This window comes from Cupressus sempervirens, chromosome 11, assembly GCF_028749045.1.
Source record: "Cupressus sempervirens isolate cs-2001-9-10 chromosome 11, ASM2874904v1, whole genome shotgun sequence".
Taxonomy (NCBI): domain Eukaryota; kingdom Viridiplantae; phylum Streptophyta; class Pinopsida; order Cupressales; family Cupressaceae; genus Cupressus; species Cupressus sempervirens.
In genome coordinates, this window is record NC_143128.1 from 296,214,672 (window position 1) to 296,277,090 (window position 62,419).

The window sequence follows — 62,419 nt, forward strand, 5'->3', positions numbered from 1 at the left end:
AAAGGGGGAGATTATTGACATTAAGATCAAGTTTGTTTACTAGTGACTCACACTTAGTCAATTGGTTAAGCTACTACCGAGCCAAGTAGTCTATATATAGTTTTTACCAAGTAATGTAATTGTTAATGAGTGCTACAATTGCTACCAAGTTTAAGAATCTACATTCAGTTCAGGCCAAGCAGTTTCTATCGAGTTGATCAGTGATAGTGCTAACCGAGCTTCACAATATTAACTGAGTTGCATAGTGTCAATCATGATCTCAGTGTCTACCAAGCTTGTAGTGTTAGTGATGTGAATCTAGTGTTGACTAAGCCAAGAAGTGTTAACCAAGTGATTTAGTTTATACTGAGCTCCCAGTGTTAGTGTTAACTGAGCCATGAAGTGTCAACCAAGTGATTCAATTTATATATTGAATTTTGTAGTGTTCACTGTGTCACACAAGTGTTGACTGAGTTCAAGCTACTCATAAGTGATTAGAATGAACTGAGCTTCTACATCTACCAAGTGTTGACAATGGTTGTCGAGTATCAGAACATCACTGAGTTTGTCTTCAGAACCTGAGTGCCAATAGTTGGGCCGATTTTGTGATCTTGATGGAAATCTATGTTGTAGCGAACTTTGATGAATTGTGATTTGGATTGGTATATATGTATTGAATTGTATCATATCCAAAGATGCAAGAAAGGAAGTATGAAGCAAATATAAAGAGTAGAATTGTGAATTTAGAAGGCTAAAAGTAGTATAAGGGACAACAAAGATTTATCTATCATAGCAAGGTGATCTTCACATTTCAAAGGAATCTCAACCAGCAAATCAAAGTTGTAGATCAGGGATCAACCACTAGTTCATCCTAACAGGGGTATCAGCTAAATCCTTTAACAAGGTAGACTTAACAATCTTTGTCAAATCTCTTTACCGAGTGCATACTTCATTGTATGTTTTATAAATCCTTTCACAAGGTGGACCTAGCAATCCTTATTGCTCCTGACAGGGTAGGTCATCAAAAGTGATCAATTATAAGCCTTATCTAGCCAACTTTAAACTATAGTACTAAAGCGTGTGGGTATCATCCCCACCCTAGTTTTACTTTCTACTTGCAAGGTTTCTAGGTCACCATATCTTGTGTCAAAGTGTTATGAATGTTTTACTACTTTCATTCTTTCATGCATGCAGTTAGATTAGAATATTAGATGAAGGATTAATTGATGAAATAATTTGAAGTTTTATTGGTTCTTGATTCACCCCCACCCCCCCCCCCCCCCTCAACAACCTTTCCTACCTCATATTTCCAAAAAAGAAATGGCTATAGGTCAAAAATTTTGGAAGGTACTTATTCAATTCCCCTCTTAGCACCTCACCTTATCCTAAGGTTCAACAAATAATTCATTTACAAGAAATGTATTCACTTTATTAAAGAAGTTGGAGATTGTTCATTAAAACTTATGTGGTCCTATTAAGGCAAGGGAATTCTATGGTGAAAGTTGCATCATTATTTGTATTGACAACTTTAAAAGAATGGTGTGAGTTACATTTTAAAGGGAGAAATCAAAAGCTTTTGACAAGCCTAAGATATTTAAGGATAAAGTCGAAAATGAACTTAGTGTAAGAATAAAATATTTATGGTTTGATAGAGTAGGAAAATTTACATCAAATCATCTTTATAGATTTTTTGAAGATAATGGAATTAGAAGACAACTTTCATCTCCTAAAACTCCATAATAGAATAGAATAATAGAAAGAAGGAACATGTCAGTAAATGAAAAAAATAGAGTGATGATGTGAGAAATGTAACACATACCTACTAGAGAGAATTAGTTTCTACAACGGTATACACTATGAAGAGAGTTTAGCTCATGCAATGAACTAGTAAGAATCCTCATGAATTATAGCTTTTGACATACAACTATGTGAAATATTTTAGAATTTTTGGAAGTAAATGTTAGATCAAAAGAGAAGATGATGTAGAAAATTTTGATCCTAGAAATGATAAAGGAATGCTAAGGATACATTTGAGTACTTTAGAGGTATACTTGGGGTAATACCCAGGTACTTGATATAGAGTAAAAGATGAAAAACTACATCAATCCAATGTAATCAAAGCACTATTCATACACCTAGACTCAATACTTTATATTGATCCTTTGGGGGAGTTTTCTTAGTGGGAAGAGTTAAATGAAGAACTTTTTTGAACATATCCTTGGTATAAAAATATTTTTTGGTACTTGGTATTTTGGTTGTCTTGATCTAATGTAGGACCTCTAGTGAGCATGTTTGTCATAGGGGAAGCACTTTAGATTGTTGTTTTGGCATATTGGAATATTTTCTACTAATGTCAAAGGGGGAGGGTAACACATGGAAAACCTTACTAAAGAAGGAGAGAACAAAGAGAATATGATATCAGAGATTTTATAGGCTTCATATGTTGAGTAAACTCACAAAACCATATTCAAAAGGTTGACTATTGGGGAGATTGCTCAGGAAATTATATATGTTGAGGATATTTAGAATATTGCTTGCCATTTGTGGATTTTTATCATATGTTTCCATAAATTCTAAAGGGGGAGGTTTTTCAAATTATAATTATATTTGGTACTTGGATATGCCACTTATGCATTGTATTGGTTACAGGTTATCATTAATGACAACATATATGTTTTATTTCATGAAAGACAATGATTCTCTACATCACACTAAAGTTTTTGGGAAGAAATGTTGGAATAGAAAAGATAAAGCTATGTGTGATTAGGAATATGTTTAGTGATGTGTTCAGATACTAAATTTGTATTCGTGTATATTTTGGATAAGTTTTGTATGAGTTATAAAAATGATTTGGTGAAGACAGATAGTAGGCTAGTGTACAAAAAGCAATTGCATGTATCTTGGTGTTATCTTATCAATGAGATGAAATCAATGTTAGTGATATTAGATCATGGTTACAGACACATTTGTGATTCTATTTTCTTGTTAACAAGCTTTGGGGATTATTCTGGAAAGGTATATGAAGTAAATCATGTGATATGATTACTAGTATCTAATTGTGTTTTGGAATTTATTTTGGAAGTTTCAAATTATATTATAATGTGTGGAAATGTTAATGTAATATATTAAGGAGGTCCTATGAAACTAATACTACATTGGGGAAGATCAAAAGTACAACATAATTAATCATATGGATAGGAGATATAGGAAGGTGATTTGATTGAGAAACAACAACAATCATTATATATGCAATCAGTTGATGCAAACTTAAAGGATGAATCACCATGGTTGAGAATACAAAATATAGAGTTATTTGATGGTGTTGAACTTCAAAGGAACTTCATTGTAAATTAAGTTATAATATTGGCCAATTTACTATTGGATTTGTGATCCAAATTATCTTTTCTTTAGATTTACTATATCAGTTTAGACTGTGGGTTGAGTTGTCTTCATACAAGTGTTTAACAGGGTTTAAAATTTAACAAGAGTTTAAGGTCTCCTAACAAGTATATGTCCTCTAACAAGGACTATTGTACTCATTGTACAATAATTGGCTCCTAAAAGGGTCACATCCTTTGACAAGGAATGTGTAAAATTAGTACACTATCTTGCGGGTACCATCCCCAATGAGGTTTTCCCTCTAATCATGGGTTTCCCTAGCTAACAAATTATTGTGTCAATGTGCATGGTTTATCTCTTGACTTGGTTCATTATTTTTATCATTAAATTTTTTTACAATTTGGATATAAGTTTGAATTATTCATAACTGATTCACACCCCCCCCCCCCATATCCTCATAGTTGTGTGGGTGAACCTTACTTTTTAAAAAAAAGAAGTTAAGGAAATCCTATTATTTAAATGTATAAGTAGTTATATATTGTATGTATAGAAGTTTATAAGTATTAATTTCATTCAAGTTAATTTGGAATATTTGTAGATTCTCAATGATTACAATTACTTGTAACTATTGTTCTAGCTTTTGGTTGGTAATGAGGCATGTTGTTGGTATGATATGTCAATGTTTTAAAGTATAGTCTCAAACTTAATACAGATGAACCAATAACCATATAGTATAATGACCTGAATAAATTCCTATATGTTGTTTTCTATGAATAGCACTAAGTTTTACAACCCTGATTAAAGTTCAAGAATTTAAATTACGCAAGGTACAAGTGAGACACTATATCTACATATGAAATTTAATATTTAACTTTTAATTGTCACTTTTTAGGGCTCTTTAAAGTTAACAATTAGGTGTTGAGTGAACAAAGAGTAAAAGATAGACATAGCATAAATGTAAGTGGTATTGGTCCCTATGGAAAAATAATTAAAACACATGTGTATACTAGATGAAAAGATCTACATGTTTCATTAAAGTGGTTGGTTGCTTAGTAATGAAAGATGAATGATTTGTATTTTACAAGACATGTAATATAAATATTTTTAAAATTTTATATCAAATACTATTTAAAAAATAATTTTACTAACAATACTTTAAGTTTTCAAGCTCCTTTATTTCCTAAAATGATCAATATCATAATTTTAATAATTTTAAATAATTTTGTAGTATATAGATTTCAAGCTCTTAAAATTTAAGAACCAATTTTAAATTTCAATAATATTGTTTTGAAAATGTGTATAAATGTAAGTTCATATAAAATAGATTTGGGGAAATTCATTTGATCATAAAGTTATTTTTTATTTTACTTAAAATTAAGCACTCAAGGGCCATTTTAAGTTGCTCATAAAATCTTCGACGTAAAGGACCAAGAATGGTCAACATGCTTAGCACTGCTTGATAATGAAATGAGATTAAAAAAAAAATTATGTTTAGATATAAAAATTAACTTTTATCTAATTGTTTTATAAGAAGTTACAAATTTTATTTTTTTAAATCAAAAGTGGGTGAACCACCAAAAAAAAAATATATATATATATATATATATATATATATATATATATATCCTAATTCAAAGGCTCAATTGGGAAAGAAACGAGAAGAAAACCCAATATCCTTGCCAGAATACAATAAGAAGGGAAAGAGAAGAAAGATGAAGAAGTTGAACACCCATCAGCAATTTAGGGAAGAGTTGGAAGAAGAGGTTAGCACTAACAGTCTGAATAAACAAGTTCAAAAGATAATAAATTTTCCAATTTGAGGAACAAGTTTAAGATTTGGTCTACTGAAAAAGATTCGATAAAATTGCCATCACAACCAAGATTAGATAAATAGTCAACCACCTTATTACCTTCTCTAAGTGTGTGAGTGATGCATATATCCTACAAAGAATGAAGTAATTTCCAAATCTAATTCATAATATATTGAAGCTACCAGTTGTGAATTTTCTAGGTTTTCCATGCATTAATTACCACAAGAGAATCCCCTTCAATCTGGATTTTAGAAAAACCAACCTTCTTTTCCAAAACCAAAATGTGAAGAAGTGCATGTGCCTCTACCATGTTGTTCATGCCAGGATTTATGGGAGCAGCCTTAACTACCAATGGCTTGCCTAACCAATCTCTTATACAAATGCCAATCGCAGAGATATCGGGATTACCTCTTGACACTCCATCAAAATTGATTTTGATGAAAAATCTCAGAAAGAGGGATGTCATTTAATAATGGACCTATCTTTTCCATTAATAGATTTCCAATTTGGAGCTGAACCAACTGGTAGACGTATGTATTTTCATAGTTTTAAAGTCATTTTGTCCCAACGAGAAAAATAATGATTGCATTTGACATTGGATAAATTAGAGTTAGCTATCTCTGATATAGAGACTTCCAACTTATCACAAACTTGATCAATAGAAGAGACATCTTTCCTGAAAATTATTTTATGTTGTTCCCACCATATCACCCAAACAACTGAAGAAGGTATACATTTCCAAAGGCAAGAGAAAGCGGAGGAGGAGAACAACACGGGCCAAGATTCTAACAAATCCCAAATCTTGTTTGGTAGGGGCATTGACACATTAAGTATCTTGATAATAAACAGCCAGCAAGAGAAAGCAAATTTGCAGTTGATAAATAAATGGTCCATTGATTCTAACTTTTCCCCGAATAAAACACAATAAAAGGGATTTTCAATGCCAAATTTAGAAAGTCTATCACTTGGTAGAATCTTCTTCCTGAGAGCTAGCCAAGAGAAGCAGCCCACTTTAGGGAGGACAGTGGGGTTCCAACAAAAAGAATATGCTCTGCTCTTACTATTATTATTTTCAATATGTTGAAGAGCCCTATAACCTTCCTTAATTGAGTACTTTCCATCCTTATATGGAACCCAAATCAGCTTGTCCTCTAATTCGATAAGAATATAGACCATTGTTGAAAAATATTTCTGAGAGAAGAGGACTAGATATCATTGAGAGGCAGTGAAGAAGGGTCCCTCCAAATTACTTTCTCAGAGAATATTTCCATAGCTAGGACATAGTCTAGCAAGTCAGAGCCCCAGTAGCTAGTTGAGATGGTAATGATTTCTTCATATTGATCTAGCTGAGAGAGTGGAGGGAGGCCATTCCAAGAGTCAGACTAGAATTTGACACTCTGACCATTGTTCACTTCCAAAGATATGTACTTGGTAACAAGGTCTCTAGAATTAATCATGAAGTTCCATATTGTTGATCCCTTAGGAGGGTCAAGAATGGAGAAGATTCATGAATGACACCTATCATCCAAATATTTTTCCTACAAGATTTGGCACCATGCAGAGCCAGGCTTAGTGTACATTTTCCAAACAAGCTTTCCTCCAAAAGCTTTATTTCTATGGGAAAGGTTATGCAAACCAGCTCCCCCATGCAATTTCTCTTAGGCCATGTTTTGGAGGGAGATGAGAGAAATCTTCTTATTTTTAGTCATATTGCTAACCCAAAGAAAATCATGAATAAGTTTCTCAATTTGGTGGATGATTTCTACAGGAGCTTTGAGGAATGACATATAGTAGTTGGGAATTGTAGATAGAATAGATTTAATAAGCAATTTTTTCCTAGTAACCTTCCAATCTGAGGTCCTAATTTTAATTCTGTCTACCACAGAAAACCAATAAGCAGCTTTTTTAGCCCCCATAAAGAAGGTAATCCCCAGGTAAGTGGATGGAAGTTTGTCAACTAAGAAACCCAAGATCTTAACAATCTTATTTGATATGAATGATTTGGTGTTGAAGAAAAAGTTAGTTGATTTATTTGCATTGATCTTTTGGCCAGAAGCTGAAGTATACAACTCCAAGGACAGCTTGATTTTCTTAGCTTCTATGACATATGATTTACCAAATAGAAGAGTATCAACTGCAAAAAAGGAGTGGGTTACTAACAATGAAGTACTTGAGATGTGAGCCCCATGCCAGAGACCATTTTAAAACTCTCTTCAAATGCTCCAATTAAATGCATTTGCCATAATAATAAAGAGGAATGGAGATAATGGGTCACCCTGTCTAACCCCTTAAGTAGAAGAGAAGAATCTTGCTAGAAGACTATTGATAAGCACCGAAAACCAAGCCCCTAAGACACAAGCTTTGATCCATTTGCACCATTTTTTTGCAAATCTAAATTTGGAGAGAACTTTGAACAAAAAATCCTAGCACACCCTATCATAGGCCTTCATCATATCTAATTTAATGACAAAGTTAGATTGTTGGTTTGACTGAATGGAATGAAGAACCTTGTGGGCAACTAAGGCCCCTTCCATTGTATGTTTTCCTGGAACGAAACCTCCTTTTTCATGAGAAATAATTAAGGGAATAAGATGTTGAAGCCTTAAGTAAATAGCTTTGGTGATAATCTTGTAAACCATGTTGCACAAGGCAATGGGTCTAAAGTCTATAAATGTAATTGGAGCTGCAACTTTTGGGATGAGAGAAATGTTTGTAGTATTAAAACATTTTAGCATAGAACCATTTCTTCTACATTCCTCCATGGAAGATAGGAGGTCAACACACATGACATCCCAACATCTTTGAAAAAATAAGGCTATAAAACCATCAGGCCCCAGAGCTTTGTCTGAAGGAAAAGAGAAGACCACTTTACACATTTCTTTAAGAGTAAACGGAGCTAGCAATAGTTTGTTGTCACCATCTGAAACTAAACTTGGAATGCATGCAAGGAGATGATTAGCTGCAATATCCAAGTTAGAGTCTAAATTTGGGGGAGCCAGCAAATTTTTGAAGAATTTAACTCCTTCCTTTTGCATGCCATGAGCATCTTCAATAAGGTAGCCAAAATTAGAACATCTTATGGAAGAAATAACAGAAGCAACCTTTTTATGTTTTACTAAAGCATAAAAGAATTTAGTGTCTTTATCACCTTCCTTGAGCCACAACTCTCTCCAGTATACTTCTTCCTAATTGCAAAGCTCATTCCACTCAACTTGTAGAGATCTTTGCTTATCAAACATGGTTGAATCCAAACCATGTTGGATGATGTGTTGGTTAATGTCGTCAAGTAGCTTACAAATCATCAATTTTTGCTCAAAGATATTTTTGAAAACCTTGTCATTTCAATCCTTAATTGGAGCTTAATGAATTTAAGCTTCTGTGAAGGAACATTTTAGTTCCTCTACAAAATGGAACAAAAGTCCACCATTTTTTCAGTAAGGCCTCAAAGCATGGGTGTCTAAACCACATACTCTTAAACTTAACGGAGGAACAAAATGCACGGTATTGAGGAGAGACTTTCCACTAAACATTTAGGAGAAAAGGAGAGTGATCAGATTTAGATACTGGTAAAATTTCAGAATTAAAAAAGACGTGAAGAAGTTTCCAACTTTGAGGTATGAAGAACCTGTCAAGCCTCTCAATGATTTGCAAAAATCTAGCTTGCTTGTTTGTCCATGTGAAAGATCCATTGTGTGGGATAACATCTAAAAGTTGATTGTTTGTTGTAAAGTTTAGAAGTCTTGAATAGTTCTTGGATGAGGAGAAATACCTCCCTTCTTATCATCATTAGATAGAATTGCATTAAAGTCCCCACCTACTATGAATCATTGATCTTCATCATGATGAATAATTTGGGATAACTTTGTCCACAGGTTCCTCTTATCCAAGATGGAAGATGGGCCATAAACATTTATTAACAAGAATGTGAGATTGAAATACACCATCTTCACTAATTTCCAGTTATGATCTTGTCCAATCAAAATGCCACGAACTGTATTAGGATTCCAGAGAGTAAGGAGACCACCCGAAGCACCCATACCTTGTATATATAGAGACTTATTAGCTTAAGAAATATGAATATGATTGAGAAAAACAAATTTAAAAGATAAATAGTAGAAATTCTTGCATTTTGATATTTTATTTGTGTAGGTAGAAAAAGTATAATTTTCATCACGAATTCATTATCTAATATAATGAAATTTTATAGCTTATGATAAATTTATTTACTATGAAAACTTTAGGCAGATAATTACAAATATATGTATACCATGGTAAAGTCATCAAAAGTGTGAGAATCAAATCATTTCAATAATTTTAATGCAATCAATATTTAATTAATTAATTGAAGAGGTTTATCCTTAGGCTTGAGAAACACTAGACCATCTTTGAGAAAACTATGAATAGGGGTTGGAAGAATATCATCAACAAGAAAGGCTTGTATGTGTATCATTTAAGAAAGAACTAGAACTAAGCTATAGTTGTTTAGATAATTTTTCAAGATAGATAAGAGAGTAGAGGGAAAATATTGTTGCATCCACCTCTTGTATTACTTCCATAATAATTTGATTGGGTAGTAGGAAAATTTTCATTACCAAAGGTTGGTTTAACCTCACAAGGTTTCCACTTGTTACGACCTTTGAGTTTAATAGGTTCTTTATTTCTATTTTGTAAGAATGTTTATCTATTTTTAAGTTTGTACCTAAGCTTCCCAACCTTGAGGATATTTACAAATGGTGACAATCATGAGTAGCTCAATGTTCTATACAAAATCATTGCAAAAATCATGTCTCTTAAAATTTATTAGTGTCTTCTATAAATCATCCCTCTTGTAAAAAATTAGCTTTATTGAAATCAAAGTCACCTTTGATAACATGTTTTATATTTGGTAGAAATGGATTAGGCCCATCATTATTGGAATAATGCCATGTTCATCTAAATTAACTTTACTAAATCCTATGATTGTATAAAATGGTATTGCATCCTATCTATGCTAGGTGTTCTTGGATTTGGGTTTTCTTCATCTAGTCTATGAAGATGTTGTTTGGGGATGCCTCTACATTCATTGGCATTGATGGTCCTTAGTATCAAGAATTTTGAATCTGCCATTACATTCATTAGGGTTAACCTCTACCTCCCATTCTATATTTTCTAATAGTTGAATGCTTTGGATATCTTTTGGATAATTCTACTAGATAGGTTAGAGGAATGTCCTTGTCTAATTATTATTTTTAGTTTGGTCATTGATCATTTTACTCATGATTCTTTCCTTAATCTAGTCAAAGAGGATAAGGCAATCAAAGAGGCCCTTCATTGTCTTTTTTTTTTTTTTTTTGACTTTTAGCTCTACTATTTAGTGATATAAAACTTAGTTTGCTCAACAATCGTTCTCGTTGGATATACTATTTATTCTCTAATATGGATGGAAGTTGATTGGGAATAGGAAAGTCTAGAAATTTCTAGGAATTTATTTTTATTCACAAGCAACTCTTGCAGAGCTTTGAAATCTAATATGGATGGAAGTGGACTGGGAATGGGGAAGTCTAGCAATTTCTTTTTATTTGCAAGAAACTCTTCTAGACCTTTGAAATCTAATATGGATGGAAGTGGATTGGGAATGGGGAAGTCTAGCAATTTATAGGAATTTATTTTTATTTGCAAGCAACTCTTTTGGACCTTTGAAATTTAATATGGATGGAAGTGGATCGGGAATGGGGAAGTCTAGCAATTTCTAGCAATTTCTTTTTATTAGCAAGCAACTCTTGTGAGCCTTTGAAATATAATCCTTCAAAGAATTGAGAATAAGCCTCTTATTTGACTACCAAATTAGAATCTAGATTGCCAGCCTAAATCTCACCTATTCTCTAAAACTATGATAGCCAACCATGTTCATTTTACTTCTTTTTAGAATCCCTTTAAGTTATATTTATTTTTTATTGGTTGCTTCACAAGGCCATATGGTTTTTGATAGGGTTGTCTCATAGTTTTTTTGTCTCTCATGGGACTCTAGTAGTATTGGACTCCCTTCAATCTAACAATATAGATTAGGTCTTATAATTAAATGGGTTATTTGTTCAATTTCTATAGATGAAGCCTAGAAATTTCTCCTTAGGCTTGCATTTCCTCCATATATATGGTAACCAACCTACACGGATAGGGATAATTCTTTAAATCCTTCTAGTTAAGACATATAGTATTCACATTGAAGACACTTTTGTGGCCACAAGTATTTTTGGTCCCTAGGAAGCCATTTAACCTTTTTTTGGGTGGACTTTATCTGGCCATCAACATAGCCTTTCTCTTAATTAACATAATGTTTTTTTTTTTCTCTTCTTGTTAAGATTTATGATTTCCTCTTTCTTGTCTTACTTGGGTTTGTTTCTTGCATTTTCATAAATATAGCATTCACACACTAAAAGACTTATTTTCTAGTGTCATTTTGAATATACACTCTTGGGAAGATATGAAAGGCTAGTTCCATCTCTCTTGACTAGAACGAGGGACAATTCACATTGTAGTCCCAAATTATCCTCTAAATATGCAACACACTTTCGGCATTAACGTGCAGTGAACCCATGGTGGAAAGACTAACATTGGTCTTCTAGTCTACCACTAGCTCTCTGTGCACCCTCCCATAATGCCTGATGTGAACCTTCAGTGGCATGTTGAGTTGGTATAGTAATACTTGTACCCTAGGACTTAAGCTTACTTAGGTCCTGATAAATTTAAATTTCTTGAGTCATCAAACATAGACACATGTCATGATCTATGCTATCCTCACCCAAGGTTTTTCTAGGGTTGCTCTTTATTTAACAATAGGTTTCTTTCATATTGTAACTCTATTATTAATTCAATTATTTAATTATTGCATAATCAATATTGGTTCTACATCCATCATCTTTTAACCTCCCTAAGTCTTTGTCGTTCTCTTATTTATTTATAAGTTTCTTTTATTGCAAATAATATTCAGCCACGTAGATAGAAGGTTCAACTCTGATTGAATACCAAAGCTCCAAATCTACAAATAGATCTGGTACTCGGTGGTCTTTTTGATGCATCTTTGTCTCAAATTGACCTCACTGGTTTGTTGAAAAGTACCACAAACCTTTAAATGATTGTAAGTGCCAAAATAACGAAGTTGAAAACTTTGCCAAAAATGGGTTTTGGTTGCATACCACTAGCAACCTCACAATATTTTTGTTGCAGGCTCCTTTAAGTGGCATTTTCTCATAGATCTATCTATTGTTAAGGCTCCCACGTGATAGACAGCTAGTTTGCTCGGGCGAATTTATAGAGTTTTACTGAAATTCTTTGTGAGTAGAGGAGGTCGATAGTATTCATTGGTGTGGAGGGTTTGATTGAAGCCAATCTACTCGTGCACTTATAATTCTTTTACATTCTTAATTGGTATGTGCATGAAAAATTGAGTTCCATGACGTTTGTTTCACGTTAGGTTGCACTTTTTTTTTCCTATAGAGAGCATCTTTTTTCTATCAGTGGCATCTTGTTTGCATATGGCAGTCAATTCTTTCCATTAGTGACCACTGACAATTATTGTTTGGCAGCCTCGGGGTTTTTTTGGAGATATTCCGGTCACCAGAGATTTTGACGACTCTATTTTGTAGTGGTGTTCATTTTACACGAGATGGGAATTTTTGGCTTTGGACGTTTTGCCAGATCGAGGACAAAATGCAGAGTTTGCAATTGGGTTTTTTTCTGTTTTGTCTACCACTGCTTTTATCGATGGGTGCCTTCATTTTGGCAGGAATGGCTTGCGTTTTTGTTTTGCTTGCATGGGCTTTCTATGTTTGGACTGTGGCTCTCCAAGCTTTTATTTTGCATGTTGTGCCCTTTCTGGTAGCCTTGGCTTCAAACTCTAGGCTAAGAGTTGAAGATTGAGGACTACGTATTCCACCAAATTCATTCACATCATGATATTTTTTATATTAGAGTCTTACATTCAACATGACTTGCTCTTCTATAGGTTCATTAAGAATCTTTCAATTTTATCAATAGACTAAAGTCTATGGACATTTTGAATTCACATATAGCACTATTTTTAACTTGGTGGTTGAAGTTCTTTTAAGTACATAATTCTCATTTACATATTGATGACCTTTTCTCCATATCAATGGTGGTCTTGTATGTCGATACACTTTATGAGTGGTTTCTATCATGCATAAAAGCATCTATTTTGTGAGAATAATCAGTAATCTTTTGTGTTGGACACAGGTGGAAATTTCTACATCAACAACTCCTTTTAAATAAAGAGTAACTAAAAAAGAATAAAAAATAGAATAATAGATTCAAAGAACAATAGATAAAACATCGTGGCTTTATTGGTTCATGATTAATAGAGCTACATCTGCACTTCAAGAAAGACAATTTATTAGCTCTTTATAAAAAATCATAACAATAATATCTAGAATATGAAGAGCTAAAATTATCATAGGTATACAAAGTAACTATTGAGTTTCATATTCAACAATCTCCCACTTAAAACCCAACTAGAACACTATAAATAATAATATCCCTTTAATTTCCATTCTTAATTTGTATTTGTATCCACCTAGATCAATCATTCTCTCATCCTATATAGTTGTGCTACCTCCACCACTTTCTTCTTTCATGCTGACTTTAAATTTCTCCTCAAGGGCCATTACTATCTCCACCTTATCAAGAAGAAAACTTTTAAGAAACTTATTATGACGATCCAAAGAGTTAACTTTTTTGTGGCCTTTGCAAATCCAAGTCCTCTGTACCCTCCCCACAACTGTTCTTATATAATTCTTGAGTAGATTCATTATGTTCCCCAGAGTTTCATTTAGATAATCTTCTCAATATAAATGATATATCTGTACCTTCTGAATAACTATTTCAAATCAAAGCACTAGAAGGCTAAATAATATACATTAATGGTTGATTCCTAAAATAAAAATGTTAAATAGTTAGAATCAAATAACTCTTTCCATGCTTAAATTTCTAATTCGTGTTTTCTTTTTGTGGACTACATCGAAGCACCTTCAACATAACTATTTTAGTCTTGTTGTTCCTTGTGGACCTAGCTTCAACATTGTAACTTCCTTCTAAAAAGCCTCCTTTTAGCATCTCAATCTCATGTATCTTCCTAGAGATGTGCTTCATATTTCTATATGCATAACTACTACATCAATGTCAAAAATACCTAAAGCATTTTTGAATTGAGTTATTATGTCTATACTATTTCCTCTAAGCTCCTCATTACTAGGAAAAATGACAAGAAGATAAAGGTCTCAAAGCTCTACATTAAAATTGTTTTCTTCTTTTCTACTGCAATGTACGCCCTTGATCACATGTTGAAAGTAGAATTATTGTAAGAATAAGTGATTGAAATGATAAAATATAATAAAATGAAATAGCATGAAATAATAGATTTAAACCAAGAGAGCAAGAAGAGTTTTATCATACAAATGATACAAGGTCAATGGAGCAATACCAAAGAGGAAGCAACACAAGAGACAAAGATTTGATAAGGGAAAAGCAAAGAAAACCCCTTGTGAGTATTATGAATGAGGCAAAAGCCAGAGAGAGAGAGAGAGAGAGAGAGAGAGAGAGAGAGAGAGAGAGAGAGAGAGAGAGAGAGAGAGAGAGAAGAAATGGAGCAAAATAGCTCATTTACAATAGCATCAAAAATTTGATGTGAATAATGGAGACTAGATGAAAATGAAAGAGAGAAGCACCTCTTTTAAAGAGATGAGAAAGGAGTTGCATGTCTTTGCATGTGTAACTCCCATTTCTATGAATGCCACATTCATAAAAGGTGTGTGCAAAGTGTCAAGTTCCTCTTAAGGAGGAATATCTATTTTTCTTATTAAAGGAAATACAAAAATGAGTTGTCCTCACAAGTGGACAATATGACAAGAATGACATGTCCTTTACATGTGGACTAGAGGACAAATAAATAATACATAAGGGATACCTTGGTTTATCTCAATAAATAAATAAATACAACCAAAGAAAGATTATTAATTCTAACATCCCCCTTTAATCTTTACTTGGGGAGATTACATCAAAGGGTATCAAACCCAAGTTCTTATGATGAAATTCAAATTTCTCTCTAGAAAGAGGTTTTGTCAAAATATCAGCAACTTGATCTTCACCCTTGCAATAGATGAGGGACACTTTCTTTTCTTCAATGTGTTCTCCAATGAAGTGGTGGTGGAGAGAAATATGCTTTGACTTTGCATGGTGGATAGGATTCTTTGCCAAGGCTATTGCACTTTGATTGTCACAATACAAAGGTGTAGGTTCTTGTTGAGGTAGACCCAAATCTTCAAGAATTCTTCTAAGCCATAGAGCTTCTTTAAATGCATAAGTACAACTTTTATATTCAGCTTCGGTAGAACATAGAGAAACAGAGGTGTCTTTCTTACTTTTCCAAGATATAGCACCTGAACCAACAAAGAAACAATAACCACAAGTAGATTTCTCATCGTTGGGATCTCCACCTAAATCAAAATCAATAAATCATTGTAAAGTAAAAGTAGAACTGGCATCATAAAATAAAGCTAGATTAAGAGTTCCTTTGATATATCTTAATATTCTTTTAGCTACTTTAAAGTGTGTTTGTTGAGGTTTGGACATAAATCTTGAAACTAAACCAACACTATATGCAATATCGGGTCTAGTAAGGGTGAGATAATTTAAACTTCCTACAAGTTGTTTATAAGAGGTAGCATCAACAAAATGAGTGTTTGTATCAACCATTAACTTAGTTCCTAATTCACATGGAATAGAAACATGGTTAGAATCATTCATTTGAAACCTATCCAAAAGATCTTGAGCATACTTTCTTTGAGAAAGAAAAATGCCCTTAGGTGTTTGCCATATTTGCATTCCTAAAAACTAATGTAAAATTTTTAAATCGATCATTTGAAATTTTTGATTGAGTTAAAAATTAATATCAGAAATCAAGGTGTTAGAACTTGAAGTAAGAATCAAATCATCAACATATAGAATAATAATGATAATATCATCTTGAATATGTTTAATGTATAAGTTAGGATCATTTTTACTTTTATCAAAACCTTGAGAAATAAAAAAGGCATTAATTTTGGAATACCACTCTCTTGGAGATTGCTTTAAACCATAAATAGATTTTTTTAGTTTACATACTAAATGCTCATTACCTTCTTTGATAAAACCTAGTGGTTGAGCCATATAAAATTTTTCATGTAAATCACCATTTAAAAAGGCACTTTTAACATCCATTTGATGAATACGCCAATTCATTTTTGAAGCTAAAGAAAGCACAATTTTTATAGTAGGCATTTTAGCAACTGGTGCAAAAGTTTCATTGTAATCTAAACCTTCAATTTGGAAAAATTTCATTATTTGCATTGAGTTTGGTTTTATATAAACACTTGCATAAAACTAAATTCTTACCATGAGGCAAAGAGACTAAATCCCAAGTTTCATTAGAGATTAAAGTATCATATTCCTCTTGCATAGCTTTTTGCCAATGAGGTTGAATCTTAGCTTGTTCAAAGGTTTGAGGATCATTAGAGTTCATGAGAGAAGTCATCAAACTATAATTACAATAATTAATTCTCCTAGGTTTAAGTCCACCAAATCTAGTAAGATAATCATCTCTTTCATTAAGTAAACTTTGAACCCATTTAGGTCTTCTCTTATTAGTAATAGATTCATCACTAGAAGAAGAGTCATGATCTATAAATGCATCATTAGTATCAACATCATTACTAGAATTAGAAGAAATATGAGGAATAAAAGAAGATACTTGAGGAGTAGGGTTTAGAGAAGGAGGTTGGTCCTCCACTACTACAATATTACTTCCACTAAATTCATCATCTTGAACCTTGGAACAATCATGTACTTCATTTTATGCAATACAAATATCTCTTGCAATTTGAACTTTTTTAGTAAGAGGATTATAGACTCTATAACCTTTAGTATTTTCATCTTACCCAACAAATATAAATGGAAAAGATTTAGCATCTAATTTATGCCTTTTTTGTTTGGGTGTATGAACATAAGAAACATATCCAAATATCTTTAAGTGTTGTAAATTGGGCTTTCTACCTGACCAAGCTTCTTCAGGAGTTATATCCCTTAAAGCCTTAGTAGGAGTTCTATTAAGAATATAAGTGGCACAAGACATAGCTTCAGCCCAGAACTTATAATTCATATTTTTTGCATGTAACATGCATCTAGCCATTTCCACAATAGTTCTATTCTTCCTTTCTGCTACACCATTTTGTTGCGGTGTATAAGGAATGGTAAGCTGATGTTTAATACCAAATGATCTTAAGTAAGAATGAAAGGCATTATTAACATATTCAGTACCATTATCAGTTCGAAGAATCTTTATCTTAGAATTAGATTGCCTTTCTACTAACATATGAAATTCGGAAAATGTATCAAGTACTTGATCTTTATTATGTAAGAAATATATCCAAATTCTTCTAGTAAAATCATCAATGAGAGTAAGAGCATACCTTGATCCTTGAATGGAGATATTTTCCATAGGTCCTAAAAGATTGCTATGAATCAATTGTAACTTATGAGATGCCCTCCATGATGAACCATGGGGAAAGGGCTCCCGATGCATTTTGCCACTCATGCACCCAGTGCATGTAATCTTAGATGGAACAATATGAGTTAATCCTTCAACCATATGAGATTTTAGCATCAATGATATATAATCAGAATTCAAATGACCAAGCCTTTCATGCCACACATTAAAATCAATATTTGCTTGCAAAGAGTACCTTGAAGAGGTAAACTCATAAAATTTGAATAAGTTATCATGACCCAACTTAGCATTAGCAACAACAGCATTAGTGCTAGGATCAATAATGGAACACATGTCCTTATGAAATTCAATTTTATAATATTGACATAATTTAGCAACTGAAAGGAGATTGGTTTTCAAGTCAGGAACATAAAGAACATCATGTAACTTTTTATTTGGAACATTAACATCACCAAATTCTTCAACTTTGCAACTATGATTATTAGCTAATTGAATTGGAGTATTCGAAGGATCAGGTTGCAAAGAATCAAAAACTTTTTTATGAGATGTAACATGTTGAGAAGCACCACCATCAACCATCCATTCTAATCGTTTAAAGGCATTGTAACTAATAGTAAAAGCATGACGAGATTGATTACTATGAGATTTTTTATTATTGTTATTGATAGGTTGCTTATCATTTTGGTTTTTAAAACAATTGTTAGACAAATGACCATCTTTCCCACAATAAGTACAATGAGGTTTCTTATTATGACTATTATATTGATTAGGATGGTTATTATTATGATTTGTATTTTGATTATTATTGTTGTTAAAAGAAGGTCTAGAATTAAATAGGTTGTTATTATTGTGACGATTATTAAAGTTATGATTGTTATGATTATTATTAAAATTGTGAGTATTAAAATTTTGATTTTGATTATTATTTGGAGCATGATAAGATGATCTAAGATTTTTATTTTTATTTTTAGACACAAATGCATGTTCATTAGATCTAAGAGTACCAAATTGTAATAACTTAGCTTCCTCTTGACACAACAAATTTTGAAAAATACTATAAGTTAATTGAGTAGACAAAGTAGGAATAGCAAGTTGAGAATGAACATTAGTAATAAATTGTTGAAATTGTCTAGGAAGACATTTCTTTAAAATAATGGTAATTAATCTAATATCAGTGAGAGTAACACCTAATCCAATTAGTTGACTTTTAATATAATCAAATTTAACTAAAAATTCATCCATGGATTTGAAATCAATATACCTTAAGTCTTCCAAATTATCTTGCAATTGAATCTTGCATGATTCAGATGGCTTGTCATATATTTGCTTTAAAATATCCCAAGCTTCATGGGCATTAGTGGAATGAGAAATTAGAACATATAAATCTAGGTTAAGAGATATACCAATGAGGCCAAGGGCTTCCTCATTTTTAGTATTTCATGCATTTTTTTCATCTTGTGTAGCCGAGGTACCAGGAACTATAGAAGAGTCAGTAGCAACATCTAAAATATGCTTAAAAAATAATATAAACGAAAGATGAGTTTTCCAAGCATGATAGTTTGAGTTATTTAACTTGATTTCTGGAATTAAAGCTAACATGATTTTAAAATTACGTTTAAAATTTAAATAATATATTTGAAATAAAAAAGTGAGACTTATTATCCACAAGAATGTTAAATAATTATTAAGATATTTAGAGAGTCAAAATTAAAAAACTAAAATGTTCCCTGCAAAGCCACTAGTCAAATTGAAAAAACAGAAAAAATAAAAAATTTAAAAATCTCAAAAAAAGTGTTACACACAGAGAATGATAAATTTTTTTATTTAACTCTATTTTCAATAAAATTTAAAGATTTTTTTCATTTTTATGACTTCTAAATGCTGTTCAAATTTCAGCCAAACCCAAATCATAGATTATGAGATATAAGAAAAATACGAACTGTTGTACTTTCCTTTCTAAAACAAAAAACAGAAAAAAAAAAAAAAAAAAAAAACTTGAATTCAAAAAACTTTAAAAACCTACAACAGAAATAGGGTTAGATAGAATAAAAATAATAATAATAAAGAATCCTTTGGCAGCAAGCCTTCCAAAGGAGGTTAGAAAAAATAAAAATTGAAGAACTCTTTGGCAATAAGCCTTCCAAAGAGGGTTAGAATGAATAAGAAAGAAGAAAATCTGTAAAAGAATAAGATAAGACTTTCAATATTTTAAACTTCAAGATCTTCACAATATCAAGCTCTTCTAATGAACCCTTCACACAAGCTCAAAACAAGGATTAGTAGCTTTGATACCATGTAAGAAAAAGTGATTGAAATGATAAAATATAATAAAATGAAATAGCATGAAATAATAGATTTAATCCAAGAGAGCAAAAAGAGTTTTACCATACAAATGATACAAGATCAATGGAACAATACCAAAGAGGAAGCAACACAAGAGACAAGGATTTGATAAGGGAAAAGCAAAGAAAACTCCTTGTGAGTATTATGAATGACGCAAAAGCCTGAGAGAGAGAGAGAGAGAGAATGGAGCAAAATAGCTCATTTACAATAGCATCAAAAACTTGATATGAATAATAGAGACTAGATAAAAATGAGAGAGAGAAGCACATCTTTTAAAGAGATGAGAAAGGAGTTGCATGTCTTTGCATGTGTAACTCTCATTTCTATGAATGCCACATTCATAAAAGGTGTGTGCAAAGTGTCAAGTTTCTCTTAAGGAGGAATATCTATTTTGCTTATTAAAGAAAATAGAAAAATGAGTTGTCATCACAAGTGGACAATAGGACAAGAATGACATGTCCTTTACATGTGGACTAGAGGACAAATAAATAATACATAAGGGATACCTTGGTTTATCCCAATAAATAAATAATACAACCAAGGAAAGATTATTAATTCTAACAATTATTCTTAGAATAGATCACAATAAACCTTCTTTTACTTGAAGATGTCGAACATCAAATTATATGTAAAAAATTGTTAAGAGGAATTATTAAAAGTTGTATTATATTTTGATATAATTTTCAAGTAATAAATTGTGCACCATTATCCTTTTCAAATATGATTTAGTAGAGAATAAATATGATCCATTCTTCGATAGTTGTTGAGGATGTGCGCTGCGACGGGTGTCTGTGCGAGGTCGACGAGCTAGGGCAGCCATGCCCTAGCTCCATTCTGAGCTTTCTGTGTGTGCGCCAGTGGGGGGAGGTGATTCAGTCGGCATGATGGTTGGCGTCTAGTCTGTAACGCCATTTGTGCAGGATGTTCTCTGCTCTTGGGTCGATCTACGGGCTGTGGGGACAGTGGGTTGTACGGTGCCTGGTTCATGGTCCCCTACGATGATTACTCTACGCCGGTGGAAGAATGACGAGGGGTGAGCCATCAGGGGTCTCACCTGACATTATTTTGCATGATGCGGAGGACATGCATCCGCCAAATCAAGGGGTGAGGGTGTTTGATAATGCCCTTTTTTCTCAAAGTTCAAGAGTTACAGCATCAAATCCATCTAGCAGTTCCTGGATCACAAAGATAAACGGGTGCCTGAAGTGATGCAAAGAAAGACCTAAATTGGTAATCCCTTACGAGATGATTGCTGAGGATGTGGAATACTATTCAAAGCATTCGCTGTACTGTAAATTTTTGGGTTTAAGAGTATCCCTTCAATTTCTAGAAAATTGGGCTCAAAGAATCTGGGAGCCAGAGGGTGAAATGGATGTCACATTGCTTGCAAACAACTTTTTCATGGTTACATTCACCTGCATGGTAGATCGTAATAGGGTATTTGAGGGTGGGCCCTATTTTTACAACCAAGTTGGGCTATTTGTTAAGCCATGGCATGCAGGATTTAACCCCTCTGAGGAGCTTCCGAATCGGGTCCCAGTGTGGGTTCGGCTATCCAGATTTCCAATAGAGTGTTATCGAGAGGATGTTTTCCATATGCTCACTTCGATGTTGGGGAAACCAGTAGGGTCCTCAACCCAAACCCTTGGGAAGAGGGTTATGACTTTTGCTCAAATCTGTGTGGAGCTTGATTTGAGTAGACCACTGCCAGATGAAGTTGAAATGTGCACAGGACCACATTCTTGGGTGCAGCAACTCGATTATGAGACCCTTCCCTTTCGATACCGACTTTTTCATGAATATGGCCACCTGCTGCTTAGGTGCTCGAAGGCCAAGTTGGTTGATCGACAGCCTCCGCCCCCTCCTCGTCACAATCTTGGGGATGATAAAGGGAAGAAGCCAAATTCAAGAGAGGAAAAGGATGTTGAGGGCTTTGTACAGGTCAAGGCTCACAATCGTAATAGAGGTCAAAAGAGGACTTTGATGGAGAGACAGGAGGAGGATACCTTTAATAGATTTGAAGTCCTAGATGAACTGTGGCAGCAAGAAGTTATTATGGGATCTCGTAGCTTGGCTCAATTGGTTGTGGAGCCTGATCAGGAGATTTTCTCTTCTGACCCTCCTCCTGCTCCACAGGTTGAACCTGTTATGCCTATGGTCACTGATAGGCAGGCAGGGGCTTAGGTGACTCTGAGGTTAAATGTTGATCGGGGTCAGGAAGTAGGGGGCGCGGCCCTTCCTGCAAGGAGTGTAGTTTCGGATATGGATAAGCGTGGCAAGTCTTCTCCTCACTTGGGTATTCTTCAGAAGGATGGCAAGAAGGGGGTTTTAGAGAAAAGTGGTAAAAGTGGGCGTAAGAAGGACATCGAGAAGATTAAGATGATTGAGCAGAATCTGGTGGAGTTAGGAGCTATCAAGACCTTGATTCTCATTTCCTGACTCCCCAGAAATGATCATTATTTCATGGAATGCAAGGGGCTTGAACAACGTCCCTAGACAAAAAGTTGTTCGAGAATTGGTTAGAATTCATTCTCCTGATGTTCTTTTTCTTTAGGAGACCAAAGTTTCTTTTGAGAGTATGATGAGTATAGCTCCTAAATTGTGGAAGAATGGTCAATGTCAATGCATTGGAGCTCAAGGATCTTCAGGGGGGGGTAGCTTGCCTTTGGAACCCACGAAAGATCCAGCCTATATGGTGGATATCCTTTAGATCATCTGTTTCCCTGGTCTCTCTGTGCTATGAGTCAGGAGAGTATGTTCTTCTCTCCAACGTCTATGCCCCTGTTGAGCTCCAAGGTAAGATCCTTACATTGAATAATATTCATTTTGTTCATGGGTTATTTCCTTATTTTCCATGGATTATTGTTGGAGACTTTAATGCTATTCTAGATCTCTTTGAAAAATGGGGTGGTATTGCAAGCCTTGAGCCCTCCTCTGTGCTTCTTCGGGATAACATTTCGGCACTCAATCTCGTAGATATCAAGCCTATTAATGGCCAGTTCACCTGGAATAATAGAAGAATAGGAGATAATTGCATTGCAGAACGACTAGATTGTTTCATGGTATCTTATTTTTAGGTGGGTGGATTATGGTCATCCAGGTCTGAGATATTAGATTGGAGAGGGTCGGACCACTAGCCCATTACGTTAGTTATCTCCTCCAATCGGTTGCCTCAGAAGCAACCTTTTAAATTCTAGCTTATGGGGTTAAGGGACCCAGATCTATATGGCTATGTAGCTGAGTGGTGGAAGGAAGGTAGACCTGCCTTTGGTACAACAATGTATATCTTTGCTAAACTCCTACAGTATGTTAAATATCAGCTTAAAAGATGGAACAGGTATTGCTTTGGTAATATTTTCCAAGAGAATCATGCGGCCCTGGCTGAGTTGAATGATATTACCAAGTTGTTAAGGGAAGAGGGGGTGTCAGATTATTTGTTGCGAGAGGAAGCTAGGGCTCTAAAAACTTTGGAGGAGTGGGAACTGAGAGAGGAAATCTACTGTAAACAAAAAGCTCGTATTGAATGGCTTCAAGAAGGTGATAAGAATACTACTTTCTTCTTCAATTCAGTTAAGGCCAAACAACATGGTAACTCCATATCAACCTTGGTGAATGTTAGGGGAGAGACGCTTTCTTCTTCTCAGGATATTTTCAGCGAAGCTGTACAGTATTTTGAGTCTTTATTTAGGGAGGTTTCACTGGGGGACTCGGTTGAAGAGGCCCAAGTCCTTTCTTTTATTCCTTCTTTAGTCTCTTTGGAAATGAAAGAGCATCTTATGAGCATCATCTCTTTGGAGGAATTAGAGGGGACTGTTTTCCAGATGAAAAAAGGAAAAGCTCCAGGTCCAGACGGCTTTTCAATTGAGTTCTTCCAAGAATTTTGGGATATTATCAAGATAGATTTACTGGCAGTTGTTCAGGAATCCTAGAGGAATAAGCAAATGCTTTGGGCTCTGAATTCTACTTTCCTTGCTCTCATCCCCAAGGGGGAAGGGGCTGATCGGATTAGTCAATTTTTCCCTATCTCTCTTTGCAATGTTATTTATAAAATTATATCTAAGCTGATAGCTAACAGGTTAAAAAAGTGGCTTCCATTGTTAAATTCTGAAGAACAGAGTGGCTTTGTGACAGGGCACCAGATCTTGGATGGGGTGGTTGTGACGACTGAGACTATGGCTAATTCTAAAGACAAGGCTATGTTCATTAAGTTGGACATGGCTAAGGCATATGACAGAGTTCGTTGGTCATTTCTCCAAAGGGTTGTGGGTGCCTTTGGTTTTGAGGAGGAATGGATTCAGTGGGTTATGAGTTGTGTGAATTCGACTTCTTTTTCAGTCTTGATTAATGGGGAACACTCTAATCTCTTTGGTGCTTCTCGGGGATTACGACAGGGCGATCCCCTATCTCCTTATTTGTTTCTTCTTTTGGCAGAAGATCTGGGCCGGTTGATAAAAAATAATGTTGAAGGGGGCTTTATTCAGGGCTAGCAATGGGGAGGAGGTCTTCTTGTGCAATCTCACCTACAGTTTGTGGATGATACAGCCTTGATGGGTATGGCTACCATTCGGGAGGCTTCTAATATACGCAAAGTGTTGGATGTTTATCTTGCTACTTCAAGTCAGATGATTAATGAGGACAAATCTTCCATTTATTTCTTTAATATCCCACTTTCTATTCAGAGGAGAATCGCTCATATTCTCAGATTCCAAATTGGAAGTCTTCCGATGTTCTACCTCGGCATTAGTATCTCTGGTGGTAGGCATTCTAAGGAATCATGGCAGGTCATTCTTGACAAGTTCTGGGCCAAAGTTACTCATTGGACCCACCGCTAGCTATTCTTTGTTGGTCGGGGCCAACTGATTCAATCTGTGGTTCAAGCTCTTCCTCTCTATAGGAGTATGGTTCAGGTGGTGCCGTTGAGCTTTGTTAAGGAACTGGACTCCTTAGCAAGACAATTTTTATGGGCTGGTAATCTATCTTCAACCAAGTGGAGTCTTGTCAAATGGGAGGTTGTCTGTAGCCCAAAACGGTTTGGTGGTCTTGGTTTACGATAATCAGTGCTAATTGGTACTGCTCTGGCTGCTAAATTGTATTGGCGTTGGTGTGTGGAAAAGGAACAGGCTTGGGCTAGAATTTTTTCTCTAAAGTACCTTCCAGGGATCCCCCATAATGATATTCCTCGGTATGGTTTGTGTGGGAAAGGCTCTGTGATTTGGAGTACTCTCAAGAAAGGAGTGGCACTCATTAAGGGTGGCTTACATTGCATTTGCAAAAGTGGCTCAGAGGCTCAGTTCTAGCATGATGCTTGGGATGGGTATCCTCCCCTGGTTGTTCAGTATCCTCATTTGCGCAGATTGGCTCAGAGTTTCTATGATGCTGGATGGTCAAGAGTGTGCGACTTTAAATCTCTTTCCCCTCAGGGTCAGCTGGTGGAGGCAAGGTGGAAGAATTTGGAGTGGCCTATTTTTGGTTCAGAAGCGGAGTGGGCTGAGCTCCAGTTCATTCTTTCGAGGCGGGACTGTAATGTCCTTAGGGGTGAGGATGTGTTGGCCTGGTCCCCTAATCCCAAGGGAATTTATACTATTTCCTTTGGTTATCAGGAGTTGCTCTCCCAATAGCTAGTGGGAGGGGAGGTTCAATGGTGGAAGAAAGTTTGGAGTTAGTTTTCTTGGCCAAAATGTAACTACTTTATTTGGACCTTGGTTTGGAACAGGTGCCTAACTTGGGACAATATTCGAAAGAGGGGTTTTTTCGGCCCGTCGAGATGTATCCTTTGTAGTAGTGAGGAAGAAGACTCTGTGCATTTATTCTTCCATTGTTCTTTCACTCTACAGTTATGGAATTTCTGGTGGGATGTTTGGAAATGCCCGTGCATTCATGCCTCCTCTCTGACATATTTTTGGTTGAGACTGGGGAGGCCCCCGTCCCTGGCTCCCTTCTTGCAGGATGTTTAGTATACTGGACCTACCTTTTTGCTATGGCAAGTCTGGCTGGAATGAAATCGGAGAATATTTTGGGGAGAAGCTTTGGGGACTCAGCAGGTTTGGATTAGAATTTTGGGAATGATTCAGGACACAGTCTTAGCTAAAAGTGAGGTGGTGATGCCTCTTGGGAGGGATGATGTTGTAATGGTTGATAGGTTTGGAATTCAAGGAATTTCTCCAGACTCTGCCTGTGTTAGGAGAGGCAGAAGGGTGAAACATAAAGTCCAAAGGATCGAGAAGTGGATGACCCCTCCGGCTGGCATTTTAAAAGTTAATACTAATGGTTCGTCTAGGGGAAATCCAGGGCTTGCCGGTATAGGTGGGATTGGTAGGGACTCTTCTGGAAGGGTGGGTTTTTATATTCTCAGTCAATAAAGGGATGCAAACTGTTAATAGAATGGAAGGGTTGGCTATTCTTTATGCTTTGCAGAGGGCATATGCTCTGGGGTGGCACAAGGTGATTTGTGAATCTGACTCTCAAGTTCTTGTGAATCTTCTACTTGAGAGGAAGTGTTCAGATGTTAGCTGGGAGTTGTCTTTGATAGTGCAATAGATTTTACAAGTTAGTTCTATGATGGATTCAGTGTCTTATACCCATATTCCAAGGGAGTGGAATAGGGCAGCTGATAGTTTGGCAAAGTGGGCATCTAGAAATGTAGATGGTTGGCAGATTGATGAGTGGGAGCAGCTGCCAAGTGAGTTACGTCAAGACTTGGAGAGAACGTTGATAGAGGATGTAAGTGGAATCAGGGAAAGTTGATTTTGCCTCTACAATTTTTCTGTGGTTTCTAGTGTATCTTGGGGTTTAGGCCCTATTCTGTTTTGTACTGCTATGCTCTCTTCTTCAATAAAGTTTTTACCCCTCTTTTTTCAAAAAAAAATGATTTAGTAGAATGATTAAATATTCAATAATAATTTAACATTTCATCAAACATAAAAGTGGTCAAATCTTGTCTTCTTGTTGTTGGAAAAAACATAATCCTTGGACTATTCAGCTTGATTATGTTCAAGAATAGTCATATAAAGAAGTGTATTCTCCCTTTCTTGATATAAAAATAATTTAGCATCGTGTCTTTGAGAACAATGAGGGCATTTAAGAACATAGCTAAAATAGTTGGTTGGGTGTCGAGGTCGAAGTGGATCCTAAACGCTACAGACATATCCTAGGTGGCACACTTATCTCATTCTTTCCTTCTCTCTTTTCTTCTCTCTATCTTTCTTTGAGTAAGGATCCCTACTCCTTGTCGGGGTGGTTCTCGCTAGCTTCTTCTTTTGTTTTTGTTCTTGTTCTTTCATGAATGTCATTTGGTGTCCTCTTGTTAGTTGCTTTCTTGGTTGTAAGTTCTCATTCTCATAGACCTTTATTGTTTTTTTATTGGACATTTTAATAGATTTATCTTATCTATAATAAAACTCTTAGGACTTGTACTTTCCCTTTCTTGATAGAAAGATAATTTAGCTTCATGTCTTTGAGAAGAGTGAATGCATTTAAGATTATAACTAAAATAAGTATGTTCTTCCATAATAAAACTCTTAGGAGCCTTTTCAATGGTGCCAAGAATAATATCTTATAATTATAAGATATATATGTCCTTCAACTAATATTTGAATTTCCAAATTATCTAAATTTCTAAGTACATTAAATTATGTAATAAATTAACAAAATTTTGTTATTTGATGTTTGCATTAATGTATACTAACTGATTTTTTTGAATATGTATATAAACTCGTATTTGTATAAGCATAAGTGATCTTTTAACACTTATTTCAAAAATTACCCCTCCTAATATTATTTGTAATCAAACATGGTGCTTTTAAAATTTTCTCTAAAATTAACTCCATATTATTTTACTAATATTTTTAAAAGTATATTATTCAACTTTTCCCCATCTATGTAGAATTTTTTTAAAAACTTTTGGGTAGGACTGAGTAGAGAAGTGTGACAGATTTGGCAGAGCAATGTTGGATGTGATTTGACCTAGCATATATGAGTTTGAAAGTGTAAGACCACATTTAGTCAGACCCACAGTTTTAAGCTTTTGTCCTTATCATCTCATGATGCAATCATTTATCATGGAGTTGCTCATCTGCATGTTGACTTACCAGTTATATAATTTTTTTAAATTTTGTATAAAAACCAATTTTCCATGGTTAAAACTTTAGAAAGTTGAGGCATTCAATGCTTTAAAAATAAGCATGTCCTCATTGAGTGTAGCTCATGCATTCCAAGAATTGCAATTAATTATTACTACTTCTCAGGGAGGGAATTCATATCATTTTGTCGAATCAATAATAAAGTGGGCCTCAGTTTTTAATAGCTTAAGGTAGAAATAGTATATGTTGATTTTTTGTTTATATTTATATTTCCAGATAATTGATCCAAGTAGAATTAGTCTTTTTTTTTTAGTTATATTTTTTTAATAATATATTCAGTCATTCTTGATTAGATACTGATTTAGAGTACATCAAATTTTCTTCTTTTTTTTGCATTAAGTGTAACATATCAATGTCAAAAACTTTGCCAACTTATTTGTCATTTTATTTTTCTATCATTTGATAGTGTAACATTTTATTTTAAACGTCATAAAAAAATGTTAAATTTAATAAACTTGTCAAATTTTATCGGTTTGTAATTTATTTGTAAATAACAATACAAATATTGAATAATCTAATTATTTCTATTATAATATCAAAAGAATTGTTTTTATGACTGTTTGTCCTTTGGAATGTTGGGCGGTCATTTTTTATTACTATGTAAATTGGATAGTTGTTTATATGTTTTTTGTGAGATAGTAATTTATTTATGATAAATAATGTCACTCTATTCCTAATCTACTACTACATATGTGGTTGACGCTCATTGTCTTTTACCAAATTCCTTTATTCATTTGTCATGCTTAATACAATATCAAAAGGAAAGTCTTGTTTTTATGCAGCTTTTTAAAGAGGGAATACATATTATATGGAGGAGGTATACCATAAAATTTAAAAGGTAGGTAATTTTTTCTTTTTTAAGAGGACTAGTATCTAGTATAGCTAATTTGGTGCATACATAGATTTAGAGTATATTAGATGTCGATAGTCAATATATTATTTAATTATGATTGTTTCATTAATATATAATTTGAAATTTTTTATTTATGGAGGATACAAAAGTGATCATTTAGAAATTTTCATCAATACTTGCTTAAAAATCTTTTAATAATTATACTCAACTAGCTGAAAATTTTTCAATATATTGTATTCTATAAACATCAACAAAATTCTGCAAGTCTAACTAAGATTCCAAAATTTTGATTAATGAGAATTAAAGTGAATGATTATTTATGCAATAAAGTTTTTTAAAAAAAAAATTGAAGAAATAAATTTATCGATGAATCTTTTATTTTATTTTTTTTGTTTTCTATAAAATTAATAATTAAACATTTGGGATGTTTTAACTCTCTACCTCATTGTTTGACTGTTGTGTTTGTCCATGATTCAATAACTGAGTAAGTGCATCTACACACTCCTTATATATGTATGTTATTTCAAAGATCGATTTATTAAGCTTTCATCTTTATATAATGCCAAAGCCTTCTAGAAACCCAATGATAAATCAATGATTAGAAAGTCGATGCAAGTGTTTAACAACTCATTCCCGTGATGGTTTAGAATGGTATGAAATTTTATGTATGTTGTTTGTGATTAGTAAGATTTTTTTGAACCATAAATAATTAATGAGAATTTAATGTGACTATGTTGTCGGGATGATGGAGAGGAAGTCGTAGAGATCTAAGATGCATTCAAATTTGTTTGTTCTACTTTACACTAGGCATAGAGGTATGAATCTTAAGGGCTTTTGAAGAATATGATCAAGGTGGTGAAGGATTTATGGATGGTAAGGAGTTTTATAAATTCTCTTAATAGCAGCCTTGTCATGCCACAATTCCAATGAAATGGATCTTACTCCTCATTTTTATTTCTATTATTGAATTTATGTTTTTATAGTCTCTTTTTTCATAATTTAGTTATTAGTATGCGTTGGCATCTAACATAGAAGCGTTGTAATTTTTGGAAGGGTTTGGCTAGAAAGATTTTAATTTTAGGTATTTTGAAAAAAATTGCTATCACTTTTTTTATTCCTATTACATGGCAATGTAGAACCTCTTTAAATAGACTTTCAAATTTATTTATTTTTATCATTATCATGGAAAGTCAAATTGATGTTTTATTATTTGGTAATCATTATTTATTGTCTATTCTTAAACATCATACACTAAGAAAAAAAATTAAGCTTGCAAGAATAAGTGAATTTTGACTATTTAACACTTTTACCTTACACTTTTATTCCCTAGATTTGGCATTTATGTTTGTATAAAGACTTTTAAAATCTTTGTCCATATAGTATTAAGAGATGTATAATTATAAAATTAAATAAATATATTATAATAAACAGTGCACAATGCACTACAAATAAGCGTATTTGTGAAGAAAAAACTTGCGTGAATTAAGAAAGGAAAAAATATTGAAGAAGGAATTTGAGTGAATTCATAGGTAGCTAAAACAAGGGAAATAAATTCTACACTCATTAAGGAAACATAAGAATAATGAGAAAGATCTACTTTATATATATAGTATATATCCGTAATTTTTAAAGAAAAATCTATCTCTAATATTCCATTTTCTTATCTTGCTACTAATGGAAACAAAATATAAAGATGCTTCCCATCATACTAACAAATTAAATTTCAATCCCCTCACTGTGTTAGAAAAATGAGGTTGTGAGATTCTTGGTCTTATTGCATCACATTGACAGGTCAGAAGCTCAGATCATGTTGGAGCAAGCCAAAAAAAAATTGCAAAGCCAATGCTAATAGGCCCCATTGTCTTAGGGCCTATTTTGTTGCGGGAATAGGAAATTGTGAATAGGAATGAGGAATAGGAATACGAATACGAATACGAATAGAAATGAAGAATAGGATTTGGAAAAAAGAATCTGGAATAGGATTAGGAATAGAGATAGGAATAGGAATAGGATTTGTTACTCTACACTTCATTTGGTTCTACAAAACCTGAGTAATCATCTTATTTGAAAGGGGAAAATGGTGATGAAAAAAAAATAGAAAGAATGGTAGATCATCCTTTCAAACATATTGAAGAAAATGTAGTGCTAAGATTGAGGTTTCAATTGACTATTCCTCTAGAGCTCTAGTTTAGTTTTCCTACAAAGATTTGTTGCACTGCACAAAGAATTTTACAGAAAAGGTAGGTTCTAGTGGGTTTGGAATAGTTTATAGGGGTGAATTGCCAAATAAAACCATGGTTGCAGTAAAGTGATTAGAAGAAATTGAGCAAGGGGAGAAGTAATTTTTCTTGGTGGTAGCAACTATCAGTAACTCATCCTAATACTAGTTGAAGCCTCTGGAAATGGATTAACAACAACGCAACCATTTTTGACATCCCAATTAGGCACATTTAGTGGCATTCTTGTGAGACAACATACAAATTCAGGTCTTGGAGGACTTGGCTCAAAGTACTGCTATGTTGATTGCTAGGAATAAGGTGTCTCAACCTTGTATAATTCCTATTCTTATTATTTGTTTTGTAAAATGTATTTCTTGCAAATAATGTTGATGTGTCGACATCTTGAATTGTGTGTAAGGAGATCATGGCTAAAATGGTTATGATGGATTCCTATGACACGTAAGAGCTATGTTAGGAAGATTCAATGACAGGTGAAGACATGTGGCAACTAAGATATTTGAGTACTATACACTCTACCCCCAAAAAAAAATTTAGGGTTTCTATTTTTTCGGAGAATAGTAAAACCCTAATACAGTTTACCTTTGGGAGTAGCCCTAAAGTGAAGTGCATGTTATAAGCATTTTTAGGGTTACGAAGAGAAGTGATGCGAGAGAGTGTTGTTGGTACTGTGAGTTGCTATTGGAGTCTTCTGTTGTCGTTGTTGAGCTTGCACTGCAAGTGTATTGTAACCTTTTGTTGAAGATAATACATTGTGCAGGTTCTGAAGGGGTGGGGTTGTTTTACCGAAAGGTTTTTCCCTGCCGAAAAATCTTTGTGTTATGTGTTTCTTTCTTTGTCTATTTTCTATATGCATGGTTGGCTACAATATTGTTGTTTACATGATACTGAATCTGTAAGTCTAGAAGATTTTAATAGGATTTGCATCATACTTTCCTTATGAGATTAGTGTAGGAAGTTGTTTCCGCACCTGAGTTTCCTTACAAGTGGTATCAGAGCTTGATCAACTTTTGATCCTAGTTGTTGGGTAGGGTTTTTTGAGCTAATCTCAAGTCGAGTGGGAGTCTTGTGTAGAGCATCCTGAATCTTATTTGCAGATTGAGATGGCGAGTTCATCATATGGAAGAATGGAGGTGGAGAAATTTAATGGCACTAATTTCGAGTTGTGGAAACTCAAGATGGAAGAGATGTTGGAAGATCGTGACCTATGGGAAGTGACTACAAGTGCTACACGACCAGCAATTGTAGCTCAAGCAGATTGGGATATCAAAGATTGTAAAGCTAAGGGTCTCATAAGACTCTGTTTTACCGATGCAGTTCTTATGAATGTTCTAGATGAGAAAACTGCATATAGTTTGTGGGAGAGACTTGGGGCCATGTATCAGGCCAAATCTTTGGTGAACAAGTTGTTCCTGAGGAAGAAGTTGTATTCTTTGTGAATGGAGGAAGGTGGATCCTTAACGGATCATTTAAATGCATTTAATCTGCTAGCTGCGTAGTTGACATCAGCTGGTGTCAAGTTAGAGGAGGAGGATCGTTGCTACACACTTTTGTGTTCTTTACCAGATTCATGGGACCATCTTGTGATGGCTCTTGGAAGCACATTAGTCACCTTCGAAATGGATGATGTGGTGTCTTCGTTGCTATCAGAGGAGATGCGGAGAAAGGCTTCTGTTTCAAAAAAGAAGCCCTTGTTGTTCGTGGGAGATCCACGGAAAGAGGGAAGAAAAATGACAATAAGTCTGACAATAAGGGTAGATCCAAATCCCGTGGAAAGTCAAAGACTTCCAATAAGTCCAAGGAAAAATGTTGGAACTATAATAAGACTGGGCACTTTCATAAAGACTATAAAGAGCCTAAGAAGAAGAAGAAAGCCTCAGATTTTGGTTCTGAAAAATCTCAAGAAGATGGCGATGCATTCATCGTAGCTTTGGCAGCCCATGCATCTGATGATGTGTGGTTGGTTGACTCGGGTGCATTTTTTCACATGACCTCTCATCGAAACTGGTTCTCAAGATATGAAGAGTTCGATGGTGGAAAGGTGTACTTGGGTGATGATTCTCACCTAAAGATAGTTGGACGCGGAAGGGTCACTATCAAATTTCCTGATGGACGAGTAAAGGGAATCAATGGAGTTATGCACATTCCAAGTTTGGCAAGAAACCTATTATCTGTAAGTATGCTAAACGATGTAGGTGTGCAAGTTGTTTTTTTGAAAGAAGGATGCAAGATGATGAGAGGATCGATAGTGCTTGCAAGGGGTACTAGGAGAAGTACCTTATTTCAGCTAGATGCATGTATTCCTCTATGTAATAGTTCTTCATCCTCACCATCTGAACAAGCAGTGAAGAATACTGTGGTTATTGGTTCTGATGGCAATGCAAACACTTTGGAAGGTAAGCTTCCTGCAGAAAAGACAATGTTATGGCATTTGAGATTTGGTCACATTGGTGAAAAGAGTCTCAGAACCCTGAAAAATAAAAATCTTGTTGAGGGGTTAAATGATTGCAATCTCGAGTTCGACTTCTATGAACACTGTGTCTACGGTAAACAAAATCGTGTTCAGTTTTACTCTAGTTCTCTCAAATCTTCTAATGTTTTGGATCTTATTCATTCTGATGTATTTGGTCCTGTAAAAGCTCCTTCAATCTCCAAGTCTGTATTTTTTGTATCTTTCATAGATGATTACAGTAGAAGGACATGGATTTATTTCCTTAAAAGTAAGACACAAGTCTTTAGTCGATTCAAGAAATTTAAAGCCCTTATAGGGAATCAGACTAGTAAGAATATTAAATGTGTGAGAACTGACAATGGTGGTGAGTTTTGCTTAGCAGAGTTTGAACATTTCTGTAAAGAACAAGGTATCGAGAGGCATAAGACAACTCCTTATACCCCAGAGCAAAATGGAGTTGCAGAGAAAATGAATAGGACACTAATGGAGAAGGCTAGGAGTATGCTTAGTGGAGCTGGTTTAGAACAAAGGTTTTGGACCGAAGCTGTGGCCACTGCTTTCTATCTGGTTAACAGATCTCCTACATCAGCCCTTGTTGGTAAGACACCCATGGAGGTGTGGTTTGGTAAGAAGCCTTCAATTAGACATCTTCGTGTTTTTGGTTGTGAAGCTTATGCACATGTTCCAAAGGAGAAAAGATCTAAGTTGGAAAACAAAGTTGTTAAATGTATTTTCATTGGGTACAATACTGGTGTGAAAGGATATAAGCTTTGGGATCTTGTGACTAGTAAGGTGTTGTATAGCAGAAATGTTATTTTTAGAGAGCTAACATCTTCTCTTGTGCTACAACCAGATGAAAAAAAAAAGGATAAAGATGTTGTTCAGTTGCCTCCTACCCCTGAGAAGACTGAACAGAGAGACCATGTTGGGTCTAATGATGAGGAGAGCTCTAGCAGCTCTGACAATTCAGAAGAAGAGGTAGAACAACCTCAACTTCAGCCCTTGAGGAGATCCACGAGAGAAAGAAAGCAACCAGAAAGGTTTGGTTATTCTATGTTAGATTCCAGTTGTGCTTTTGCTTTGATTACTAACACTGATGAGCCTAGATCTGTGAAAGAGGCTTTGGGCATGGAAGATGCAGGTTCTTGGATTGAGGTTATGGATGATAAGATGGCTTCATTAGAGAAGAACAAAACTTGGGACCTTGTACCTTTTCCTAAAGGGAGAAAATCTGTTGGCTGTAAATGGGTGTTCAAGAAGAAATTATGTGCAGATGGCAGTGTTGAAAGGTACAAAGCTAGATTGGTTGCAAAGGGGTATTCACAGGTAGAGGGAATAGATTATGGTGAAATATTCTCTCCTGTTGCAAAGTTGACATCCATTAGATTTTTGTTATCTCTTGCTGCATCATATGATTTAGAGATAGAACAGATGGATGTGAAGACAACTTTCCTTCATGGTGATTTGGAGGAAGAGATTTATATGTCACAGCCTGAGCACTACATTGTTAAAGATAAAGAATCCTTAGTTTGCAGATTAAAAAAATCTCTATATGGTTTGAAGCAATCTCCTAGGATGTGTTACCTTAAGTTTGATGCCTTTGTGTTGTCAATTGGATTTGTAAGATTGAAATTAGATCATTGTGTTTATTTCAGAATTGAAAATGATTGCCTTCTTATTGTTGCATTATATGTTGATGATATGTTGTTGTTTGGGAAGGGTAAGGGTATGATTTCTAATTTTAAATCTCAGTTGTCAGCACAGTTTGAGATGAAAGATCTTGGGGCAGCTAGGTACATCTTGGGTATGAAAATCAGTAGAGATAGGTCTAACAGAAAACTTTGGTTGAGTCAGAGTAAGTATGTGAAGTCTGTGTTGGACAGGTTCAGCATGGCAGATTGTAGACCACTATGTGTTCCTATTCTTGTGGGAACAAAGTTATCTGTAGATGATTGTCCAAAATCTCCTAGTGAGGCGGAGGACATGAGTAGAGTACCTTATGCTAGTGCAGTTGGCAGTCTTATGTATGCTATGGTCTGTACTAGACCAGACATTTCCCAAGCAGTGGGAGTCCTTAGTCGATTTATGGCTAATCCTGGATGGATACATTGGGATGCAGTTAAGCGAGTATTCAGATATTTGAGGGGTACATCAAATTACTCCATATGTTATCATGGTAACTCTTCTAGATCTCCACATTCAGTTTGTATTCATGGGTTTGTGGATTCAGATTGGGCAGGAGATATTGACCGCAGGAGATCCACCAGTGCTTATGTGTTCACTATGTTTGGTGGTGCCATCAGTTGGATGAGCAAGCGACAACCTATGGTTGCTTTGTCCACTACAAAATCTGAGTACATGGCTGCTACTCATGCTTGTAAGAAAGCCATTTGGCTTAAGAGATTGTGTTCTAATGTTGGTATTGATGCAGAACATATTACTATTTGGTATTACAGTCAGAGTGTTATTTGCCTTGTGAAGAATCCAACTTTCCATGCCAGAATGAAGCACATTGATGTGCAGTATCACTTTGTGAGAGATATGGTGGAAGATGGAAAGGTAAATTTGGAAAAGTTAGATACTGTGAAGAATGTTGCAGATGCATTAACGAAACCAGTGGGCATTGAGAAGTTCAGATGGTGTTCGGAGTCTATGGGCCTTTTGGCCTATAGCGGTTAGTTCTTGTTATGTTCATGTTGCTCTTACAAGGTGTCCGACAAGTGGGAGAATGCTAGGAATAAGGTGTCTCAACCTTGTATAATTCCTATTCTTATTATTTGTTTTGTAAAATGTATTTCTTGCGAATAATGTTGATGTGTCGACATCTTGAATTGTGTGTAAGGAGATCATGGCTAAAATGGTTATGACGGATTCCTATGACACATAAGAGCTATGTTAGGAAGATTCAATGACAGGTGAAGACATGTGGCAGCTAAGATATTTGAGTACTGCACACTCTACCCCCCGAAAAATTTTTTAGGGTTCCTATTTTCTCAAAGAATGGTGAAACCCTAATACGGTTTACCTTTGGGAGTAGGCCTAAAGTGAAGCGCATGTTATAAGAGTTTTTAGGGTTACGAAGAGAAGTGATGCGAGAGAGTGTTGTTGGTATTGTGAGTTTCTATTAGAGTCTTTTGTTGTCGTTGTTGAGCTTGCACTGCAAGTGTATTGTAACCTTTTGTTGAAGATAATACATTGTGCAGGTTCTAAAGGGGTGTGGTTGTTTTACCGAAAGGTTTTTCCCCACCAGAAATTCTTTGTGTTATGTGTTTCTTTCTTTGTCTATTTTCTATATGCATGGTTGGCTACAATATTGTTGTTTACATGATATTGAATATGTAAGTGTAGAATATTTTAATAGGATTTGCATCATACTTTCCTTATGAGATTAGTGTAGGAAGCTATTTCCGCACCTGAGTTTCCTTACATTGATGTCATTAATGCAGTGGCCCAACCAAGCATTTGGGAGTCTCCATGTTGAGGGGTCACCACAACGAGGCCGTGTATTCTTTTGTTTTAGATTAAGGTAAAAGCAGGTTTTGAAGGGGCCCTGAAACCCTTTACATCTAAGAGAAGGATAAACCAATAAGCACAACCAAGTTATAAAAGGACCTGAAACCAGCTAAACAACTAAATCAGGTTTTATAGGGACTTGAGACCAACAGATGTGACCAGAAAAATCAACCAAAACAAAACTGGAACTTGGAAAGTCAACAGACTGGACATCAACTTGAAAAACCTCCCAAACCAATTTCCAACAAACCAGTAATGCAACTAGTTCACCATCACAAAAACCAGTCTTCTTAAGGAAACAAAAGATTTTCATTTTGATATGAATTTTTCCTTACCCGACCGAAGGAGCCTATCAAAAGGGGAGGCAGAAGAATTAAACTTCTTCCATTTAACCACAATCCAACCATCCTCAATCTTTGCAACCTCAGCAACCCAAGCCGCAGAAGACAAAGACCCGAGGAACCCAAGGGACGCAGAAGCCGTAACAACCTCCATGAGAGAATCAGACGATGTCTGACCCCTAGGAGGGACATCCGAACCAGGGATAGAGACCGAAGCATCCACCTCCACCACCGGCTCGGAATGAATGCAAACCTCAGCCATTGAATCCTTAGAAGCATCCAAGGAAAGTTCCACCAAAGCATCCTCCTCAGCCACTGCCTCGGAGCTAGCCTCAGCCTCAGAATCCTCAGGAGCAACCAAGGAATGTTTTACTGTGTAGTGCACAGAGGAGGCCTTTGACCACCAAGAAGGTGGTCGCCTAGTTTTGGATTTCCCAATAACACAACAAGAAGCAATATGAACTGTCAAGTGGCATTTCCTGCAATGAAAAGGGATACCCTCGTAATCCAACAATTGTGTCCAAGAACCCCTCGAGGAATCCAAGAAAATTGCCTTAGGAAGGCCCTTAGAAACATCCAAGTCTACAAGAAAGCGAGCATAAGTCGAGTGGAGAATATCCGAAGTGTCAGCATCCACATATAAGAAATCCCCAATAGCATTCCCAATACTTTCAAAAATCGAGTCTTGCCAAAGATGTAACAGAAGATTAGGGAGCCGAACCCAAATAGGGAACTTATTAAAGAATACTGAGAGAGGATCAGAATCCATGTGCCATGGTTTGGCCATGAGTGGAAATCTGCCCTGCCAAGAAAATTATTGTGACACAAGATAATCTTTCTGTCATTGGTACTTTGAAACTTAACTATAAAAAAACCTTTAGCACACAGGAAGATGTGGACTTTATTATCTATAAGTGGCATCCAGTTCTTTGAGATCCAGCCATGTAGATCAGCAAGAGAGGGCCAATAGCTACAGAAGCGAAAAATGGCAGTAAGAGAAGAAAGGTCTTCTGTTGTATGGAAAATGTCTTCAACTGATTCTGGATCTAAAGAAACTCTAATAGGCTTTAAAGCACTTACAGGCGAAATGTGAGAGGGACCAGAAGAAATGGAAGCACCATGTAAATCGGCTTCATAGGCAGCCACGTCTACAAAAGACCTACATCTAGAACGAAGAGACCCTGGATGAGGAGTAGGAGACTCAGAGGCTGAATGAGGGGCAGATGAAGCCCTACCCCCACCCGCAGATGTAGCCAAACGTGAGGTAGACAGAACACTGCCCACACCCACATCACATCCACCTTTATCAGTACCTCCACCCAAATGATAGGCGGGAGCAGGGACCACAACATTTCTTGAAGGAGCAGGAGAACTATGTGCATGAGATCCAAAATTTTGAATAGGAGGAGCGGGGGCCATCGGGGGCCCATGTATTCTTTTGTTAATAAACAATGCATTGCAAATAAATGATGGTACCAATGAAGTGTGGAACAATAGAGCTGAAAATTATAACACTCTAGTTTTACTTGAGAGTACGCAGGGTTTGAAAGATCTGAACCAATGAAGTAGATTCAAGCTCGAACAAGTAATGGCTCATGTTAGGATAAAACCACAGACAAAAATAACAATTACATGCAAATATAAACAATATTAGAAAATAATAGATCACACAGAAGAGAACACAAGATGCCAAGATTTAACGTGGTTCACCCAATCCCTAGGCTATGTCCACCAAACAACAATTCCAATATTATTATGATCTAGTGACTACAACCTAATTACAATTTGTAATCCCTTACAGCTCAATACTGTCATAAGAAGCAATTTTTGCATCACACCTTATGAAACAATCGCTAACCCTAAGCACTTTTATACAAATATTTTTGTTACTTTAGGGTTAAAATTAGTTACAACATGTCGTCCATAAAATGTTGATAAAGTATGTATAGCACTTCCCTGATTAGTCACGACAATCTAACAACTCATGCAACATACTTCAAAATTGAATAAGGAAATGGAGTGCAGCAGACTTCAAAATTTTATCAAAAAAGAAAAAGTTAAAATAAGAATAGGAATAGCTATTCCAATAACAAGTATTTTTTTAGAATGGACACATACTCATTTTGGGGCCAAATTGGGAATATGAATTCTAATTCTAAATTCCAATTTGATGTACCAAACAAAGGATTAAAAATAAATCATTATTCTCAATTTTACTTTGACGCACCAAACAAAGAATTGACAATAAATTCCAATTCTCCATTCCTATTCCAATCAAATTCCAACAAACAAACGGGCCCTTCACTTTTTGTAATGTGGATCAGCCTCCCACCTTTTTTGCACACATTTCTCTTGTCGTAATCAAATTTCTTGAGAAGTGAAATAGAAAGACAAATCAAGCCTTGAAACGGATATTTGTTATGGTTATAATTAAGTAATTATATTATGATAAATGAAAATAAGATTAATGATGTGACAAACCATACAATGATTAGTTTTATGTATATGTGTGCACTATTAATGTTACCCTGAGCATGGTTTCCTCCTATGATTCTATTTGTATGTCCAGATGATAGGTTTGTTGATGGTTTGATTTATGAGAAATATGTTGGTTTTCCAAACTTTTTTTATGCCCAACATTATATCATACCTTATATATTGTAGTCCTTATCATTTAGTCCAAACTTAATTGCATTACATTGCATTGGAAGAGTATTTCTAGAAATTGGTTGTAAGATATCAAGGCTTGCTATGAATCCCTTTCTTGGAATTGTGAAGGAAGCCTTGGACACTAACAATCTATTCAAAGGATTAAATTAATCATAATAATGTAGATAGGTTATTGACATATACAAGAGCCAAGACCAGCCAACTAGCCGCTATTGTTGACTCAAGTTGCCTAAGCATTGTTTTTAGCCATTCACAACCGAGTCTAGCTATCAACTCTACCATCCACAATTAATTTCTTATCTAAAATTTGCCAACACTATCTGTATGCATTTGTTTATAAATACAATAGATTGGGAATGTCTTTAATAGAGCTCTTTTATGAGTTTCTCCTTTGTTCCTTTTTTTCAATATGATATCAGAGCCAAAGGAAGAAGATCCATTTAGTTTGTGGGGATTTTTTTTTTAAGGTTGAGGCATCATAGCCTAGCACTTCCTTGTTTATAGGCAATGGAATTTGGAGCTTCCCTTTAATTGAGTTGGTGGCATTAGATATACAAAGAAAAAATTGCAAACTCTCTAAGCTGAGAACTAGCACATTGTGAGTAACTATTTGTAACAATTATGTTGTTTGCAAAACAAAAAGGAGGTTTATAATTTTTAATAAGTCAAACTACATCGGTAATATCATAGCGGTAAAGAAGTTACAAGTCAAAAAAATTGGAAGATTAGTAAGTTCTTATGTTGAGAGATTAGGTGTTGTTATTGTGTCATTGCTTCAAGTGGATAATATAAAATTGTTTAAAGAGATTGATAACCTTGAAGATGTTAGTTTTATGTTGTCTCGAAAAGTCCTTTAAAAAAAAAATGGAGTATCCATTTCTCTATGGTTTTTTATCGTATGAGGCTTTCATACAATTTAATCATATGTTAGTAGTGGAAACGGTGAATAACGGTTATTATGGTAGGATGCATTGGTAGTTGAAATATAATCTTTAATCATTTTGGCTTGCATTTAAGTGAATCTAGTATTACACATATTAGTTATAGGAGTCTTATGTGATTGTCTCAGGTGCATAGAGTTCCAATTGATGTTGAGATTATGTGTTAAAGTTTGTTGTTACGGTGCAATAGTCTTTTTGAAATGTGTGTTCTAATTTGAGATCAAATATATGGGTTGACAATAAGAGAATGTGTCTATCTAAATATGAAGGTTATGTCGTTGTCATTGATTGGTCATGTAAAAGATTATTGTTGAGATATCTCTTAATAAGTGTTGTTTAAATTATGTGAAGCTAATTATCGTGTTTGGATGGTTGTTGAAAAGAGGCATGTCCCAAATAATGTGCTAGTAAGTCATAAAAGATGAAGCATGGATGATTATTGATAGGCTATGGATTTTGGGTAGATGTTTGGGTGTTAGTCACATTTGTTAATAGGAAAAATCAAAATGTATATTGTACCTAATTTGTTACAAGGGGTGCATTATTGTTTGTACTGACACCCTAGAGTTTGATTTGATATATTGATGAACCATGTACCTAAAAAGTATTCTTATAGAACTAACAAGTACAACAGTTGGGTACTGAGGTATCTCAATAGATAGATTTATTTTTATAATTGCATTGTGTTTAATAGATGCATGTGCCATATCTTAGGGGTTTATGGGTGTTTCATTTTCAAGTTTTATTGATACCATAGTAGTAGTTTATCAAGTTGGTTTGGCAACTACTCCAAAAGAACAAAAGATCATTGTTTCCATTTGGAAAAGGTTTTTGGCAAATCATAATAATTTTAAATAATACTATAGAAATATATCATGAAAGAGTAGAAACAATTGACAATCTACTCTCATTCCTAAAACAAGAGAGGCAAAACAATGTTTGTTTGGTCAAATGAATTCTCTAGGAGATTCATCTAAAATTTTGTTGAGACAATAAAGCTAATTTCTAAGACGCTGAAAAAGGATGCAACAATTCTTTGTAATTATCTTGTTATTGATGCATTCATGTTTATGAAAAGAGCATTCATGGAGGCCCCTCTTTGATGGGAATATTTTTTCATTCTACAACCTCGACCAATCACCTATCAATCTATCAAATTCTTAATGGCTCAATACTTTTTGCTCTCTTATTCTATAAAAAGAATTTCAATTTCATATATTAGAAGTTCTAAATTGTTGTATCATATATGAATTAGCTTGAATGTCTTTTATATATAAATAAGATTATTTATCTAAAATGGTATTGTTTGTACTCCCAACTCTTAAAACAATTTTCAAATATCAATGAAAACAATTTCAAACTACCTCCATATTTATACATCAACTATACAAAATATATATATATACTAAAGATACTATAATTTTTTCCATTGCAAATTTCTTATAATTGAGTGTATAGCTTTTTTATTTCTTTAAGTAGAAAACTAAATTCTTACATATTTTTATTAATTTATAATTAAATATTTTAATTTATATTAATATAAAAAATATTTAAAAACACAACCTTACATTTTTAAATAAGTTTTAAAATTTGATATACAATAAATAAACTCTAGAAACACACGACTCTGAGAACCGAGTAGACAATTGATAGTTGAGATATATCATTACTTTCCTTCACACACAATCTATGTCATTGAAATGTATCATTGCTTTACTTTATGCACAATCTATGTCATCTCTTACCTTTCCTCTTCCACACTCTTCGCATATTGCATATTTTTCGCATACATTACATTGATATCCCATCCATACTTTAGTATTGCATAAACTGCACCTAATGTCCTCAGAAAACCATAGTTGGAGCAGAGGATGTTGGCGATGATGTTTGGGATGGATGATTCCATCTCTCCAGCTGCTCTCCATAATTTTCTCAATTCCTCTCTTTTTTATGTCCTCCAGCAAATTTTCCTTGCTATCTTCTTCACCATCACTCAGTACTTTTAACACTTCCATTCCCCTCCCACTTACAATCTCACCATTTATATCCACCACCACTATGCTTGCCTCCTTTTCATTTCCCCAAGAGTTATATGCTGCACTAGCAAGACCCAGTACCATTCTTCTCACCTTCACTATCCTTTCATTTGTTCCCATTCCATTCATTAAGTCCTTTCGCAAATACTCAATACGCCGCCAAAATCTTTCTATATCAGACAAGGAGAGTGTTGCTATGCCACACATCTCCGACTCATTTTCTTTGAGCTTCTCACAAGCCTTGTCATAATCATCTGAACTGATTTCATAGTCGCAGGCAACATAAAGCACATTGAATTCCATTCCCAACGTAGTCAAAGCAGAATTCAAGCGAGGGGCGAGCTCTATCATCTTCTCAGGTGAACCCACGCACAACAACGTCATAACTCCACCACGATCCATCAGCTCCTTGGCCTATCACCAAAAACTCCAATTTCTTAATGATAAGAAATTATGTATAAATAAACGCATAGCTGAAGTGAAAGGTTACAATTGTTCTAAACTCACCTTGTTTGAGAGAAACTCGATATTTTGAAAGACGAATTGCAAAGTGGATGAAGAATTGAGTTTGATTGTCTCCCACTCTGCCTTGATCAGTTCTTCGTCACGAGCTTCAGAAAATGGATACGCCTCCACACCCCACCTCTCTATCATCGCCATTGCATCTTTGTTTGATATCCTTCCCTTCTCGTCCACCACACAAACGAATGGCTTATAAAAAGCTTTTCCCTGTGCCTGAATAAAAGACTTTGTTCTCTGCTTTATCAACCATGGATTTGGTACCGAAGGCCACGGAGCATTGACAGCCGCTCTCTCAAACTCCTTCCACGTGTCTCTAACTTGATATATGACTGGAACCCAAACTACTTCTACCGAGTTATTAGTGACGCCACTCTCTTGCATTTTCACATACATTTCTTTCACGGCAGAGGTGCGCATTATTGTTACATCAAGAGATGTGATGAGCAGTAATATCAATTTCCCCTGTAAAGCGGCAACCTTTACCTGCAATCATCATTCTCTTTTACTCTTACAAGCTAGCCTCAAATACTTCTAGCCAATCAAAACGACATTAAATTATTAAAAGTGAATTACTCGAAAACAATACCTGAAGGTTTCCACTGAGCAAGAGATAATCTGTTTCTCTAGTTACCAGCAATTCTTTTAGCAATTCAAGGTTGCTCTCTCTCGGAGTGTTTCCTAAGAAGGCCGCTCGATCCAACATATAAGAAGACATGTCTTCCCACGCCGACAGGAAATTTAAGTTGTTTTCTTCTAATTTATCAGTGCTACGGAAAACTGCAATGCTATACTTTGCTTCATTAAAAGATGCGTATAATTTCTGATAGAATGAGGAACTGCTGAAGTTATCAGGCGTATGAGCCACGATTTTGAGGGCGGCACACTCTGAAGATATTAATGATTTACAACGTTTCCCAAGATATATGATTTGCAACTCTTTTGAATTCTCTTGCAGCTGCTGCAGGTTCTTTCTCATTAATGCTTCGTCCCGCCGAAAGCCATCGCGAATATCAATGATGAGGATGATTGGATTTTGGTGTTGAAGTGAGGATGGATGGAAGACGTTTTCATCTGCGTCAAGCAGAAGCCCTTCCTCATCAAATACCCTTGCTAGCACCCCTTCCAACAACAGAGCCCTTCTCCCTTCTTCTTTACCCTGCAATTGGAATGCAATTAGAATTAGTTGATGCAATGCGGTTTAAATTTTCGTACCAAAATAGAAAAGAAGTGATTCTGCAAGTTAAACATATCCAATCTAAGGCCACCTCTAAATTCAGATTGGTAGCCAAAACAATAATGGAACTCCACAAAGAATAATTATTTGCACCAAATTAAATATATAGGGCCTTAGCACTAAACAAAATTACAATTTATACCTGAGGGAAGTCTGTTACCACCACGAGGCTCCTCTCCTTTTGCCTTTTCATTTCCATCCAGCACTGTATCATTCTTTCACTGCCAACAATGTCAAGGCGCCACAAGCTCCTGATATTCCCCACACTATCCATCCATTCACCAGCCAAATTCTCACATTTGCAAAGTTCTAGTCTTGTTAATGATGGGAGAAGATGGAAATCATCAGAAAGCTTTACTAAACTAGAGCACCCTGATAGATTTAAGCTTTCCAAGCAGCTAAGCTCGCCAAAACGGTCTGGAAGATTGCATAAACTATCACACCCGGACAGATTCAGGCATTTTAGAGCTGCAAGGCAATGGAAGTCGCTGCTCAATTCCTTCAGTTTAACACATCCTGACAAATCTAATGTTTCTAGAGAACTAAGTTTCACAAAATTTTGAGGCAGGCTTGACAAGCCCTTGCAAACAGCCAATCTTAAATCTTTCAATCCTCCGAGACAATGAAAGCCGTTACACAGCTCTTCTAAGCTTTCACATTCTCTCAAGTCTAAAAGTTGTAGGCAAGTGAGCTCACCGAACCTGCTGGGAAGCCTCTTCAAACTAGAACATCTGTTTAATGAAATATTTGTGACCATTGTGTTGTTGCAAATATCTTCTGGTAGTTCACTCAAACTCGAACAGCCAGCAAAATATATATGAGATCCAAACGCAGACATCAAGCGTCCAAGGTTATGGGGAAGGCAAAACAGACTGGAACAACCACGTATACTCAATGACTCTAATGAGGTGAGCTTTTCCAGATCGCACGGGAGCTCTTGCAAACTCGAGCAAGATGACAGGTTAAGCTGAGTAAGATTGGTCAACCCCCCAAATCCAGCTGGCAGCTGCTTCAGATTATAGCACGGTGAGAGATCAAGCTCAGTAAGACTGGTCAACCCCCCAAATCCAGCGGGCAACTGCTTCAGATTCCGACAATAACTCAGATCCAACCTCTTCAGATATCGGAGCTTGACAAGAGCTTCGGGCAGTTCTTCTAGGTCTTCACAGTGGGACAGTTTCAACCTTTGCAGGTTATGTAAATTTGGAAAACACTGGGAAATTCCATCAGCATTGCATGCAACCAATTCCAGCTGCTCCAATGAACGAAGACGCCCGATTTCAGCGATTCCATGAATTCGGCAAAAAAGTAGTCTGAGAACCTTTAAATCTGGAAGATTCTGCAATGAAGATGAAGAATCTAAATTCACTACTCATACTGCACTTTATTTTCATCTCCAAGTACTAAACATCATTATTATTAATTCATAGCTAAACATTTGGAAAATACGAAAACTTGGAAGAAATAAATTATTTCTATGTGGAATTCATTGACCACTTGCCATGGACGAACTCAAAATGACATCCTCCTTGGGTATCTCAAATGACTGAGTTTGAATATATCGATTGGTAAGCTGCACATCCCACCGCCCACATGAAGAAATCTCAGCTGGTCAAATTGTTTGCTGCATTTTCCCTTCCCAACGGTCAGATTGCCTGCCCGATATCCCATATAAAATATTCTCAAGAATCGGCTCATTGCGTCCAACTCGTCTGCTGATATCAACAAGCGACGCCTCAGATCTTCCATCCAAACTCCCTTTACTTGGGAAGCAAGCTGTCGAAATTCAGAGACACTCTCAAGCATGTTATAATAACTCAAGGAGGGAATTTTTCATAAAGCTTGTGTAAAGAAATTAAAAGAAGTAATATATATATATATATATATATATATATAATAATGAAAATTTATGCATACCTCTTTATCTTCTAAGATCAAAGAAAAATCTTCTTCACATTTTATTCGAGTCTGCTTTGATTTATTACGGCCAGCTGCTAAAATGAGATCATGAATCTTTATCTTCTTTCCGTCCCTCTTCATCAGAGCTCCTTCTTGTAAGGAGCTCATTTCTTCCTCTCCCACAATGTATGCAACTTCTTCCCACTTCCACTTTGACGGCGACCAAGAGAAAAATGAGCAAATGTCGAGAAATGCTTCTTGGCTACTTGGATTAAGCTCATTGTAGGAAAACAAGACTCTTGACTCATCAAAATTATACTTCTCACTGCCACAAAAATCTTCTCCAGATTTTAGCCAACGCAATACTCCCTCATAAGATTCAACTGTGTTCTTCCGTTGATGAATATAAGCTCCAATGACCTCCAAAAATAATGGACAACAACTGCATTTCTCTGCTATTTTCCTCGCCTGAGGTCTTTCTTGCAATATAGACTCCTTTCCTATTTTTCTTTCAATTTTCCTACATAGCACTTCAAGAGCTCCATCAATAGAAAGAGATCCTATGTCATAGAGTTTGCAAGGTTCAATCCTACAATACTCAATTGTTCCTGAGACATTTGTTTCTCTACCTGTTAGAAGTAATCGAAACTTCTTTGCACTTCTGAAATCCTTGGGCAAAAGCTTTTCTAGTGGTTCTAGATACAAAGCATTATCAATATACAAGAAGACGGATTCTTTTTCTATGATTTCTTTTAAGCTCTGCTGTCCACTTTGGTAATCTCTTATATCATGTTTGGTGGTAGTCAAATCATGCAAAATTGAGGATTGAATGTTTTCTATTTTGGGGTTTCTTTCTAGGCTTTGAATGAGGGTAACTTTACAATGTTTCCAACCATGAAGTTTGTCTTTTAGAGAGGAATAAACGGCATCTGCTAGTGTGGTCTTTCCAGACCCACCAACACCATATAATACCACTGCTGATGTTGCACTAGCACTCTCCCAATCAAGTTCTTCAATGACTTCTTTGATTTTATCCTCTATTCCAACTGCTAGTAAGAAAGACATGTGAAATGGTACAATATGTCAATATAGCACCTATTTTACTAACCAAATAATAGCTCAAAAACAATTAGTTGATGATGTTTTACCTGCATCATGGTTGAGGAAGGGAATACGGGGTGGAGGACTAACTAAGGAGATTAATGTAGAGGCACTAATCTGTAAATGAAGCTCCTTATGCATCTCTTCTATATTTCTGCTAAGTTGTTGAAGCTCTTGTTTATCTTTCGAACATTTCCGAAGTCTGTACATTATTCAATTTAACAAAAAGATTTTATGGTCTCATGTATAGAAATAATAATATCTTTAAAAGCTAGACTCTTAATCTGAAAAACTATAGTAGTTTCTTTGAATGTTACTTCTCACTTTAGAGAATTAAAAAGACAAATATAAATATATTTATGCATTCTTAAAAATAAATTGTTCAAACTTGAAATTATTATGCACCTTTTAAGTCTTTTCCTTTTCTTTTGCAAACAACATTGGATGGCTCCTTCCACTATTAATTGTATAGACTTGCGTAATTTACCATGCAATTCTTTTTGTGAACTTGGAACATCCAAAAGTCGGAGGATTACTTCTGACAAATTAATCATAGACTTTAAAAGTCTTAGCCACTCTTCCTTATTATTTTCAATTGTATTTGCAATTTGCAAAACTGCCCCCACCATTAAGAAACCCACTGCAACCCAATGAACACTTCCAATGGTATTCAATATTCTAATACTTGTTTCATGTGTGTTCCCAGAATATGCTTTTATCTACAAAACCAAATACAAATTGAAATGAATTAATCATCAACAAGTAGAATTAGTATTTACTCTTCCATTTCTTAAAAAATAAATTATACCCAATAAACAAATAGAAGTATTTATTCACAGAAAAAGCTCATTCATCAAAACAAATTAAAAAAATACTAAAACATTTTATAAACAAATTAAAATTTCTTAATAGACATTGTATAATTAAAAGAATAGTTAATTTCTATTATATTTTTAGTCAAATGTTCCCACTAGCTACGCACAATTAAATTTTATAATAAGATCTAGGGCATTCATAAAGTTAAAAAGCAAATATATTTTTAAATTAAGTTTCCACTATTAATTTTTCTTTTCTGATTGGCTGAGGTCAATTTTACTGAGGTAATGTCTATTTATTGACTCTAAAAATTAGAATAAATGAATTTCTAGAAGCTTCATCCAAAACCAGTAAACTTCTGGAAGCACCATCGGAAACCAGCTCTGGAAGTCTCTCGAACAAGTTATGCCGGTCAAATTGCCATCCAGGTTTCTTGATCGTCGCAGAGAATGAAAATCAAATTAAGGTTTCTTGATTGCTAATGCTGAAAAATTATTCAAATCTGGATTTTGGGAGTTTTCGGGTTTCATTCGAGAAGGCTTTGATTTGTTTGTAAATCATTTCACTTTGATAATTGGAATGTGTTGATTCCTTGCAAGGGCTTAGACCCTATAAGTACAATATTTTAATTGATTTTCAATTGTTTTCGTATAAGTACAATATTTTAATTGATTTACAATTGTTTTCGTACTTTATTTTATCTTATTGTAATTTTTATATTTGTTAATTTAATAAAGATTAAATTTCAGATAATTAGGAAGTATAATTTAAAGTTTAGGGTTTTTAATTCAAATTTTAATTAAATTATATTATAGGTTGTGGTTAATACTAATAAAAATATATTTTTATCAAAAATCTAATATGGTATATAATTAGGTTATTTTAAAATTATATATTATATTGATTTTAAAATATATATTATATATAAAATTTAATAATATTATTATCTTAAATATTTAGAATATAATCAATCATTGTTGAAATCAATGAAAGTGTCATTGAAAAAATTACAATTCAAATAATAAAAACTCTTCTATATTAATAATTATTATATTCTTGATCCCAAGATATATATACTTTATAATATTTTAATAATTTAGTCTATATTTTTAAATGTTGGCACATCATATACAAACATTAGAAATTAAATATAATTTATTAAAAAAACTTAATTATCCTTATTTACCAATCAACTCCAGAATGTTCCCTTTGAGGAGTCTTGTGAAATGCAATACAATTAATTACCCAAATCTATTTTTTATTTCCTACTGGCTTTTATTACCACAATACCAATATATTACCTTAGATTTTTCCGTCTCATCTCCAATATAAGAACAGGTCAATTCTTGTATTGGTTGGGAGAGTGGTACTAAGCATAAGCTTTAAAGAGTGAATTTTATTTTTAAAGAACATTTTGATAATTCTTTTGCTTTCACAATAAGCAATGATACGTGCTTGAACAACAAAGCTTTCTAATCAAATTTTGTATGTATGATGTTCATCTAAGTAGAAATTGTGACATGTTACCTAGGAATCTTGACATCAATCTATTGCTCGACCCTTGCACTCTGTCAGAGCTCTTGTTAGAATATATAACTAGTTAGTAGGTAGGTTAGTTGATTAATTGCTTACCCCTGGAAAGTCTTTTAGTCAAAAATAAGGCTCTAAAAGCCATGAAATAATGTGTTGAAAGCCAATCCAATGAAATAATGTTAAAGTGCAAGCTTAAAGGTCAAACTCTGTGTGTGTGTGTGTGCGTGCGTGCGTGCGTGCGTGCGTGTGTGTGTGTGCGTGTGATTGTAAGATATATGTATTAACATTTATATCTATAATGTCCTCTAATATATATGTATCTATAATCATTATATTTATAGATCAAAGTTTTATCTATTTATATAATTTCATATTCATATAGTTCTAATGTATTTTGTAATATTAATTATGTTCTATGATCGAGTATGTTAGTGTTCATCCTTCACGTGCTTATTATGTTAGAGATTTGTAGAAATACTTCTATATTAAGGTGGCGGAAATTTGGAGACGTTTATTATTTCCAAGTTTATCAATATAATATTAAGAGGATATATATTGGAGTATATCAAAATATATTTACATTATATATATATATATATATATATATATATATATATATATATATATATATATATATATATATATATATATATATATATATATATATATATATCGGTATAAGTAAAATATAAATCTAATTCAAAAAATCAACACAATTGTATATAAATTACAGTGACATATCGAGAAGATTAAATAATAAAAATTGATATTAAAATATAAATGGTGTGCATGTGATATATAGATAGATAGATGATTATTGTCTTCATGTCTCCTTTTCTACTATATTTATGTTTTTCACTAAGGAAAAAATTGAAGGGACCTAAAACCCTTAACATAAAGATTATTCAACAACACGGAACATGCCAAAAAAACACCTCAACTAATAGAGAATAAAAGTCACAAAGCAAATACCAACCCAACCCTTGAAAAAAATGAACATAAAATCAACACAAGAAACCTTGCATCAAAAGCATACACAACAAAACTAGCCCAAATTCTTCAAAGTCTCAATGGCTTCATCTTTCAATTGATTTATCTACAAAGCCACATTCCTCAATTCTCGAATATTCTAAGGTGGATTGGAAGTCATCTTTTTTGTGCTTTCCCTAGTCCTCTTTCTTTGACTTGATACTTTCTTCATACCAACCTATTTATCTTGTTCTAAGTCCACAATGGTATTTTCATGGTGGAATTTCTCTAATTTAGAAGCCAAAGTTTTCATATTATTTGGAGGACTTGACCACTTTATGGTTGTGCTCCAAAATTTTACATAGGGTGGTATCAAGATTATTAATCTTCTAGTCTACGACACCCCCAATCTTCTTATTTAAATCTCCCTCATCTTCTCAATGGCTTCAACATTCTTTGATTTAAATAATCTCTCATCATTTTTTTTGATCTTTTGCCCAAAGGTCACAAATAGAGGGTCCACAAGGATTCTCCTTAACACCTGTAGAAGTAGGAACCACGAGATCAACTTGCACATTAACCTTCTCAGCTTCCTTAGTTTTCATTTCCCTAAATTTAGATGAAAGGACACAATGCTTAATATTGAGGCAATTGACTTGTTGCCTTGGTTTCCTAATCATCAAATTATGTGAAATTTCTATTGTATTGAGTCAAAAAGTGTTCAAGTGTGCCAAAATTCAATCCTTAAAAGAACCTTCAGTAATTTTATGGTCTTAATGCCTCCAGCTCAACTCTAGGTCCCCCTAGCACTTCAAATTTTTGAAATCTACCACCTGACTCCCAAGTTATGATAGATTAATGAAAGCTCTCAAAACGTGTATTTTCAATCGGAATATCAACCTTTAAGACATTAAGAGGTTAAGAAATGGGATTCAAAATATGTAAAATTTAATTTAAATCCTTAACCCCCTACCCAAAAAGGTGTTAAAACAAAGCACTTCAAACACACATTTTAAACACCAAATATAAATAAGGTTAAGCAAGAGACCGAAAACACGTGTTTTGGAAATAATTCTTAACCTCTTTGCCCAAATGTAAGATGTTAAAAGCTATGAAGTTAATGAATCTCAATAAGAGTTAGTTATCACCCAAGGCTCATGATATGTAGGGTCATTTTCACAATTGAGATTCATTTGGAGTTCTTGAAAATACAATGATTTGGTTGAAAAACTTTTGAGTCCTCCATACCAAAGGTAAAATTAATATCAATATGGTGCATATTTTGATGAGTACTCTTAGAAAGACATCATTTCGTCATTTTATGAAGAAGTATAAAATTTCAAAGTCTTAGGTGTGTATTTGAAAATGCAGATGAAAATGTAGATGGAAAGAGGCAAAGTGTTTGAAACTAATGTTGCAAAGAAAATGAGGATAACCTCATAGCAGATCCCATCCAAAATAAAAGAATTTTATTAGAAGTCTCAGGGGTTGTGTGACTTCATCACAATGTTGAGCAACTAATACCATAGTGTTAGGCATCTCCAATGAAAAGTATGTTGGAAAAAGAAACTTGTTGGTCACTGAGTGATGGATTGATGAATAAAGGTAGAGCCTATTATGGCATTGAGAAAATAATAATGTCTACGTTCGATGGTTCATGCATTCCACATGAGCGGAGGACATTTTGAAAACCAACCCTTCCTAAGCAAGTTGATATCATTGTTTTATAACAGAGGAACTCTTCAAGGCAAGGTAACCCATGCTTACTTCCATCCAATAAAATATTAGTCGAGGAAAGAATCCAAAGCACATGGTTATACAAAATTGATAACTCTATTCTACAATGAATTAGATATTCCATGTGAGCAAAGAATATTTTGAATTCTACCACCGCATTCAAGGAACATTAATTATGACCTGTTTGACAAAATGTCCAAGCAATAGAAGACCTCATGCCCTTGGTTTTTTATTATATGAGTTTTTCTTCAAAAACTTCCTCAATGAGAGGGTGTTTTATGTGTGTTGTTCCCACTAGCATGGTTGTGGTGTAGGCAAGGTTTGGAGCTAAGCTAAGATGTACCCAGGAAGGGTAAGTGTCGACGTGCATTAAGGGTGACTTAGGTGGTCAACCTCCCTCAAGAGGGACGAAGAGGAGTAGTCTTCCCTCTAGTCCTTGGATGGGAAAGAGGTGATGTATAGTTTTAGGATTGAAGCAGAGTAGCATTGCCCTATCATGATGTGGTGAGGTTTGATGACAATGCAAGGGTCCCTAACTTAGTGAAGCAGAGTAGCTGAGACAGTGTTGGTGATGACTCAACATGAGTTGTCTGAGATCTAAAAGCTGGAGAAGTAGAGTACCTAGTCTTGTGGTAGGAGGCAAACGATTTGTTCTAGTAGGAGCATTGGTGGCTTATGGTGAGTTGTGTTGGAGGATGTGTGGTGGAGCCAGTTATCTATGCAGAACGGTATCAAAGGGGGTGGTGCACTGGGCGCACATCTAGGTTGCTTGGTTGGGTGGATTTTCGTTGGGGTAAGATATCTCAAGGGTTGTGGTGGTCCAAGATGGCAATCAGCATCTGGTACTCTGGGGGAGTGCTCGAGGTTAGCTAAGCCATGAGGTAGATGTGTATCAAGTAAATAAAGAGGTGGTTGTAGGACATGGCTTGAAGAGGTGGGTCATGATGTATGGCAAGGAATGGTGGCTTTTGGTGCATGATTGAAATGAGTGTTCAATGGTTCATAGGTGAAGTTATGGTACCATAGGCGAGTTGGAAGGAAGTGCAACGTCCAAGGGATTGGGTGAATCATAGAACAAGGGCATGGTGCTCAAGTAGGTATGTATTACAAAGGAATTCGAGATGAGTAAGATTGTGTGTATGCACAAAGGGTTGGTTTGAGTGCAGTGGATGCATGAGTAACAAGGTTCTCACTAACGAGGGCATGTAGACATACACACTATGTCGAGGCAATCGAGGTCCAATGTTTGGCTAAGGTAGTCAATAGTTTTGTGGGGAATAGGATTAAGCTTCAAGGTTCATGGCAAGTTGGGGAAGCCTAATAAGTGATGAAGCCTCATGGAGACAAGGGTGTGCTAGGATAGCATGCAAGTTTTGACTAGAGGACTCTAGGATGTTTTGAGGTGCATTAGGGGTGCCGAATATGCCAGAGTGGTGTGTGTAGTGTGCAAGGGAGGCCTCAGTGGTCTAAGTCACTGAGGGTGTGCAATGTTCATCTAGGGAGTTGTGGTGGTTCTTGGTACAGTGGTGCAGCGCTTAGCTTGGGTAGTAGGAGTAGTAGAACAAGAGGAGTTGTGGAAGTTATGGGCATTCAAGGAGTGGCTTGATGGTGATCATGGGTGATAAAGAGACTAGGGGAGTTGAGGTTACATATGGTTAGTGTTGGAGGAGGGTTGTCTTATGGGGGATGCTGAGGCAAAGACACTGTAGGACTTAAGTAAGGGGTTTAGCTTGGGTTGAACTAGGATAGAGCTAGGAGCTCGAGGATGCGTGCATGGTGCAACAAAGAAAGTAGAACCATGGGAGTTTCACATGCGCTTCTATTTTGTAAGGGTGTATGTTAAGGCAGTCAGGTGTGTGGGCACTTGCTGAAGATTGGAGACAAGGAATAGTCTGGGTGAACAAAAATGGTCAAACCAATGGGGAAGTCAAAAGTAGTGATTGCTAGTACCAAACATGGTTGGAGATTCTAAGGGACAAGACTCATCCTCGGCTTGAGCTAAATCCAGCCCCATGACACTAATAGTCATTGTAGAAAGATGCTTATTTTGGATATGATTGTAATAATAGTACCTAAATTGACCAATTACCAACCAAAAAATCCAAAATATAACACCCTATTAATACATTAGTTAATAGCTATTGATTTTTGAAACTATTTTAATGTCTACAATTAAAAGCTCAAACGAACGCGGAGGTCACTGATATTATGCCCCCAATAATTACCACAATAATTACCAGATCCTTTCCCTATATCAATAAATGATGGAGAATAATCTCGTATCAAAGAGTGAATAACAATGTTAACAGTTATTTACACTAAAATGTAATGAATACTTCATATACACGTTTTTACTGTTTGCCGGTTTGACAATAACTCTTTACATAACAAAAATTGATGGTAAAAATAAATAAATATATGCAAGACTCTATACCTACCTCATCGGCAATTAGTTTCACATTTGTTGACACCTGATCTGTAAAATTAGAAGCGTCTGTTGCAGAGGGCAGCTCACCCAGTTTCTGTGTGATGGGCTTCTTTTTTTGCTGTAAATTGTTAGACAAAGCGGTGGTGCTTGGTAAGTACAAGATATGGAAAAACCCAAATGAAATGAAGAAAAGCGCAGGGGTGATTTGTACCAGCTGAGCCTCGTAGTGAGCCACGAGTATATTGATCTGCGCAACGAATCGGTTGAGATCGAAGTCGGGCTTAACCGCTTTCGTGTTTAGAATCTCATCGAGGATATCAGAGGCAGGCGGGGCAGAGGACGAAGATGAAGACGGCGCGGAAGACATGTTGAAAGTAGAGGAGGTGGAAGGCGTAAGAGAGGATGAAGATGAGAAAGTTGTGAAAGACAAAACCTTTAAAAATACAAGAAGAGGGGAGATGAGAGCAAATGCAGCGAGGAGCTGAAGGCAGAGGCTCCTTTTAAGTAGTGTTTAGTAAAATTCAGAGTAGAAGGCTGAAGGCAGCTTCGAGGAAAACAGGGCACAGGTAACGCGAAAGACAGTGTGTCCCACGTTTCTCAGAAGTTTATTCTCTTCTTCCTAAAGCGCGTAGAGAGAATGCATCCCATTAGTCTCCTGTTTTCTGTGGCGGTGGAAAGACAATACCTTTCTGTCCCATCGCTAGGTAGGCACCTTCCTCGAAATCACTTTACAGCCATTGTTGTCGCATCACTGGCCACTTTAAACCTCCGTACGGGGTATGGTAAATTAGTGCAGAGACTTTGCGTCCCATCATCAGTAAAATAAAGTAGGTATTCATCAACTCTTTCTACGTGGAATGAAGTGACGAGTGTGTTGGAAAAGTCATTTCCTTTGAGGGGAGAGGAATCAATATGTCTCCAAGTTTTTTAATGTGATACGTTAGTGGTTATATTTGGGTTTTCCATATGTGACTTTGGTCGCGAAGACAGGTCTAAGTCAAATTGTCCCACGTCCCTTGGAAATTTCTACTCCTGTTCCTAAAGCGCGCAGAGACAATGCATCGCATTATTAGTCCCGCCTATCTATATCGCATCATTTTTTATCATTTGTTCACACATTAAAAATTGTGCCATCAAAAAAATTAAAACAGATATCTAATGTTTGTATAGACTTCAGCTAACTAATTTATTATTTGTAATTTTGTTCAAATATTTCTTTTTTTCTGATTGGTGACGGATATTTTTGCTAGTAGTTTTTTGTTTTTTCCAATTTAGAAATTCCAAAAAAAATTGAACGGCCAATCAAGTACGAGCATATTATTTATCAATGTGACTCCCGCGAGGGGTAGTCCTTCAGCTCTTCCATCAAATCCTCTGTCATAAGTCCATTCTCATACTGCCGCCAAATGGGATGCATAGTCCAGCTAGTAAAAGCGGCACCCCATGTAGAGAAAACGATAGACACTGCGCCAAATTTGGCAGCGGCTCTCCCCGCCCACCATTGGAAAAAGTCGAATATCACACAGTCCAGACAAATCTCCGCGAAAAGCTTCTCAAATAGGGCTTCCAATACATCCACCGCTGTGTTAAACAGAAGGATCAAATGCATTCGGAGATTGGCGGTGTTCTCTATTTCTGGCGGAAGTCCCGCTACTTTTGGCAGCAGCAGCTCCAAAAGTTGAACTTGTGTGACGTGGCAGCTTGTAAAGAGGGGCTTTATCTTGGCTATATTTAACGGAGTTGAAAAGAATCAAACTTTGATGCCTTTCTGTGCGACCCTAATGGAGATCTCTGCATAGGCGGAGATGTGACCGTGGGCTAACACATGAAGCGGCAAACTGCCATTACTTTGATAGCTGCCATTCTCCATCGTGCAGCAAGAGATTTGAGTTTAAAATGCAATATTGGAATTGAGGTAGCTTTAAAGAGTGTGTAATATATATAGAGCAAATCAAGTGAAAAAAATTTGAACGCCGCATTAGGCTTAAGTATGTATATATATATATATATATATATATATATATATATATATATAGCAGATCAAGTGAAGAGAATTTTATAGTTTGGTTAGGTAAATTGAAGAACTTTAAAATTCGATATATTCGTTGAGCTAAGTTCATGAGCACAGTTATAAAATATCTCTGGAACTTTCGAGGAAATAACGGTGGACTCTCAAGACAAATTCGGGATCGATTTATTTTTATTGTTAGTCCCGCCCATCTTTAAGCAAGACTATTGTTTTCGCATGCACTTTTTACTATTTGTTTGCATTAAAAATTGTGCCAGCGAAAAAATTAAAACTGATTTCCAATGTTCGTAAAGACTCCAACGAACTAATTTATTATTTCTAATTTTGTTTGAATATTTCTTCTTTTTCTGATTGGCCACGGATATTTTTGCCAGTGGTTTTTGGTTTTTTGAAATTTTGAAATTTTGAAAAAAGTGAACGACCTCTAATACAATTTCGTACACACCACAAATAAGCTCATGAATACCAAATATTAGAAGATTGATGACTTCAAATATTACAAAACTTCGAGAACACTCTGTGGCAGAACTTTCGAGAAAGCTCACTTCTTTAATTTTTGTATTCTAGAACAAAACTTTCCAGAAAGCCCTGCCCCAAAACTTCTTCAAATTTTACTCGACATTACTATGCACTTTTAACAGGATCACTATGCCGTTGTAGGTGTTTCATCCTGCATTCTGAAATTCTTAACAAATATACTCTGCAATATTGAGGCAATCAATAGAGCTGAGTGTTCTTCCGACCATTTTTTCTGCATTTAGACCAGAGATTCTTATTTGCTACAAGTACGCATATACCAAATGGAATAGAGTTGTCAATGGTCATCATGGGGGTCTATCAATAATCCATTTTTTTATGCCTACACATTAAGTGACTGGAATTCATCAAACATTAATATATAATATGAAAGTTCTGTTAAAAAATTATGAGTTAAAATTCTTAGATATAGACTATACCTGATGAATGTTCCATTCTTTGTGTCTAGACCATGTGCAGTTGGCTACACAAAATTAATTCTTTCCTATGCGTAATTCTTTTTTATGATTTAAAAGGCGCTAGCTGTGTGTCAAAGCTTGTTTCATCATTCCTCCTATTGATGAATACGAAGATGGAGGAAGGAATAAAATATTCCATTGTCGGTAACCATTCAAGAGAGCACAAACCTAGCACTCTATTAAAGCAATCATCGATTACTCTAAGACGACTATCAACCCTTTCAAGGCTTTTTGAACCGAGGAGTTGAAGCAAAATTTTCAGCAAGATCAAAGACAATTTTTACAATCTTTATTCTGTAGTCTTCCCCAATAAAACTTGTTTCTAATTTTATGCTTATGGTTCAGGCAAAAGGTAAAGATTACCTTTTGAACAATTTAGATTATATGCAAGACAACACCAGCCTCGACAATATTTTGATTGCTCATACCAAAATCATCATCTTCTTTTCTTGCATCTGCTACATTAATGAAATCATATGCTCCATACAGTGCAGACTTAATATACTAGATTCTAGCATGCAATTTTCTCTGCATGGTATTCATAGCTAACTATGAAATGGGTTCTACACCTGTATTTGGTGTGGTGAAAAACATACTTGTCACTGTTATAGAGAACGTTAAAAAATGTGTGGAAGACTTGCACACTGTTTGGAGATGGTCATATTGACTTTATATTATTTAAATTGATTATTATAATATTTGATATAAATATTTATACATAAACATTCCATATTTGGTAATTGTTATTCTGAGTTTTTCATCAAGAAATTAATATTTTCTTTCTTAACTTTGTATTCATTTTTTTTCTACTATGGCACATGTCCTGAACTTATTTTCTTTCTTAACTTTGTATTCATTTTTCCTTTACTATGGCACATGTCCTGAACTCATTTTCTTTCTTACTGTCTACTATGGACATCATATTATAGGAATTTTAAATTTCAATGAGAGGGTGCAATTAGAAAATACTAATAGAAACTGTGAAAACAATCTATATTGTTGATAAAATGGCAATGAAAACCTGTTCTGAACAAAGTGAGATAGTTTACAGCATCCACTAATGATCAAGATAGTATTTTCAAAATGATTTGCAATATGTAATGATAAGAACTATAGTTGAGGCTAGACAATATGATGTATACCCATAGTTGATAGGTAAGAAGCCTTTGATTTGAATGTTTTAAACAAAACAAAATAGGTTGTTCATATATAAATTATGTAGTATAGTGCAAGAAAAGGAAAATTTAGTGTTAAGTGTTTAACAATTCTAAATTGTTTGATCTAATATATAGACACATTTTTTAATCTAATTTTCATTCTTTTCAAACAAATATTAAATGTTTAATACTTTTTGTAAAAGGCGGAACTCTAGCTTTACAAAGCTCTTGTTCATTTTAGTCTCTTGTTCTCCTGTGGTAGTGGAGAATGAGGTGGAAAGGCAAAGACCTTTCTGTCCCATCGTCGAGTGGAGGGGAGGCACCTTCCTCGAAGTCACTTTACAGTCATTGTTGTCGCATCACTCGCCACTTTAACCTCTGTACAAGATATGATGAATTATTGCAGAGTTGCATTACTCACCACTTTCAACATATCTCGTACGAAGGTTAAAGTGGCGAGTGATGCAATAACTCAACATATCTTGTATGGAGGTTAAAGTGGCGTATGATGTGACAACAATGGCTGTAAAGTGACTTCGAGGAAGGTGCCTCCCCTCCACTTAGTGATGGGACAAAAAGGTCTTTGCCTTTCCACCTCATTCTCCACTACCATAGGAAAACAAGAGACTAAAATGAATAATGCGATCAAGCCTGGAATTTGATGGTCGTATTGATTGTTTCTGTACGTTTGAACCGTATATGATGGGCTAAAATATTGTAAGACCGTATGAAATAATAGGCTAAATTTTTAGAGAACTATCAATATGACAAGTAAATTTATTACTAAAGCATAACTTCATATTTTATTTTATTTACATAAATATGATTTGATAATATGTACATTATATATGTATGATAAATATATATTATTTTATATTTATGTTTTTTTCTCTTTCTTTCTTTTATATATGTTTCTATTTTGTATTTTGATGATTGCATATTTATATTAATTTAGAAAATTGTTAAAATAGAATATAATGAATTTTGAAAACTTAATTTTAATAATTTATAATATTAGATATGTATTTTTATATCTTTTTAACAATACATGAACTTGGAAACTTGCTTCTTTTATTTAAGAGTTTTGTACAAATTGAGAATTTATAATTATGATCTATTCATAGAAATTTTCTAAAATATAAAATATTTAAATTTAAAATGGTCAATTAAATTACTTTAAAATAAAAAATTGACACTCAACTATTTTCTTAAAATGTAAAATGAAAGGTATGAAAAAAATTTAGCCGTCATGAAAAAATCATATGATAGGCAGGGGTGGTTGTCAAATTCTAGGCATGTTGCAGAGACGTTGTGTCCCATCACCCATTCATCCAATCTCTTATAAGAGTAATTTGAAGTATGCACTAGCTCTTTCTTAGGGCGTTGGCAAAAACTTTCCAAAATTTATTGTTTTCCATCACAAAATATAAGATCATGAAGATCATATGCTAAAGATTTCAAAAAAATTCATTGTGTTTTCATTTTTTTGAAATTTGGTCAATGCTGCAATTTGTAAGGAGGATAGCCTCGTCCCTTTCTTAGCGCATGGAAGTCGCGAGTGTGTTGGAAACTCATTTCCTATGAGAGGAGAGGAACCAATACATCTCCAAGTTTTCAAAGGTGTTACGAGAGTGGAAATATGTCATGAAAACATGTCCAAGTTAAATTGTATAAAATGGAATTCCTATAGGAGGAGAGGATCTACTATCTTTATAAAATTATTTTTTTGCACTTGTACATTTATACATCGTAATAGTATGTTAAATTTCACTTGAAAAATGGTTATCTTCTTGAGGTCTTATGTGAGTTACATGCTTAAAGCTAGGGTTTTGTTAAATGGATAAAGATAGTGTTTAACTTTTAAGTTTTTAGGGATCTCTTTGTGTATACCGTCAAATACAAAGTGATCAAAAAGTGGTTATTTCAAATTATCGCATGGTACCTATTATCCTTTTACATCAATCATCGCTAACTCATATATGCATGGACTCGTAGCCAAATGTCATAGAAGTCATTATGAAATGTCTCAATAGTTGTGCACAAATGGATCAATTACCAACCAAAAAGGCTAAAAATGGTTGACTATAAGTACATGTGTGATCAGCTATTTGTACATATGTTATCATTTTTGGGGCTATTTTAATATTAGTAATTGTGTCGGTCAAAATGACTAAAATATCACTTTATAGGAAAATAGAGAGCAAAAAGATTTGAAGTTTATTTTCAAGATCTATGTTTTCCAACTTACATACATCACATATTATTTTTTGTATTATTTTCATCATGTTCATTTCATTTTTCATTTTTCTATACCCTTGTTGTGTAGTGCCTACCCTCGTTCACATCTTTTCTAGACTCATTGTTGCTATTATTATTATACTTTGATGGACTAGTATTATGTTGATGGATTAGTGGTATTGTTTTGAGACTATCAGACATTATGTTATGGATTCAGTGGTTATATGATGTGATCATTTAGACTTTACATTTCATGCATACATGGTGATCATTATATTGTTTTCAGTTATTAATGATGATTAGTTAGATGGTTTATTATCTCATGTGTTTTATTATGGATACTTACCCCATACTTGCATGTGTATGGTGTGCATGTTTTCTTATTGTATGGTGTTTCTGATGTGGTTAAGGAAGGGAGTCGTAGTCACCTGCTTAGTCGAGATCTACACGATGCACCACTTCCTGTCATTGTCTGTTTAGCTTAGCATTATATATTGTATGTACATGCATGGTTTTTCTGCAGGTTGCAGGTACCGAGTATCGACTTCCCTGAATTGCCAGGATGAGCGTACCCTA

General features: G+C 34.9%; 3 protein-coding genes across 3 annotated transcripts; 1 reads left to right on the plus strand and 2 right to left on the minus strand.

Annotated features, from left to right (window-relative positions):
• Positions 1-22,613: 22,613 nt before the first annotated feature.
• LOC149529293 (uncharacterized) lies at positions 22,614-23,933 on the plus strand. The gene is made up of 3 exons (XM_089808127.1): positions 22,614-22,800; positions 22,894-23,066; positions 23,325-23,933. The coding sequence occupies exons 1-3, from the start codon at positions 22,614-22,616 to the stop codon at positions 23,931-23,933; spliced, it is 969 nt and encodes a 322-aa protein (XP_089664253.1).
• An 18,855-nt stretch (positions 23,934-42,788) lies between these two features.
• On the minus strand, positions 42,789-47,886 carry LOC149529294 (uncharacterized). Its single transcript, XM_089811723.1, has 6 exons — positions 46,859-47,886; positions 46,443-46,717; positions 45,084-46,280; positions 44,294-44,863; positions 43,693-44,190; positions 42,789-43,599 (listed from the first exon to the last, which is right to left on the minus strand). The coding sequence occupies exons 2-6, from the start codon at positions 46,443-46,445 to the stop codon at positions 42,868-42,870; spliced, it is 3,000 nt and encodes a 999-aa protein (XP_089667849.1). The 5' UTR covers positions 46,446-46,717; positions 46,859-47,886; the 3' UTR covers positions 42,789-42,867.
• On the minus strand, positions 46,454-56,073 carry LOC149529295 (TMV resistance protein N-like). The gene is made up of 6 exons (XM_089808128.1): positions 55,636-56,073; positions 55,435-55,542; positions 48,347-48,660; positions 47,989-48,143; positions 46,859-47,886; positions 46,454-46,717 (listed from the first exon to the last, which is right to left on the minus strand). Exons 1-6 carry the CDS (start codon positions 55,789-55,791, stop codon positions 46,454-46,456), a joined length of 2,025 nt encoding a protein of 674 aa, XP_089664254.1. The 5' UTR covers positions 55,792-56,073.
• Between the last annotated feature and the right edge of the window lie 6,346 nt (positions 56,074-62,419).

Bases quoted from the DNA above. Each gene is read 5' to 3' on its own strand.
- LOC149529293 (XM_089808127.1), top strand. From the start codon at position 22,614: ATGGTCAATGTCAATGCATTGGAGCTCAAGGATCTTCAGGGGGGGGTA. The intron at 22,801-22,893 runs GTAAGATCCTTA...ATGCTATTCTAG, and splicing joins TGCCCCTGTTGAGCTCCAAG to ATCTCTTTGAAAAATGGGGT. The intron at 23,067-23,324 runs GTATCTTATTTT...GTTAAATATCAG, and splicing joins AACGACTAGATTGTTTCATG to CTTAAAAGATGGAACAGGTA.
- LOC149529294 (XM_089811723.1), bottom strand. The intron at 44,864-45,083 runs GTATAAATTGTA...TTCCAATTGCAG, and splicing joins TGGTAACAGACTTCCCTCAG to GGTAAAGAAGAAGGGAGAAG. The intron at 43,600-43,692 runs GTGAGTTTAGAA...TTTTGGTGATAG, and splicing joins TCGAGTTTCTCTCAAACAAG to GCCAAGGAGCTGATGGATCG.
- LOC149529295 (XM_089808128.1), bottom strand. From the start codon at position 55,791: ATGTCTTCCGCGCCGTCTTCATCTTCGTCCTCTGCCCCGCCTGCCTCT. The intron at 48,144-48,346 runs GTGCATAATAAT...AATAATGTACAG, and splicing joins AAAAGGAAAAGACTTAAAAG to ACTTCGGAAATGTTCGAAAG. The intron at 47,887-47,988 runs GTAAAACATCAT...TCTTACTAGCAG, and splicing joins CTTCCTCAACCATGATGCAG to TTGGAATAGAGGATAAAATC.